Source organism: Cebus imitator, unplaced genomic scaffold, assembly GCF_001604975.1.
Source record: "Cebus imitator isolate Cc_AM_T3 unplaced genomic scaffold, Cebus_imitator-1.0 Scaffold176, whole genome shotgun sequence".
NCBI classification, from domain to species: Eukaryota; Metazoa; Chordata; class Mammalia; order Primates; family Cebidae; genus Cebus; species Cebus imitator.
Window position 1 is genome coordinate 1,481,348 of NW_016107491.1, and position 72,089 is coordinate 1,553,436.

The 72,089-nt window shown below is 34.2% G+C and overlaps 1 long non-coding RNA gene across 1 annotated transcript; it reads right to left on the bottom strand.

Moving 5' to 3' along the window:
- Positions 1-10,155: 10,155 nt before the first annotated feature.
- LOC119473676 lies at positions 10,156-38,302 on the bottom strand. The gene is made up of 3 exons (XR_005202884.1): positions 38,265-38,302; positions 17,309-17,397; positions 10,156-10,236 (listed from the first exon to the last, which is right to left on the bottom strand). It is a non-coding gene; the product is annotated as an uncharacterized LOC119473676 (long non-coding RNA).
- Between the last annotated feature and the right edge of the window lie 33,787 nt (positions 38,303-72,089).

Here is a 72,089-nt window from a genome sequence, read left to right on the forward strand (position 1 = left end):
CTTTTATTAGCATATTTTAAAGTAAATGTTTTGCAGATTATATCACCCTCTCTGTTTAGTTCAAAATGAATCTTCAAGATTAAGTTTAAAATTCTCACTTTGAATAATTTAAATGATACTCGCCTAAAGAAATTGGTGCTATGTTTTCACCGTCGATTTTATTTTATTTTAAAAATGAGTTTATTATTAGTGTGTTATTGCTACTAAACTTTTGCCATTTAAATGAAAATGAAACAATGTCACATTTCCATTAAGTGTTAGAATCTTAAAGAAGACTAAATAAGGGAAACCTAAAATTAGATTTTGATCAAGAGAGAGAGCAGAAATAACTATATCATTACAACATGAAACTTAAGGTTAAACTAACATATAAACAGAATCTAAAGTATTTTATGAGTAAATAGGCTTTTTCACATAAAATAGCATGTATTAAACAATCAAAGCAAATGAATAAAACATTTTCTTCTCAGAAACTAAAAAACCAAAAAAAAAAGGGGGGGAGGAATTCTATTTGTTTTGCTTGGTGCAAAGAATGGTATTGATCTATCTACCATAAACAAAAGTATGAAAGAGGAAACATTTTGTAGAAATTACATTAACACTGGAGGAGTCTCTCATCAGGAGGCACTTCCTACTATTGTTATGATTTATTAGTTAACTCCTTTGTAAATGAAGGCTGCTCAACATGCTATGATGAGGAACCCATCTTTTTAATTACATTATAATCATCTTTTCCTGGACATATATACTATAGATTACATTCTCAATGGTTGCTTTCCCTAATAGAAACTTACTTGAAAAGTTTTATTTTTCCTAAAACTTCCTTTAATATATAGTTTTCTTACCTTCCATGTTTAAGAGGATGATGTGAGCAATATATTTATGTTTTTCATACCACTGGGTCATGGAGGGGGAATAACTTAGTTCAGAATATTATGACCAAGTAATTAACACTTGTGGATGAATTATATGTACTAATTAGCTGACAAAATCCTATGAAAGATACTACCTAACGTATGTAACTATTTCTTAGAGGAAAGTGGTTTTGACTCCTATTGTCCTTATTTCCTCTCTACCCCAACTCTTCCCTTGACCCCACCTGCTGGAATTTTATCCTCATTAATCTATTAGATTAACAACTAAAATTACAAACTTTATTCTCTTTTCCCTGAAACTAAGAGCATTTGTTGCTACTTTTCCTTAGCTTTACTATAAAAACCTATAAAAGAAAATCTGGCTTCCTACCAAACATTCTTTTCATTACTTTTCAAACGATCTTCTTCACAGACTTTTTTAAACTTGCTGTTTGACCCCACCCCAGAGCCACAAAGTGAGACTCCATGTTAGATTTTCTGCTCTTTTTTGCTTTGATGTCTATAATATGACAAACTAACAGTGAGCTGATATAAATTACCATATAATTAAACCAATAAGCATCATTTGATGACTGAATATGATGATACAATAATTGTTCTGTATAACTGATTGAATTATAGTTGATGGAATAATTGTTCTATCCTACACTGACATTGTTTTAGAAAAGACATAACAAAGGTAAACCCTGTAAACAAAGAAATCATTCTTTCTCCTGGACATTAAAAGACAGATTAGGAGAAGTTATAGCCACTGTCAAAACCAATGTTTTCCATTCTATCCAGTATAAGCAATAAATCTGGCAATTATACTAATTCTATGACTTTTGCCAATACCCACTTACATTGCAAAAAGGGCATTATGGTTAAAAAGAAGAAAGGGAAGAAGAAGATTATTAGGGTCTTTCAGAATAAATAGCAACACCTGTGGAAAAGTTTTCTATATATGTTTGCACAGTATTATCTCTACAAAAAATTTGTGACTTGGATGAATACACATGGAATGTTTTCTAGTTTTCCGTGTATGAAGACTACAATATTATTTTAATAATGTCATGTGCATCTTACTAACATAGCAGTATCTTACTAACAAAATATCTTACTAACATAACATAATTTAAGACATTTAAGTTTCCTTCTTTAATTGATACATAGCTAATTTGACATAATCAGAACCACTTCAGAGTCTAACACTGATAACTCTTCTGGTACTCTATATATGATTTTAAAGTGTATTATTTTATGAAACAGGTAGTTTTGATTAAACAGATTCCCTACAAAATTCTAAATTCTTTAGACAATTTTCATCCAAGACATTTGTATGCCCTGGTGGTTGTTTCTATTTATTTATTTTTACTTAAGGTAACTCAATACTCCCAAATACTCAATATGAAACCACTAAAACAAATTTGGCATCACAGCAGTCATTCCGAATTCAATGCAGTCTCATAAATTAGACAATATGAATCAGAAGTCACGAATCACAATGAGTTTACAAAGTTATAAATGAATTCAAAACCAGAACCCCAAAATAAGAATATGAGTAAATCTAAACCACAGATCAACATGATTCTACTTATCAATAGGCAACCAAAATGTCTATTTCAAATTTCAGGTTCACTGAAAAGACACTAAGAACCTGGCACATATGTTTGCCTAAATAAATCAAATCTAACTTGTTTATTTCAGTTTTTTTGTTTTGTATCATATGTTTTAAAACATCCATGTCTTACTTTTTAAAGGTTAGCCTTTTAATGTCTTATTTTTAAATAATTTAAAATGTACAGACAAATTGCAAGATTACTCCAAAGAATTCCCATATACTCCACACAACAGTTACTCAATCATTAATATTTTTAATCATTTAAAATATTTTTTCTTTCTCTATTTTGATTTCTATATTGATTCATGAATTCTTATTCAACTAAATCTGCTAGTATCATTATTTACTATGAGACTAAAATTGTGACAGATGTAGCTAGTGAGGTATGCCTTCATGCTGGTGTGTAGTTTTCACATCACCATCTTGGAAGAGTTAGCAAACCTGATCATCAAGAAGTAGGACTTCCATTCACAATGTGGGTTGGCAAAAAAAAACTAATGGCTAGACGATTTACATTGGTGCCACTTATTCCTTTACTCAAGTTTTACTGTAAATTACAACTGAAGTAGCCAGAAGGACTAGGGGCTCAGATTCCTCAGGGTTAAGGACTTGAGACCCTTAACTAAGACACTGAGGTCAGCTGATCAGTTGGTCGCTGATGGTGAATGAAATGTAGGATGTATAAAATAGGAGAAAACAATGACTAGCAGTTCTAGCTTCAAAATACCTGCAGTATTAGGGACTATGTTTTATTGTACTAATCATTCTTTTATAAAGCTACCCCAGAAAAAGAGATCCACTAGTATTCTGAAGGAGTGGCTCAAAGAACTTAAATTTAAAAAGTGTCTTTTCGAAGATAGCCTTGAATCCTTCATACTGCCGAACTTTTTCTTCCAACTTTGTTAAATTTTGTGATTGTAGCAATCCCCTACATCTTTTTAGGGATTACCATCCTCTTCACTATAAGTGTCCTACAAAAGTACAGGTAATTCATTAATTAACATGATAATCAACATCATTATATTGGTACAATAAGTCAATGTGATATTTTACAGAATGTCCAGTTTCCTTCAAACTGTATCTGCCACAGATGAAAGAAAGGTAAGGTAGCCCTAAGGCCAGGCCAATAAAGTGCTTTCTCCAAAAAACTGATTTTCCCAAAGCCCTCATGATCTGAATAGCCATCTGATTTCCTAGTCATTATACTTACTATTTTCCCTAAACCTTTCCAATATTGAGATATTGCATTTCGAGTATATCACTTTTCTGTTAACAACCAGTAAAATTTGCCAATTAAAACACTACATAATACCTTATGCTATAAGTAGGCCATATACTGTCATTGATGAGATTTTCATTGCCAGTAGCCAACTGGTGACACAGTTACAAAATTTCCATTTAGAATTTGTTTGTAACACTATTCTTGACACCAGCTGCCTTAGTTCAGACTCCTAGAAAACAGACTCTGAGACAAAATTTGTGTGAAGGTGATTCATTGGCAATTCCTCTGAGGAACCACATCTGTAAGGGATAAGTAAAGGAGGCTTGGGTGAAGGAAACAATGAACTACAATGCAGTTTAAAGAGAGGCCTTGGATAAATTATTAGAAGCTCAGAAGCTGGGGTGTCATCAGAAAAGTACCAAATAGAAGTAAGGTAGCCAGACTTTTGTAAACTCTTAGATCTGGTCTGTCCATATATAAAGCAGCTATCTTTGACCAAGGTTAATTTCCCAAGAGCAATTACCTACTATCAGCAGAAAATACTCCTGGCACCCAAAACAATGATTGTCTTGGTATAAAATGGGGTTGTGCCATTCAGGACATAGGTGTAGGCAAAGACTTCATGACCAAAACACCAAAAGCATTGACAACAAAAGCCAAAATAGACAAATAGGACTTAATCAAACTCCACAGCTTCTGTACAGCAAAAGAAACAGTCATTAGAGTGAATCGGCAACCAAGAGAATGGGAAAAAATTTTTGCAGTTTACTCATCTGACAAAGGGCCGATATCCAGAATTTACAAAGAACTAAAACAGATTTACAAGAAAAAAACTAACAAGCCCATTCAAAAGTGGGCAAAGGATATGAACAGATACTTTACAAAAGAAGACATACATGAGGCCAACAAACATATGAAAAAATGCTCATCATCAATGGTCATCAGAGAAATGCAAATCAAAACTACATTGAGATACCATCTCACGTCAGTTAGAATGGCGATCATTAAAAAATCTGGAGACAACAGATGCTGGAGAGGATGTGGAGAAATAGGAACACTTTTACACTGTTGGTGGGAGTGTAAATTAGTTCAACCATTGTGGAAGACAGTGTGGCAATTCCTCAAGGACATAGAAATAGAAATTTGACCCAGCAATCCCATTACTGGGTATATATCCAAGGGATTACAAATCGTTCTACTATAAGGACACGTGCACATGAATGTTCATTGCAGCACTGTTTACAATAGCAAAGACCTGGAACCAACCCAAATGCCCATTGATGATAGACTGGACAGGGAAAATGTGGCATATATATACCATGGAGTATTATGCAGCCATCAAAAATGATGAGTGTGGGTCCTTTGTAGGGACATGGATGAACCTGGAAACCATCATTCTCAGCAAACTGACACAAGAGCAGAAGATCAAACACCGCATGTTCTCACTCATAGGCGGGTGTTGAACAATGAGAACACATGGACACAGGGAGGGGAGCACTACACACTGGGGTCAGTTGGGGGGAAATAGAGGAGGGATGGTGGGTGGTGGGGAGCTGGGGAGAGACAGCAAGGGGAGAGATGCCAGATGTAGGTGATGGGGAGGAAGGCAGCAAATCACACTGCCACGTGTGTACCTATGCAACAATCTTGCATGTTCTTCACATGTACCCCAAAACCTAAAATGCAATAAAATAAATAAATTGGGGAAAAAAATGGAGTTGTGGTGGCATACCACAGCATTAATGGCACTACAGTTCATTAACATGTGAAGTGCTTCATTTTATGAAAACATCACAATTAAGTTAATTTTCTGTCATTGCATTAGTTTTGCTTCCAGTATTCTCCATTTACAAACTGTACTGCTAAAACATTCTTGTATTTGTGTCTTTACGTATACTTGAACAAAGATTTTTTTTAATTGAGTCCAAAATATATTTATATGAGAAAGTGCTCAATTGTTTTGAAAATAGACAAATTTTAACTGTAAACAACTAATTTGATTCACACACACTCTCCAAAATTTGATATTTTCAGATTTCTTAAATTTTTCCCTGTCTTGAGGGCATAAAGTTATATTTTCTTGTATCATAATTTTTTTAGACATCATGTTTGAGTATAAATTAATTAAGTTAGAATTGCAGCACTTCTAATAGAGATAACTACTTACAAAAAGATAAAAATATCTCTCAAAACATTTAATTTAAATAAGTATGTGTTACAACCAGCTGGTAAGCTATAGGAATCTGAACAAAATGACATTTATTCTCAGTTTTCAAAATATTAAGAGCTCTTCAAGAACATATTAATTCTAAATTATTTGAATTTTCTTCATAATTATCCCAATATGGGTTTCTATATGCTTCTTCATTCTGTTGAAAATTATAACAAACATCTTTTTTATTAAAAAAGTTGTACTTCACATAAAATTTAAATAAGTTTACCATACTTTAGCATATGAGTTTAATTTTCAGAAATGCTCTAGCTGTATTCAAGATCTATTTAGTTTATATATCTGTATTTTTATTAATGAATATTGGCACTAAATCTTAGAATTGAAATAAAGGAGGAGAGGTTTATTCTTTTTCTAAAACACCTAATTTTTCTCACTGACTAAAGCAGATTAATTTTTAGTATTTTAGATTATATAATAACCTTTAATATATTAGATTATTAAATGAACATTATTAAATAGATCAACAATAGTATTTTGGCATCTGATTCATTTTTAATTGACATGTACTAATTTTACATATTTAGGGGTTACATGGTGATGTTTTCATACACATAACATATAGTGATTAGTTTACTATACTTACCATGTACACTGCCCTCAAGTATTTTATCCCTTCTTTGTGTTCACAATATTTCATATCCTTTTTTTACCTATTTGAAACTATATATTATTATTAACTTTAGTCATCCTACAATGCTATAGAACAATAGAATTTATCTCTTTTGTCTAGTGATAATTTTACATCCTTTAACAAATCTCTCTCTATCCTCTTTCATCAAATTCTTTAACTATCATGGAAACTGACTTGCTTCACTGCAATATTTGTGAATAGCTCTGAGCTGGTTTTCTAACATTCATGTATGAATTCAAAGAATATGTATTGGCCATGTTTCCATTCCATGTGCTATGTAATGATGTGAAACTTCAACATCCCTTCTTTTACACAACGTACAAGAGAGTAAGCTAATGCCATTTAGAAAATTCTCCTAACACTGCATTTTACAATACACTATATTATTTGGTATACCCACATAGCAAGCACTCATTAGTCATAATAACCACATAGACGTACGAAACTATGATCAACAATTGACACTGTATATGATATGATATATTCAGCTCATCACATTACTCACTCAGAATCCACCTCCTAACAACTATATCATTGACTGTATGACTTGGAATTGTACGTTTTGTTGCTAACTTATACAACCTATCTGGAAACTACGTGAATATTTCCTCCTACTGTCTCTTAACTTTTACCCTGCCTTTCTGAACTGGGTCTTCAACTTGGAAAAACTCTATAAATTACATTTCTTTTTTCTATTCCAAATACAACAATCTCAATCCAACTTGCTTATTTAACTCTTTCCTTCCATTCAAATCTACTTCTAATTTTACCTTGCCCTTTCACCATCAAGGTTTTCTTTTGCCCCTTCTCCTTCTCACATTTTGAATTTTCTACTACCCTTCAACGTTTTCTTCCTCCAATGTATTTTCTCTTCTTTCTCTACATACATACATTAGGACAGTTCTACAACTACTCTCGTATGACTGCAGGACAGTTTTAGGTTAAACTGATATTTAATAACCATATTAGTACATTCCTATACTGCTATAAAGGTATACATGAGACAGTGTAATTTATAAATAAAGGAGTTTTAATTAGCTCACCGTTCTGTGGACTATGCAGGCTTAATTTTGGGAAGATCTCAAGAAACTTACAATCATGATGAAAAGGTAAAAGGAAAAGCAGGCATGATCTTAACATAGCTGGCAAGACAGACAGAAAGTGCATCAGAAGGTGCCACACACTTTTTAAACAACCAACTCTCATGAGAACTCTATCACAAGACATTACTGTACTGGAAAGATGGTGTTGAACCATTAGAAACCATCCCCATGATCCAATTACATCCCACCAGTCTCCACCTCCAACAAAGGCAATTACAATTCAACATGATGATTGGGTGGGAACACAGAACCAAATCATATCAATAACCTTTTGGGCCCCAATGCTTTAGTCATTGTTTAATACATTCTGCATACTACAAGAATTTCTCTATATATTCACTCTAATTCTGGAATCAATTTCATTTTTAAAGGACATCATTTTGATAATACAAAACACACAGAGTGTATTAAATATAGTATTTAAATTTCCTCCTTATCAAATATAATGGTACATTCCTTTATTTAAAATTTAATTTTAAAATACTTTTTTTCTGAATATTAATCTGTTATTCATTTGAAGAAACAGAAAGGATTTATTTTTCTGTTTTGATGAGATATTGATTCTCATGAGAATTTCTTTTTTAAACTACCTTTATTAAAAGTTAGTGTAATAAAGTTATTTTTTGTTGCCTCTGAAATAATTTGTAGTATTTGATATATGTAGGATTGTCATATTTAGGAAATAAAAGTATAGCATGCTTTGTTTAATTTCAACTTCACATGAATGACAAATTTTGGGGGGATAAGTGTGTTCCATACAATATTTGCTACATACTTATGCTAAAAATGATTCATTCTCTGAAATTCACACTTAGCATTGCATCCTATAAAATATCTGTCAACTGTAAATATATATCATCATTACTTAAAAACATAGTTTTAATGACGTATTTTTCTAATATGACAAGTGAAGAACAAATTCTACATAATAAATTATCTCCAATAATTCCACACTTAACTTCCTCCTAGATGACAATGGTTAACTACTTAGTACAACATTATCTAAAGTGTACAGAATCTACTTTCAATAGAAATAGCAATTGCACAAAATATTTTGAAATCGTGTTCATGTATGATAAGTTTCTTTTCATGGAAAGCAACACTTTAAATGAAATTCATCATGTTGGACTTATATTTTGCTTCTTTTGGGTAATTAGGCTCATGAAATACTTTATTTTCAGGTTGCTATGGGACGATATTTGTTTACTACACTGAACATTTCAGTAATTCTACTAGAGTAAAAAGAGATTTTAATTAGTCTATTATTTCATGCTAATTCTCTGGGAATAAATAATCGTATCAATGTTTCAGAGTTATTTTTAAGTTTACAATGAATAATTAGGACAGATAATGGAGCAGCTCCTTGACATTTTCTGTGTTACAGATACTGTTTACAAGCTCATGAAAGTTAGCTTTATTCCACGACATGGAATACATAATACATAAACATGGACATACATTTTTAATAAAATTTCACAGAATTTACAAGTACTCTGAAGACCATTCATAGGCAACTGTTAAAAATCCAGAAAGTACTCAGAAAATGTAATAAGTTGGACATTTAAAATTTAATAGCTCACACTTATTGTTTTACAATTTATTGAAATATTTTTACCTGATAGTTCAATAAAAAAATCATGCCAAGTACAAAGTAGCTCACATATTAAAACACATATAAATCACACACATACACATTTCTATATTTGTTTTTTTTAAAACTTCTCCAACAAGCAATAACAAATTAACATTTAGGAATTCACCTCCCTTTATGTATGGATCTCATAAGTAAGATGAGAAAGTAGCGTATTTACTGTTTTATACTTTAGTAATTATTAATATGTATATATTTTATCTAAACATAGGATTAGGATTAATTTCTCTTAAGAATGGAAGAATATCACATATTTGAGCACATTCTGTGCCCTTAATTAGCAATTGCAAAATCATCCTAATTTAGGGAAGTAGTTATGAGATAAAGTATTGCCCTTTATACTTTATTCATTGATAAAGATACTTGACATTGAGTGATTCGACTCGGTTACCTCAAAAACGATGCCAGAAACAATGAAACTAAGCTTATTAAAATAAGTGCATATCCTTTCAAAATGTATATATATTGCTTTAAAGAATGTTAACCACAATTTTAGGTGAAGAGATAAAAATTAGCTCTTATTTTCTCATTTCAATGTGTTTTTTGTTGTTGTTGTTAAATAAAAATTATCATAGCACATGATGGCAATACACTATTTCTCCTTCTTTTTTTTTATTCTCAGATAAAAATAAAGAACACTTTCTCTTGGTAGAGTGACAGAACTTAATCACACTATCATCAAGTATCCTAGAAAACTTGTCACACCTTTTGCAAACAAAGGGGCTATATCTCCTATAACGTTTCCAGAGGATTGGCATGGAGAAATAAAAGATGAGGAAGAAAAATGGTGAATATTACCAATCCCATAAAACACAAAATACTTACAGTTGGCTTCTATTTTGCAGAAGACTCTTTTGCCTTTGTAGCTGAGATTATGCATGGCATAATGTATTGTGGTTGCCTCCAAATGTGATTCGTACACTGAAACGCAAAAGCACAGAAGACATGTCTGCTCTTTTCATGGAGTCACATAAATATTCATCATGATAATATAGTCTTCAGGTGGTCTTGAAATCTTTGTCATTGTACATAAGGGAGTGCCTATACAAATGGAATAGCACTATCAGAAACTTAAATAAGTCCATCACCTAGAAAACATAAAGACCAAGTGCTTTAAATCCCTGAAGGTAATTTTTAGGAGGATTGTGCTAATTTACCATAGTAGAATGTTAATTGTTGTGTTATACACATAATAGATATTCTACTACTGAGACAGTAACCCAATTGTATATTACAAATCACATGTGCTATCTAGATTTTCTGTTTTTATGAGAATATTTTAATAATACCATGTGAAATATGATATTTTTACATGAATGTACATAATAAAACATGAAAAACATTAAGGCATTATATGTAATATATTTTCAGCCACGTAAAATTTACTGTAGTTTATATAAAATTTTCTTCATCTCACATTAAACTTCTGTTAAAATGTAAGATTAATGAAACTGAAATATTTGGACAGCAAAACATCTATGACTTTCAAATGTACTTGTTAAGAAAATCATGTTGTGAATCAATGTAAAAGGTTCATGACTACACATGTTTTTGCTGTGGTCAAAAAAGACTAAAAAATTTAAAATGGAAATGAAAATTGTTTGATTTAGAAAGAGCCAAAGATGTTCTAAAAATATGTTTTAAATAAGTTAAAATAGTTCTTACATAAAGTTCAACAGGCTTTAACATTTCAAAACTATAATTTTAAAGCCCCAATATATTTATTAGCTACATTAAAATATAGGCTTAAAAGATTTCATCTGTATACATGCTGAAAAACTGCTATAATTTTGAAAACTTTATTTACGTATGTTTAATCCATTTTAGTAAACTATTTATACAACCACGTAGATTCTATACTCTGCCAATTAAAAAAAACACAACTCTAGTTCACATTTTTATTGCTATTAAAAAAATCTATATTTTGAAAATAAATTGCACAGTAGGCCAAGATAAACATCCAAATTTGTATGATTTAAAATTTTGATAATTTAATTTAAAACCACATTATAATTTTACACACATCTGAGTAGGATTTTTGTTTTTAATGAATCACTCTCTCAACTATGGACAGTTACCTGTAGTGTATAATGGCAAATATATTTGGAAATCATCAGCCTAGTATGTAAAAATATAGAAGCAAATGAATAAAATAATTACCAAAAAAAGGAATTATTAACTGTACAGATAAAAGTTACTCCATGCGACAAAGAATCACCTATATTTTCATCCTGTCCTTTTCATTGCACAGTTGCTTGTGGAAAATGGCTATAATAATGGAAATAGAAAGCTATAAATAATAAGAAATAGGAAACGTACCTTCACACCGCTAAAACAACACAGTTACAATCATGATCTTTTAAGAATGACTAACACAGCAATTTTTGTTAAGTAATCAACAAATGAAAGCATTAGCAGTCAGTCATTGTCTTCCAGCAGAATTTCCAGTTAAGATTCCAGCTGGCAGCTCTAAAAAGCAATTAAGGTTATCCCTTTACAGTAATTCACTCTAATTTGAAAAAGGTGTTTCAAAAGGCCATCACAGAATTTCTGTGTTACAGAGAGAGTAGTGTAAAAAAGCACTATCCTCACAGTGCACCTGGCTGTTACTTGCATACAGTTTTCTTGACACTGCATTGGAAAAGATAAACTAGATATCAAACAAGTACAGTAAGTTTAATATATTCAACTACCTTTAAACTGAATGCACATAATTTCCCGCCTATATATTCAAATTCAGACACCCAAGCCAGAAATTTAGTAGTAATATTATAAGACTTCTAAATAATAAAATCAATAATAGAAGAAGTGACTGCCATGAAGTGACTTACCAGAAATGAATGACACAATATTTGAAGCATCAAATATGGGCATTTCCACCTATTCTACTTCCAATGATTCTATTCCTAACCTTTATATGCAATAGTTATGGCAGAAATTGGAAATAAGATTTTCATGTCAATTCAAATGTTCTCATTGAAAAGCTGTCTATTTATTTGTGGTAAATTATTTTACCTTCCCATGTTTTATTTTTCTCATTTGCATACTGCAAAAGCAATACTAAATTTTTAAGGTGAATTTGAAACGTTGATAAGCCACCTAGTACAAAGCCTGATACCTAGCAAATGCTCATGAAACACGGGCAATTTTTCTTATTACTATCACCTAGGCATTCTAGCCTGAACTGCGGTAGCCATAGTTACAGAAATTTATAGTGCAGTAAGAGTACATAGGTATAATCAATGGGTTACCTGTCAGCCTCAGGAGTGAGGAAAATGTGATTTGACTACAGACATGGTACTCATTTTGTGACATAATTGCATAGCACATACCAAGAGGCACCCGGAGGAAGTCCTTCTTTATTAGTCTAAGGTAGGTGAAAGGTACAAATTTAAATTCACGTGGAAATATTGTTTGGAATGGAGTATTTGTTTTGTAATGAAATTACGTATTTATGACAGCCGATTTTTTAAATTCCTGAAGTGAAATCTTTACTGGATGCTGTAGTATATTTTATCATCCTAATACTGAAAAAAAATTATACAATCCTAAAATATATGGGCCAACACTCTATTATAAAATGGCAGCAACCATTTGTGGCTGTTTTCTTGATTTATTTTTTCCAGGTTTGGCTTGAAACAGCTGGAAGTTTCTAACAGTATACAGAGGTCAAAGAAATTAAGAAATATTACTGTATGTTGTACTTAGGTTACAGTAGCCTTTTCTGATAAGTCCAGATACCATTGATAAACACAGAAGGTAGGGAAATTCTGGGCAGAAGAGGGATGGTCCCTAGTGAGGACTCTACCTTCAAACTGAAAAGCCTGAGATCATGGACCAAAAGGAGAACTTACATGCCTGTTTTACACTCAAATGTTGAATATTTCAAAATCATCCTGGCCCAACTCTCACCCATCCTGCACCCAGAAAAAACCTGGACTCAGCCTGCAGAGAGAGGAGAAGCAGCTGGACACTAGAGACTACAGTTGGGTGTCAGTGAGAAGGGGCTTGACTTCAGAGGGACAGCTTCACATCAAAGCTTCAGAGAGGAGCCTGGCCAGCGAAATTATCTTCATGCTCTGTCCCCATTCTATCTCACCTTCCCACTGAGAGCCACTTTCATCAGCAATAAAATTTCCTACATTTACCATCTTGAATTTATTTGTGTAACCTCATTTCTCCTGAATGCTGGACAAGAACTTTAGTGCCAAAAGTATGGAAACAAAAGGCTGTCTGATGATTAATTCTGACTGTCAACTTGATTGGATTGAAGAATAAAAAGAATTAGTCTGGGTGTGTCTGAGAGGGTGTTGCCAAAGGAAATTGGTATTTGAGTCAGTGGGCTGGGAAATGCAGACCCACCCTTAATCTGGGTGGGCACCGTTTAATAAGCTGCCAGGAGGACTAGCATATATGAAGGAAGAAAAATGCGAAAAGTTTGCCCTAGCCTACCTGCTTATATTTGCCTACTGTATTGGATGCTTCCAGCCCTTTTGGAATCCAAGTTCTTCAGTTTTGGAAGTCACGCGGACTGTCCTTACCCCTAAAACTGCACACGGCTTATTGTAGAACCCTGTGATCATGTTAATTAAAACTTAATATACTTCCCTTTATATATATATGAAATATATATATGTATTCCATTAGTTCTATCCCAATAGAGAACCCTAATACAGATTTTTGTACCAGGAGTGGTTCTACAGGTAATGAATATTAAGAATGAAGTCCCTTCATTGGTTTTAGGGTTTCTAGAGCTATTGGCTTAATAAGATTAGACCTCAAAAATGCTAAGGACTCCACTTCTAATTGTATAGAGAACACTGATACTCCTTAGCATGAACTGTTTAGAGAGCTATGCGAAATTAATGCATCTGAAACTCCTGATTCATTGCCCATGAAAGGCACAGAGTTTAATGACTCTATACATAATACTTTTTACCATAAGTGTAGAACTAAGCACCATAATGAAACTGGTTGGCAGATCCTAAGTTCAGTGAAGAAAGTAATGAAAAAAATGATGAACTCAGGGATTCAGTCTCCTGGCTTCAAAAGCAGATACTGAGAATGAAATCTGCTAAGATTGCCCTGAGTGAGAGTCTTATCTCCTTTGGGGAAAGAGCTGAAATTGTGGAAAAACAGACACCAACTCTTATCATGCAAGTGGCTCACCGGCAATGAAAGGTACATGCACAGACTCACCAGGTGTCTACAGTTATAGTGAGGGCATTGATTAGAAAAGAATGTGACCCTGCAACTTAGAATGGGGACATGTGAAAGGACCATGATGAAGCTGGGGACAATGAATTTGTAAACTCTGATGAATGTTTTTTCCAGAAGAAACAGCTGTAACATCCCCATTAGAGGCAACATTCCTTCCACAACCCAGGCTGCCACCAGCCAATCCAACTTTCACTTATGTGACAAACCCTGTGCTAACTGAGGCAACAGTGAAGGCCTCCCTTCAGGCAGTTTCCAAGCAAGACAATGTTAATTCTCCGAAGGAGCCACTCCCAACAGTCCTGTTTGCTTCTGAACCTATAATTAGACTAAAGTTCCAGTGGGCCCCTACAGGTGAGGTTGAGAATGTAACCTATGAGGAGTTGCACTACATGCAAAAAGAAACACTTGACTTTTCAAATTTATGTAAACAGAAATCTGGAGAACAAGCATGGGAATGGATATCAAAGGTGTAGGATATTAGTTGAAGGAATATTGAGTTGGATGACACTGAATTTATTAATTTGGGTCAACTAAGCAGAGACTCTGCATTCACTGTTGCAGCTCAGAGTTAAAAAAATGTTCTGATAGTTTATTTACTTGGTTAGCTGAAATACGGATTAAAAGATGGCTCATGGTAAGCAACCTGAAATAATTTTTTTACATCTTTCTAAAGAACTATGAAATGGTCCATTGTGAGCACGCTTAAAATGCCTGATCTCCCTGTGTTTAATATAGAGGAAAGCATCCAAAAGCCTAATAAGATTGGGATGTTGGAGTGGATTAGTCACTTTAGACCTACTCATTCCAGCTAGGAGAGTACAGAAAATATACCCTTTACCAACACCTTGTGAAATAGATTTGTTAGGGCAGCACCTGCACCTTTGAGCCCTCTAATTATTATTCTCTGTATGTCAGATCTAACATTGGGAACCACAGTAACTCAACTGTAAAATTTAAATACAATGAAATTAGTCCTGCCATAGCAAGTGCCATGTGACAACATTCAACCATCAAAGGCAAGGTTGTTGTAGTTACATTAAGCGACAGCAGAGGCAAAGCAGCAATCAGAATAATATGACTTGTGTAGAGCTCAGATATTAGCTAATTAACCATCTTTCCTGCAAGTGAAAGTGATAGGAAGCCTACTGCATTCCTACTTAATTTATATAAACAGAAAACATCTGGGTCAAAATGAAGGAAGATTAATTTCAAATATTAAAAAAAGAGAATGACAGCCCCTCAATCAATTTCCAGACTTCAGCCAGTTAACAGACCCAGAATACCTTGAATCAAGGGAAGGCCAGGTCCCCTTGAGGAAAAAACCCGCTACATGACGGACAATTTATGCAGTAAATCCTTCCCAAAGGAGACTGCTTACCTTTTACAAAGATAACTGTGCTTTGGAGACAGGGAAATTATCAGACATTTTGGACACCACTGGATACTCACTGTATGATGATGTAATGCTCACCAAAGGCAATTTGCCTTCACCTGGCAGGGCCACCAATATATCTTTACATTCCTATCTGAGGGGTATATAAACTCTCCAGCTTTGTGTCATGATCTTTTTCAGAGAGATCTTGATCAAATGTGCTTCTGTAAGATGTTACATTTACCCATTACATTTATTACATTATGTTGATTGGATCCAATGAGCAAGAAGTAGCAAACACACTGGATTTATTTGTGAGACATTTGTATGCAGGAGATGGGAAAAAAATCCAACTAAAATTGAGAGACCTTGTACCTTCGTAAAATTTCTAGGGGTCCAGTAGTGTGGGGCTTCTGGAGATATTCCTTAAAATGTGAAGAATAACTTGCTTCATCTGGCCCCTCCTAAAACCAAGAAAGAGGCACAATGTGGCCAGGAGTACTGGCTCCTGCCTGTAATCTCAGCACTTTGGGAGGCAGAGGTGGACAGATCAGGAGATCAGGGTATCTAGACCATTCTGGTCATCATGATGAAACCCCATCACTACTAAAATGCAAAAAAAAAAAATAAAAATAAAAAAAAAATTACCCAGCTGTGGTGGTACATGCCTGCTACATGGGAAGCTAAGGAAGGGGAATCACTTCAACCCAGGAGACAGAAATCACAGCTGAGGTCATGACACTGCACTCCACTCTAACAACAGAGGGAGACTACGTCTCAAAAAGAAAAGAAAAGAAAGAGGCACAATGCCTAATAAGCTTATTAGAATTTTCAAGGCAACACATTGCTAATTTGGGTGTGTTACTCTTGCCCATTTATTGAGTGACCTGGAAGGCTGTGAGTTTTGAGTAGAGTCCAGAACAGGAGAAGGCTCTGCAATAGATCCAGGTTTCTGTGCAAGCTGCTCTGCCACTTGAGCCGTGTGAACCAAAAGATACAATGATGGTTGAGGTGTCAGTGGCAGATGGGGAGCATTTGGCAGGCCACCATAGGAGAAGCACAGTAAAGACCTGTAGGATTTTTAGAGCTTTTGGTAGGTCCCCATAGGTGAATCACAATGGAGACCTCTAGGATTTCGTAGCACGGCGCTGCCATCATCTGAAGATAACTACTCTCTTATTGAGAGACAGATCTTGCCCTGTTACTGGGCTTTAGTGGAAGCAGAATGCTTGATTCTGGGTCATGAAGTCACCAGGTAGCCAGAACTGCCTATCATGTACTGGAAGCTTTCTGACTCATCAAGCCATAAAGTGAGGTGTGCAGAGTAGCATTCCATCATCAAATGGAAGTGGTATATACATAATCGGGTTACAGTAGGTCCTGAAGGCACAAGTAACTTACATGAGGAAGTGGCTGAAATGTCCATGGTCTCCACTCTTCCACACTGCCTTCTTTCTCTCAGCAAGCACTAACAGTGCCATGCAGAGCCCCTGTGATAAGTTGACAGAGGAAGAGGAGACTACCTGGTTTACAAATACTTCTGCATGATATGCAGGGACCACCCAAAAGTAGACAGCTGCAGCACTAAAACCTCTTTCGCTGACGTCCATAAATGACAGCAGTAAAGGGAAATCTTCTCAGTGGTCAGAATGCTGAGCAGCACACCTGATTGTAAACTTTGCAAGGAAGGAGTAATGCCCATATATGGGAATATATACTGATTCTTTTGTCGCCAATAGTTTCACTGCATGGTCAGAGATTTGGAAGAAACATGATAGGAAATTAGGTACCAAAGGAATCTGTAGAAGAAGTATGCAGACAGACCTCTCTGAGTAGTAAAAGACTGTAAAAATATTTGTATCCCACTTGAGTTCTCAAAACTGGGTAACTTCAGCAGAGGAGGATTTTAAAGATCAACTGAATAGAATGACCTGTTCCACAGACAACACTCAGCCTCTTTCCTACACCACCACTGGCATCACCCAATGGACCAGTGAACAAAGTGTCCATTTAGCCAGCAATGGAGGTGATGTATGGGCTCAGCAATGTGTACTTCCACTAACAAAGGCTGACCTGGCTATGATCACTGCTGAGTGACCAATTTACCAGCAGCAGAGACCAACAATGAGAGCTTGATACAGCACCATTCCTCAGGGTGATATGCCAGCTACCTGTTGGCAGGTTGATTACATGGAACGCCTTCTATCATGGAAACGGCAGAGGTTTGTCTTCACTGGAATAGACACTTACTCCAGATATGGGTTTGCCTATCCTGCATGTAATGCTTCTGCCAAGACTCACATCCCTGGACTCACAGAATGCCTTATCCACTGTCATGGAGTTCCAGGCAGCATTGCCTCTGACCAAGACTTTATTACTTTCCAGATAATAAAGTGTGTCAATGGGCTCATGTTAATGAAATTCACTAGTCTTACAATGTTAGCCATCATTTTGAAGCAGCTGTATTGAAAAAATGGTGGAATGGTCTTTTGAAGTGACAATTACAATACCAAAGCAAACTGGTGGCAATACTTCACAAGGCTGGGTCAAAGTTCTCCAAAAGACTATGTATGCTCTCAATCAGCATCCAATGTATGGCATTGTTTCTCCCATAGCCAGAATTTAGAGGTCCATGTATCAAGGGTTGAAAGTAGAAGTGACAGCACTCACCATTGTGTCTAGTGATCTGCTAGCAAAATTTTTACTTTCTCTTTCCACCACATTACATTCTGCTGGCATACAGGTCTTAGGAGTTACAGAGGTGGGTGTGGTGATTGACTCACACTATCAAGATGAAATGAGTCTACTACTCCACAAGGCAGGTGAGGAAGAGTATGTATGGAACAGAGAAAATTCACTGGGACGTCTATTACATACCCTATGATTAGAGTCAATGGGAAATTACAGCATCCTGATCCAAGAAGGATGAGAAATAAACCAGACCCTTCAAGAATGAAGGTTTGCGTCACTCCACAAAGAAGAAAACTGTGACCTGCTGAGGTGTTTGATAAAGGCAAACAGAATACAGAATGGATAGAAGAAGACAGTCATCAATACCAGCTATGACCAAATGAACAGCTACTGAACCGAGTACTGTAATTGTCATGAGTATTGCCTCCTTTTATTCAAAATATGTTTGTGCATGGATACACTTGTGCCAAGAAAAGTCTTCATTTTATTTCCCTTATCATGTGACATAAGATTTATTTACTTCATATCAGGATTTAAGTATTTTTATGTAACAGTAATTGGGTTGGGAATTGATGCATTTCTGATTGTATGAAAGATACTTGTATTATGTTAGAGATAATTTTGACCTTAATATTGTCTTTATTTGAAGATAAAGTGTAATCTCCAGGAGTTGTATATGTGTTTAATTTGATAAGCAGTACACTTATGATGATTAATACTGATTGTCACCTTGATGGGATTGAAGGATGCAAAATATTGATCCTGGGTGTATCTGTGAGGGTGTCTTCAAGTGAGATTAACATTTGAGTTAGTGGGCTGGGAAAGAGACTCATGCTTAATGTGGGTGGGCACCATCTAATCAGCTGATAGTGCAAAGAGTATACAAAGAAGGAAGAAAAACAGGAAAAGCCTTGAATTGCTTAGCCTTCCAGTCCTCATCTCTGCCCTGTGCTGGATGCTTTCTGCTCTCAAATACTGGATTCCAAATTCTTCAGTTTTGGAAGTCAGACTGCCTGCCTGTCCTTGCTCCTCAACCTGAAGACTGCTTATTGTGGGACCCTGTGATCATTTGATTTAAGACTTAATAAACTAATATATATATATATATATATATATATATATATATATATATACATGCACACACACACAAAATCAGTTCCATCCCTCTAGAGAACCCTAATACAGGCTATCATACTGACCCTCCATCGAGCTGTTAACACTTAAGCTATCTACAGATGGCTGAGCTAAAAGAGTACTGCAACACTTATTCTGGAGTATCAGGGGTCACAAGCTCCACCCTTAGAGGCTGTCTCAGAGCCAATACAAAGGTTGCCCTGGCAAATACCCTAAAATGCTCACCCTAGCTCTACACTGACTAACCTACATACTCCCCATCCTGTGAGTGGTGAAATACAGCAAATCCAAGTGAGTGGAGTTTGCCCCTGCTAGAACCAAAGCAGCCAGCTAGTTCCAGCACCTTTTACCTCCAGTTTCCCCCAAAGAAAGGGTCAGGGAAATATCCTGCTTCATTTGGGGTCTGCCTGGGATTCATCAAAAGTGTAGGTGAATGCACATCTGTAGGATCTCTCTCTTCTTCTCCTCAGAATATTGTCTCACCTATGCCACTTGCAAACTACAGGATGCAACCCTACCATCTCTTTCTTAAGAGTGAAAGGAATGCTGGCTCTATTTTCCTTTTTGAAGGTCTAGCCATCATGTGAGACAAGAATAAAGTTCTGCATCAAATGAAGACATCTGCCGAGGCCACTCCTTAGTGTTGATGAAAGGCCCCAAGACTGAATCTAGTTCCTGACTGTTTCATTAGGACATGGCCCACACTTCCTGACTTTTCTATAGGAATTTTCCTTTCTTCTTCTATGACTTGAAATGTGTCCTACCTATTCGTTTATAATGTTAAGTGTTTGGACACAAACTGCAGAAATATATCTAGAAACAATAAGAATTAGACCCAGCTATCAGATATGCAATTCAGAACAATACAGTTTCTTCCTACTCTTAGAGGTGCCATCCTGACCTCCACCAAAATAACTTCACTTGCAGGCAGTGCAAGGTTAACACTCCTCACCCTCTCCCAGCCCAGCAAGACCACTTCAGCATGTTGGCAGCAGGCACGTGCCAGGCTCAATGGCCACGCTAGGTGGGAGAGAACAGCGGCTGCTGCCAGTGACTAAGGGAAGTCTAAAGAACCAGAGACACTACACAGCACCTGGCCAGTGTTTCCCACTTATAGTTCATTTCTACCACCAACCCATAGAGTATTTCCTCCCCTGGCCATGGGATTCAGCTTGGTATAAACCAGAGGAGGGATACAAAGATTAAAGGAATTCATTTGCATAGAACGAGAAGTTCTTCTACCATTTTTAAGCTGTTTTTCTCTCTTTTTTCTTTGCAAGAGAATATTTTTCCTACCTCATCACTCTCCTTACAATAGGGAAGTAACAGATGAACAACTCCAATGAGCAAATAACTGAAAATTTGGCAAGGCCTGTCAGAAAATTAATCTGCATAAATCCATGCTAACCCTGAGACATCTTTTTATCCAAAACACAATTCTACATTTTCAGTTGACCCCCTAGAAAGGAAAATCAGATCTGAGGAATCCAAAGCCAGGAAAAAAGCACTGGCATAAATGGGCAGGACTGATTGTTGCTGATGAACCTCCTGGTTAACTAGCCCCTGCATAAGGAGGCCATTTTCCATGACATAGATAAGACCCAGGGAACCCAAAGGCTGCCAACAATAGGGGGAATGGAGGCATAGGCGCTCTCCAATTCTTGAGTGCAGGCCTCAATGGCACTGATAGAAGATGTCTGTCTAAGGTTACCAGGTTTTGAGGATAAAAGAGAGACAAAAAATACTCTCCCCTGGAGAGTGTCCTGAATGACTGGGACTACTTTGACTCTCAGACTCTAGAGGAAAATCACCTCATATTCCTTTGCAGAAAGATTTGGCCAAATTATAATCTACAGGAAGGACTGGATTGACCTCAGGAAAAAATAATCCTGAAGTTGAACCCCTTTTCTATAAATGTGAGGACCAATGGTATGCAGGCTTTCTTTACCTTGCAGGGTAATTCAGACTTTTGCCACCAGGATAGGAATGATCCAGCCCTCCTGCTTGCTATCTAAGGAGAGGCTGCAACTGTAATCCCAGAGAACTAAAGAATAAACCACCTTGCCATGAATGTACCTATGAAATAATCTTGCATGATCTGCACATGTACCCTAGAATCTAAAGTACAATAAATATAAAATTAAAAAATAAAAAAAAAATAAACCCTACAGGTACCTCTAGGAGGGAGCCAGCTCTCTCCAGCCTTGCTTCTCTGAGTATAACTAATCCTTCCTATCCAGTTTGTCTCTCTTGCTTGACTCCTCCTAGAAATCCTCAAATTAGACAAACCCCAGTCTCCCTCTTAGCCCTCGAACAGATGTCTGGTGAATCTGGCACCAGTAAGGTCCAGGTACCCGTTTCTTAACAAAACTGAAGAAAAATTAAATGGGATCTTGGAAAGTTTTCAGATGACTCTGACAAATAGTATAGAGGCTTTCCAGAATTTATCCCAGGTATTTGAACTCTCCTGAAAAGACATTATGTTACAAACAGAAGAAAAATTAAATGGGATCTTGGAAAGTTTTCAGATGACCCTAACAAACACCATAGAGGCTTTCCAAAATTTATCCCAGGTATTTGAACTCTCCTGGAAAGATATTATGTTATTTTTGAATCAATAACACTGAGAATCACATTGCTCTGCAACCGCCAGAAATTTGCGGATTAGCTGTGTGTTACATATAGTGTCAAGCAGAAAGTCAAACTTTATTCAGCTGTAGGAGAAGCAGTATCATTGGATCACCCTAAATGGGATCTCCATGATGAGATGGGAGAATGGAAGAGGAGATACTTTCAAGTGTGCATAATGGATGGCTTCTATAGAACTACAATGAATCCTTTAAATTATAACAAGTTATCCATGATAGACCAGGGACTTGGGGCTTCAGGGGACATGGGCACCCCCACCTCCAGATGCTGCCATAGGGCTAGTACAGAATTCAACCTTGCTGTCACTCAGAAGCACTCACTCCAGCTCCTTCACCCACACACCTACATATTTCCCTTCCCATGAGGGGTGGAACACAGCTGGTGGAATGTCTGGAGTTTCCCACTGCCAGTGAAAATTCGGCTGGCTAGTTCCAGCACCTGAGCATTAGAGTTCCCCGCCGTGAAACGTTCACAGAAATACCCTGCTTCACCCTGGCCACATAACTCAAGCCTCATGACCACACTTTAACACTAAATCCACTATATATGTTTGACTATTGGTTTAGTTCAGAACTATAATTTTATTTAACAAATTTCACTGACACTTTTTTCATTAAATGAGAATTCTAACACGGATTTCTTGAATTAAAAGCAAATCGTTTTCAAGCAAAATTTTAGGAACTATGAAAAATAAATCACTTCCAGACATATTGAAATCATAACCTAAAAAAATCTTATGAAGTTTTTGTCTAGTTTTGGGTTTTCCTGGAAGAAACTTCTGAGGGATATTTTACTAGAACAAACAATTTTGTTTACTTTGAACATGCAAAGTAATTTTATCCTGACGCGATATATAGTTTCATGTAAAGAACAGAAAAATAACAACATGTGTAATAGAGAGAAGTCTGAGGTCAAAGATTAATTGCAGATTATGAGGCCCACAGTAGTGAGGCCTCTGGGGCTAGCTGCACACAAAGTGTTCCTAGAGAGGCAGCTGGTATGTTAGTGGAAGAAGGTAAAAAAATAATTTTTGCTTTTCAGTTATGTAAGCCTCTGAAAAGACAATCCTCATCTATTCCTCAATTTTTTTATCTCAATTCCTTATTTTAATTTTTTGATAATAAAAGGTTTTCCTTTGTTTACTTTGTTGCCTAGGAGATAGGTGACAGAAGAGGAAATGAAACAAATGAAGGCTGTTGAGAGGGGAGAACACTGGTAATTTTTTTTCCTGATAATTTTTAGTCACCTAAAAATACCTGACTGAAAAAAAAATTAAAGTTCAAGGGAATGTCAAATTATTGTTTTGAAGAGGCATCAACAAAAAACAGATCTATATAAAATTTGGTAATATCAATTGCGGAATACATATTCCTATTGTGTCTTTTGATAAGTTATATTTATTTTATCCTGGGAATTTTTTCAAACTATTATTTCTAATGTTGAAACATGGATTATATTTATGTATATTTGGCTATTAAAATTATCTAGCAATATATTGAAAACTGGAAGTCTAAAATCTAACTAGAAAGAAAGCAAATATATTTAGTAGCTATTATTAGTCAGTCAGTTTGCACGCAATACTTTCACTCTGTGAAGACTGTTACCCACATTTTAAAAATGAGAAAATTGAGGCTTAAAGACGTAAAAAATAACATTAATGGAGCCTCTATTTGAGAGTCAATGTTGACCTAGTACTAAGTAAATAGTAGTACTCTTTTCGACTAGGACAGACCTATGACATAACCCAGACTTTCTTCCTAACTACCTAAATGGCAGGAATGCTGTGATGCTCGATAATTGTCTAAATCTCTCTAAATCATTTTCTTATCTAATAACCATGTGTTATGAAAACCACTTTGAGTTATTCTAAAGATATATGGTAATGCTGGCACAGTGCTCATAAATACTTATTATTTGAAAATAGCTGTTATTGCTATACTATTATTGTTATTATTTCTAGGTCTATCTGATTCCAACATTCTTCCTCTACCACTCTGACATTCAAATTGAGTTCCAGACTTTATCACTTGCTATTTTTATTTCTATATTCTAGTAGATTACCATAAGATAGACTTGCTTCTTGAAATTACAGTAAATAAAAGCCTCTTTGATCATTCATTTTTAACAGGTAAATCTCATTCCTCTGATCTTCAATAAGAATAGGAACAAAAACGGTATTCTGATTTTAAATTATGAGCATAGTAACTATCATAACTGGAACTGGGTAAACGTGTAAAACAAAATAAAAAGCTTTGTAAACTTTTCCCTGTTCTCTGACATTCTTCCATTTAACTTTATCTGCAGTTACATTTTACCTGCAGTTATATTTTCTAAAAGCCCTTATTTTCCTTTAAAAAGAAAATTAGTCATCACTAAGTAACTGGACAATGTATTTTCTGGTGGAAGGAGTCAGATACAACCACACAAAAATTCTGGAAAATGATTTTAAAATAATGGCAATTAAAGAAACATGACAAATGCAATCCATGATACTGAATCATGAAATAATGTTGCTATACAAAACACCACTTTGAACAAAAAGTTCAAATTTGGATATAAGTCAGATATTAAATAGTTTATATTAAAGTAAAATTTCTGTATTTGATAATTATATTGTGATTATACAAAAGAATACACTTGTTCTTTGACATTTACACTGAAGTGCTTGGAGTGAAGGTGGAGATTTCTTGCAGCTTTCTCTAGCATACATTGTGCAAGAAAAAAAAAGAAAATCATAATAAGAATATCCACAACAGTGTAGCTTCCAAGGTCACTGAATAGGAACAACACCAATCTGAAGGTCCCAGCGAAATTAACGCAGACGGCATATGATTCCTACATTTCCAACTGAGCTACCCAGTTTATTTCATTGGGACTAATTGGATAGTGGGTGCAGTCAACGGAGGGTGAGCAGAAGCAGGTTGGAGCAATGCCTCACATGGGAAGCACAACATGATGGAGGATTTCGCTATACTAGACAAGGGAAACCGAGAGATTATACCGGAGAAATGGTACATTTGGACCCAGATACTGAGGTTTTGCCAGGCTCATTGCAACTGACACACTAGGATGTTCTCTCCGATACCTGGCTCAGCAGGTCCCACCTCCATGGAGCACAGCAAGGTAAAATCCACTGCCTTGAAATTCTCACTGCTACCACAGCAGTCTGAGGTTGACATTGGACAAGAGATGGGTGGGAGGAGGGGTATCCTCCATTGCTGAGGATTGAGCATGGAATTCCATCCTCAAAATGTAAACAAAGCTGCCCAGAAGTTAAAACCAGGTGGATCCTACTGCAGCTCCCTGGGACTGACCAACTCGGGAAAGCAGCCTAGATGGGTGCATATTCACAAAACATAAATGTACCTGCCTGACAGCTCTAAAGAGAGCAGTGGTTCTAACATCAAAGTGTTCAAGCTCTGTTAAGGGAGAGACTGCCTCCTCAAATTGTTCCCTGACACCCCAGGTATCCAGACATGAAGATACCCCCTAGTAGGGGAGGACAAACACCTCACACAGAAGAGCTCTCACAGACATCTAGTAGGTGCCCCTCTTGGATGAATCTTCCAGATGTAGGAAAACACAACAATCTTCGTTGTTCTGTAGCCTCTTCTGGTGACACTTAGGCAAACAGGGTCAGGAGTGAAACACAAGCAATCTCCAGCAGATCTACAGCAGAGGGATCTGACTGTTCGAAGAAAAACTAACAAACAAAAAATAATAGTATCAACATCACCAATATAAAAGACAAAAGGGTAGAAAACTCCACAAAGATGGGGAGAAATTATCAGAAAAAGGGTGAAAATTCCAATAACCAGAACGCCTCTTCTCTTCCAAAGGATCACAACTCGTCATCAGCAGCTGAACAAAACTGGATGGAGAATAAGTTTAAAGAATTAACAAAAGTTGGCTTCAGAAGTGGGTAATGACAAACTTTTCCAACCTAAAGGAGCACATTCTAAACCAATACAAGGAAGCGAAGAACCCCAAGAAAAGGTTAGAGAAACTGCCAACTAGAACAAACAGCCTAGAAGAAAACATAAATGACCTGATGGAGCTGAAGAACACACCACAAGGACTTCATGAACCATACACAAGTATCAATAGCTGAAAGAATCAAGCAAAAGAATTGTCAGAGATTAAAATCAACTCAATGAAATAAAGCGAGAAAACAGGATTGGAGGGAAAAAAAGAGTGAATGGAAATAAAACTCTCCAAAAAATATGGGATTAAGTGAAAAGAACAAATCTACACTTGATTGATTGATCTAAACATGATGATGAGAATGGTATCAAGTTGGAGAACACTCTTCAGGATTTTATGCAGGAGAACTTACCCAACCTAGCAAGGCAGGCCAACAATCAAATTAAGGCAATACAGGGAACATCACAAAGACACTCTTCAAGAAGACCAACCCCAAGACACATAATTGTCAGATTCACCAAGATTGAAATGGAGGAAAAACACTAAGGGCAGCCATAGAGAAAGGTCAGATCATCAACAAAAGGAAGACCATTAGACTAACAGTTGATGTTTTGGCAAAAACCCCATAAGCCAGTAGAGAGTTGGGAGCAAATATTCAACATTCGTAAAGAAAAGAATTTTGAACTCAGAATCTGATATCCAACCAAACGAATCTTTATAAGTATAGGAGAAATAAAATCCTTTACGGACAAGAGAATTCTGAGAGATTTTATCACTAGCAGTCCTGCCTTCCAAGAGCTACTGAAGGAAGCACTAAACATGGAAAGAAACAACTGGCATCAGCCATGGCAAAAAAGTAACAAATTATAAAGTACAATGACGCTGTGAAAAAACTGCAAAAACTGATGCACAAAATATCTAACTAGCATCATAAAGAAAGGATCAAATTAACATATTAACCTTGAATGTAAACAGGCTAATTGCCCCAATTAAAAGACCCAGAATGGGAAACTGGATAAAGAGTCAAGAATCATTGGTGTGCTATATTAAGGAAAACTGTTTCACGTTCAAGGACACACAGAGGCTTCAAATACAGGGTTAAGGGAAGATTTACGAAGCAGATGAAAAGAAAAAAAAAAAAAACTGGGGTTAAAAAAAAAGCTGGGGTTACAATCCTAATCTCTAATAAAACAGACTTTAAACCAAAAAATATCAAAAGAGATAAACATGGGCATTACAGAATAGAAAGGGGATCAATGCAACAGGAGGAGCTAACTATCCTAAATACATATGCACCCAATACAAGAGCACCCAGATTCATAAAGCAAGTTCTTATATACCTACTAAGAGATTTATAATCCCACACTCCCACATAATAATAGAGTGAAACTTTAAAACACCACTGTCAATAGTAGATCCATGAGACAGAAAATAAACAAAAAAATCCATGACTTAAATTCAACTCTGGACCAAATGGACCTAATAGACATATACAAAACTCTCCATCCCCAAATCAACAGAAAATAAATTCTTTTCAACCCGATATTCCACTTATTCAAAAATTGACCACATAATTGGAGGTAAAACAATCCTCAACAAATGCAAAAAGAATCGAAATCATAACAATCTCTAAGACAACAGTGCAATCAAATTAGAACTCAGGATTAAGAAACCCACTCAAAACTGCACAGCTACATGGAAACTAAAGAACCTGCCTCTGAATAACTACAGGGTAAATGACAAAATTAAGGCAGAAATGAAGATGTTCTTTAAAACCAATGAGAACAAAGATGCAATGTGCCAGAATCTCTGGGACACATTTGAAGCACTGTGTAGATGGAAATTTATAGTATTTAATGAGAAAGCAGGAAATTTATAGCATTTCCCACAAGAGAAAGCAGGAAAGATCTAAAATCAACTCCCTACCATCACAATTAAAAGAACTCTAGAAGCAAGAGAAATAAAATTCAAAAGCTAGAAGAAGACAAGAAATAACTAAAAATAGAGCAGAACTGAAGGAGATGGAGACACAATAAACCTTCAAAAAATATCAAAGAATCCAGGAGAAGTCTTCTTAAAAAGATCAACAAAATAGATAGAATACTAGCCAGATTAAGAAGAAAAAAGAGAAGTATCAAGGAAACCCACTAAAAAATGATAAAGGGACATTACCACTGATCCCACAGAAATAAAAATGACCATCAGAGATTACTATACAGACCTGTATGCAAAAAAAAAAAAAAATTAGGAAATCTAGGAGAAATGGATAAATTCCTGGATACATACCCTCCCAAGACAAAATGAGAAAGAAGTAGAATCCCTGAATAGACAAGTAACAAGTATTAAAATTAAGGCAACAATTAATAGTCTACCAACAAAAAAATTTACACCACCAGACATAATCACACCTGACTTGTAACAGGGGTACAAAGAGGAGCTGGTCCCATTCCTCTTGAAACAATTCCAAACGACAGAAAAATAGGGAATCCTCATTAACTCATTTTATATGGCCAGCGCCATCCTAATACCAAACCTGGCAGAAACACAACCAAAAAAGACAATTTTAGGGCAATATCTCTGAGGAACATCAATGCAAAAACCCTGAATAAAATACTGACAAACCAAATCAAGCACCTCATCAAAAAGTTTGTTTCAAATAATTAAATTGAATTCATCCCTAGGATGCAAGTCTGGTTCAACATATGCTACACAATAAGCACAATTGAAAACACTCCTCAGCAAATGCATGAACAAAACCAATGAAAAAAAAACACATAATTATCTAAATAGATGCAGAAAAGTCTTTAGAGAAAATTAAGCAGCACTTCATGCTAAAAACTCTCAATAAACTAGGTATTGATAAAATGTATATCAAAATAATTAGAGCTATTTATAACAAACCCACATCCAATATCATGATAAATATGCAATAACTAGAAGGATTCACATTGAAAATCGGCACAAGAGAAGACTGCCCACTCTCACCACTCCTATTCAACATATTATTGGAAGATCTGGCTAGGGCAATCAGGCAAGAGAAAGAAATAAAGGGTAGTCAAATAGGAAGACAGAAAGTCAAATTGTCTTTGTTTGCAGATGACATGATTGCATATTTAGAAAACCTGATTGTCTAAGTTCCAAATCTCCTTAAGCTCATATGCAACTTCAGCAAAGTCTCAGGATAGAAAATCAATGGGCAAAAATCGCAAGCTTTCCTATATATCAATAACAGAAAGAGAGCAAAATAATAAGTGAATTCCCATTCCCAATTACTACAAACAGAATAAAATACTTAGGAATACAACTTACAAAGATGTGAAGAATCTCTTCAAGGAGAACTACAAACCACTGCTGTAGGAAATGAGAGAGGTCACAAACAGATGGAAAAACATTCAATTCTCATGGATAAGGAGAATCAATAATAACAAAATGTCCATACTGCCCAAAGTAAATAACAGATTCAATGCTAGATTCATAAAGATACCATTGACTTTATTCACTAAATTGGAAAAAAAAGACTTTAAATTTTATATGGAACCAAAAAAGGGCCCACACAGTGAAGTGAATCCTCATGAAAAAGAACAAGTCTGGAGGCATGAAACTACCTGATTTGAAATTATACTACAAAGCTACAGTAACATAAACAGCATGGTGCTAGTACCAAAACAGACATATAAACCTATGGGACACAACATACCCCTCAGAAATAACATCACATGTCTTCAATCAAGTACCCCTCAGAAATAACATCACATGTCTTCAATCAAGTTATCTTTGACAAACCTGATGAAAACAAGCAATGGGGAAACAATTCCCTATTTACTAAATGGTATTAATTTATTGAAGTAAACTAAAAAGCTTCAGCAATACAAAAGAAAATATCAGAGTAAACAGGTAGCCTACAAAATGTGAGAAAATTTTGTAATCTATCCATCTGACAAAGGGCTAATATTGAGAATCTTCAAAGAACTTAAACAAATTTAAAAAAGAAAAACCAGCAACCCCATCAAAAAGTGGAAAAAGGATATGAACACACACTTCTCAGAAGAAGACATTTATGCAATGAACAGACATATGAAAAACCACTTATGATCACTGTTAGAGAAATGTGAATCAAATTGACTATGAGATACCATCTCACACAACTTAGAATAGGGTTCATTAAAAAGTCAGAAAACAACAGATGCTGGAGAGGATGTAGAGAAATAGAAACATTTTTACACTGTTAGTGCTACATTAAACTAGTCCAACCACTGTGGAAGACAGTGTGTCAATTCCTCAAATATCAAGAACTAGAAACACCATTTCACCCAGAAACCCCTGTACTGGGTATTACACAAAGGTTTATACATCACTCTATTATGAAGACACATGCACACATATGTTTACTGCTACACTGATCACAATAGCAAAGATTTAGAACCAAGCAAAATAACAATCAGTGATAAACTGGATAAAGAAAATGTGGCACATATACAACATGGAATACTATGGAGCCATAAAAAGGATAAGTTCGTGTCATATGCAGGGACATGGCTAAAGCTGAAAACCATCTTTCTCAGCAAATTAAAACAAGGACAGAAATCCGAATCCTGCATGATCTCACTCACAGGTGGAAAATGAGAAATGGAAACTCATGGACAAAGACAGGGAAACATCACATACCAGTATGTGTTGGGGTGGAGGGTTAAGGGAATGATAGCATTAGTAGAAACCCCTAATATAGATGACGGGTTGATGGGTGCAGCAAACCGCCATAGCACACGTATACCTGTGTAACACACATGCACCTTCTGCACATATACCCCCAAACGAACACTAATGTCCACAATGATATGTCTTGAGGGACATGAAATAAATGTGGCAAAATATTAACAACAAATGAATCTAAGTGAAGGGTATATGTAATCTTAAAAGTTTAATTTAAGAAACATCAACACCAAAAATGTCTATAGAATAATAAAACAAAAGCAAAAAGCAAAAGCAAAAACATGATCAAAAGATTATTTGGGCTTTAGCATAATACATATAGTAACAGATTATGAAAGAAAAAGAAAATTCCAGTCTTCAGAAAGTTACAATCTAGAAAGTCAAACAGGTATACACAGAAAAAATGAAATATTACTTCAGCTTATAAAACACTTTTTCAAGTGCAAGATAACGTTTCATTTGAATATCAGTATTTCATAAATTGGGTTGTTTTTTCCAGGTGATACTCCATACTACCACTATTACATTGATAGAAATAAAGTAAATTCTAATTATTAACAGCTAAAAATTTATGCATACCATAGAGACATAATACATACAGCTTAGGAATCCAACAGACCTTGGCTAAAATTCCAGAACTACTACTTTCTAGTAAGTTGGGGATGTTACTGGTCCTCTCAAAGCATGTATTTTTTTCACTTGTAATTATCCTAAATTCACAAAGTTATTGAAGAAACCATATACATTCACAAAATATTGTAGGCATTTAAGAAACATAGCACGGGCTGAATAAATAACTGACATGATTATAGTCACTTTACCTATATCATCTGTCTCAGGACACCACAGACTTAGCATTCTATTTAGTAGAAAATTACTCTTGATCTTAACTCTTCTAATCATGCAAATATCAACAAGGATTTTTATATATGCTTTTATCTTACTTTATGATAAAAGAAAGGCTAAAATTACTTACATTGCATTTGACTTTTATAAAACTATAGAAAAGACTAATTTTCAGAGCTCTGCGTTCAAATTACAAGAGCAAATGTTTAAGACAGAAAACAGTTATTATATTTTTAGTTATTTAAAAAGCTTGACTTTAAATATCAAGACTGAAAGCATGTTTAGACTTGTAATGCATAAAATGGAAATAATATGTAAGTAGGCAAGAGTTGTTTCCTGTCTTTAACTGGTAAGATTTGAACAAGAAAGCAAAGAAGAGAAAATCAGAAAGATGACTGGATTTTAAGCCCGGCTAAGTATCTCCAAAAAGACCCAATGACCTAAGCTCAAGGCTAAGCTATCGCAGTTAACTGGGACAATAGAAACCCTTACCTATATGTCTTTCCCTTATAGGATTGGAAGTTCTACAGCATGAGAAAACTGTACCTTAGCATCCTAAGTTGCTCCAAAAAAAAAGCAGTCTTACAAATGGCTACCATTTACACTGTGATTGCTGGTCAGTAGAATAGAAAGGCTTAGGGAAACATTGGGATAGCTGAACTTCAGTGTTTTATACAGTGCAGGATAATGAAGAAATAGTGTCTGAGATTCCTTGATATTCCCCCTCTGAAAAAGCATAGAAAAACTGAGAAAATTAATGGACATCAGAAGTTTCGAGGTTGAGACGAAGAGAAATATATGTTCTGATAGAGTTATTATTACATTCTAGAGCAGTATCTCTAGAGAAGGTAAGAGGAAAACAGCCCAGGTGAGAGGTTAAGAAGCTGAGAAAAAAATGCTCTTTGCAGTCTCTCAATGCTAAGGACAAAAATTGAAACTGAGAAACAACTAGGAAATTGGGGTCATATTATATACCCTGAATATTCACTTTGTCTGCAAAGGATACATGCTAATTAATATATATATATGTGTATATATGTATATATATGTATATGTGTATATATATATATATATATATATATACACACACACACATACACATACACACACACATACACATACACACACATATATATACATATATAAAACGTGGAAATACTAAGTCTCATAGTATCAATGCCGATTTTTAATCAGTTAAAAGTATCATTAGATTAATCTAAACTAACTACAACTAAACTTCTTACCAGAAGGAAAAGGAAAATCCTCTGTAGAGAAAGATAATTTGATCTAAAAACATAAAATCATATCTAATGATTTTTACATACAATACCACTCAATAAAAAACAGGCAGCAGAAAAAAATACATAAATGTAAATGAAAAGAAATGATTAACAGAAAATAAAATGAAGAGAAAAATCAGCTTATATATCCACTGGAGATCCATACATTGAAATTTGGAATACATAATTTTAAAATAATGGAGGTGAATATGCATGAACATTAAATTACAAAAAAAAAACACAATTTCAACCAAGAAATAGAAAGTATACGAAGAATCAAATAGTAATTCTAGAACTGAAAATATCTAAAATTAAGTACTAAACAATGTCTAATATAAAAGATTAGACAAATCTCAAGAGAGAAGCAGTAAACTGGAAAGTATTTTAGAAAATCAATCTGAAGCACAAAGAATGGAATATGAAAAAAATTTATAAAGATATGTGAGTCACAGTGAAAGAGTCAACCAACAGGTAATTGGATTTCATAAACAATAGAAGATGAAGAATGTGATAAGGAAATACTTGAATAAGAAATGGTTTCAAATTTTTCAAAACTTCTAAATACATCAGGAAGCACTACAAAGTAGCAGAGTAAATTCAAATATAACAAGTTATTTTCATATACTGGTTAAAATAACTAAAAATCATATACTAAAACAAATGTGAGCAAATATAAGACAGAAAAAACAAAGATGACAAAGACATGCCTGTTTAATAGAAAACACAAACAAATTGGAAAATAAAGCATGCAAATTACAACAAATGTAATTGGATTGTATCATCCACTAAAACAGACATTCTTGGATTGAATTAGGAAAAAAATAATTATTTTACACACTCTATCAAAAACATACTTAAAAGAAATACTAAATAGAAAACAGGTGTTGGGGAAAGCTATAACAGGTGAAAACGAAAAGTGAAAATTGTCTCTCCAAAGTAATATTTTATGAGAGAGAATATAAGCAAAAACAATTTTAAATGGGAAATTTTTGAGTTACACAATAAGAGTTTTCAGTTTAACACACCAAAATATATATTCCTTCGCAGTTTCACAGAAATTAACCCAATGAGTCTAATATTTATAGGATTCTCAGTAAGTGTTAAAAGGACAAAAAGGGCTAAGAGCAGTTGCTCACACCAGAAATCCCAACATGTTAGGAGGCTGAGGAGGGAGGAAAACGAAGTCAGGAGTTCAAGACTGGCTTTACTAATATGATGAAATCCCATCTCTACTAAAAATACAAAAAATTCGGCAGTAGCTGTGATGTACCCCTCTAATCTCAGCTACTCAGGAGACTGCAGCAAGAGAATCGCTTGAAACTGGAAGGCAGAGGTTGCAGCGAAAAGAGATCATAGCACTAGACTCCAACCTGGGCAACAAGGTGAGAATCCATCATAGAAACAAAAAAGAAAGAAAAAAAAGGACAAAGAGATGCAATAAACATATGTTATAGAAAAAATTGGCCTTCTGGCATTGAATGCCAGCTGAATTTGAACAGACAGCAGTAGCAATATCTGCCTTAATCTTCTTTAATACTTTCTGCAGAGGTTTCTTGTGAGGATTAAATGAGTTAATGATTATAGAGCACTTAAAACAGTGATTTTTATGTACTGTTTGTTCAATAAGTATTATATATTGTTGTTATTGTTAGAGTATTACCCTCTAGGATAACATTTTCTAGAATAAACATACTAGTTCCAATGTCTTCATATACTGCAATTAAGGGATTTAAAAAACATTTATGGTGGGACAGTTTATTTCCACGTTTTCTAAAATGTGAAGAGAGAGATAAGAGATTTTTAATATAATCTCAATTCCAGTCATCGTTTTGAACAGAATCTGAGTAAGAGGAACTTTCAAAATACAATAGTTAATTTATAAAATAAGCCCTCCAAATCACTATAAATCACTAAGGGGGGTAATATTATCCCTTTTGCAAATGTAGAAACTAAGGTCAGAGAGATCAGCAGATTAGGCCAAAATTATAGAAAAGAAAATCGCCAGACATTAACTCATATATATGTCTACATCCAGTGGTCTTTGAAAACATCAACCCTATTAGAAACACACAAAAAGGAAGTATAACATAGACAGGGAAATGAGTAGCTGTATCAGACAAATAATAATAATGAAACTTTGATACTGATTTTAAAAAGTAAAAATATCAACCATAAATCTTCAAAGACTCAGAGTCTCAGAATAGAAAATAATATAATGATAAAATAGGAGTATTGAAAATCATACATATAAGGAAAACATATTTACATAAGTGAAAGCTAGGATCAATTATTTGTATTAGGAGCAAGAGTTTTGTTTTTTTCTTTAATTTATTGAATAAGAGTAGGTGAAAAAATATATAAAAATCCCCTTTTTAGAATTTTTCCACCAAAATAACAGAAGAATTAAACGATATAAATTAACAAATATATTATTTGATTGAGAATCATGGGACAATACTCTAAGGAAAAAAGGTCATTGCAACCACTCTTTCAGGTTATAGTTTAATATCTTACAGAAGGTCAGGATGAGTAAAAGGTGGTATTTTTTTATTTTTTTTTCCCATTTATTTATTTTATTGCATTTTATTGCATTTTAGGTTTTGGAAAACGTGGTATTTTAAAGAAGTGGGTAGGGTATCACATTGTAGGCAGGGTCACTGATTAGCATAGAAATGTTATTTTATTTTGCTTTGTGGGCCTAAAGAACATTGTCCAGTAATATAAACATACTTTTAATGCAAACTCTACAATCTTATATTAAATGTACTGGCTGTGATAGACTTTCTATTTATAAACAGGCAATCTTGTTCAACTGATTATAGACAACCTCTCATAGATTACTTATTCTTCTATCTGAACTCTTAGGAATATAAAATTCTCAAACTATCATTATTGATTTGTTTTTAGTAATAAACAACTGGGGAATGGGAAAGACTTCTCAATGTTGAATGTTTTCCTTAAGTCATTCAACTGTAATTTTTAATATGCCAATCAGAGAACCTCCAGAAAAATATATAATGATAATTAGTGCACACAGAGCATACTTAACTTCTTGAACATCTATTATTCTTGTCATTATTTTAACTTAGCACTGCGTTGTTCTTTGCCTGTTATTACTTAGTAACTTTGGTATTCACTTCTCTGTTACTTGAAATTGAACATTCATGTCAAATTAACACCTGTCTTGTATTAACTTACTCACATAATCTTGCTTAATTTCAGTCATTATTGCACTCTTATGATTATAAATTGACACTAATTTAAATACCTATTCGTGGCAAAAATCTGCTATTGTTCACCAATGTCTTTTCTTCTTTTTTTCCTAAGAACCAGATATCTAGTTTGTAGCTACACACATAATCAAGTAGACAAACTAAAGAAGACACTTCGTAGCCACTCCTTCTACTAGACATGCACATGTAATGGACTTCTGACTAGTAGTAGGATAGAAATGGTAAAGTGACACTCATAAGAGAAAGGACTTCATCCTCTGGCTATAAGACTTCTAATGAACCTTCTTAAACATGGGGATTATGGCAATTCCCAGTAGCGTGCTACAGCTACTTGTACCAGAGCTGGAATGCTGCAATCTAGGGTTTTAACCACTAGCACCCTAAAACTGGATATTGTTGGAGTATTTATGCAACAAAAATCAACAAACAACACAAATCAGTATTATTTTCTCAAAGAGCCATTTTACTTGCACAACTCTAGCAATACACAATGTACAAGTAAAGCAACAACACAGACCCTGGATTTTTGTATACTCATAGATCAATTTCTCGACTTCTTGTGCTTACAGTATGCGTAAGTGAGAAATATCTTCTAAATTTTTAAATACACTGTTATCTGGGTATGTATTACAGCTGCTAAAAGTATTACACAATCAAAACTATTAAAATGCCTTCATTTATAGACCAATTAGGGGCTTTACTCTTCTTTGGGAGCCAACATAGTTTGACAAGGCTGATGTGCATTTTACATGCTTAACAAATTCTACTTCTCGAAGCTGAAAAAGTATATAATATACATACACATACATATGTATATGCACAAATTCAAGCACAAATAAAAAGACACATATATATACTTATATATGTATATGACAAACTTCACTAGTATTTGAAATGGGATTTATACTATTGGTTCACCAGATTCAAATATATGTATACATATGTATACACTTGGTTTGAACCATCTAGAAGCCCAGGGAAAAAAGAAGCACAAAGACCCTAAAACTCTATACCCTATCACTAAAATATGATTCAATGAAGATATATTAATGAAGCTATCTGTCCCAAATTTTAGCATTTAAGAAGTCTAATTTAATGATAGAATTCTATTTTCGAATTTGATGACCTATATTTTTTACAAGTTGACTTCAATTAATATGGAGTGTTTTTCTAGTTGGCATCTTTTTTTAAGAGTGGATATGTTTCTGAGGTTAAAGTAGTAATAACCTTGTGAATTCTAGACTAGAATTCACAAGGTAGTATTAACCTTGAATTCTCAGACTAGAATTCAAGAAGTAAACTAAAAGTATGTTTGACACACTTATTAATAAGGCAATGTAGTTAACTGCACAATTAAACATCACATAACACTGTAAAATTGTTTAATAATTTAATCTATCTAAAGAAAATATTAACTTTATTTAAAATATAAGTCTTTATAAACTTTAGTATAGAGTGGATTTCATGAGAAAATTACTTCAGTGATATAAATAGTTTTATAAATAATATTCCTATTTAAAAAGATAATATAATCGTTAATTCTGTGTGTCAAGTTAACAGGACCACTAATGTGTTTGGGCCTCATTCAATTCCTTGAGGGCCTAAATAGAACTAAAGGTAAAGGAAAAATTAATTCGCCTCTTTTTTTTTTTATTGTACTTTAAGTTCTGGGATACATGTGCAGATGTTGCAGGATTGTTGGATTGTTCCATAGGTACACACATGCCATGGTGGTTTGCTGTCTCCATCCCCCCAGCACCTGGATAGGCCGCTTATCCCAGTGTTATCCCACCCCAAACTCCAGATGCCCCACTGTCCCTCCCCTAATCCTCCACCTCCCCACATAACCCTGTGTGTAATGTTCCCCTCCCTGTGTCAAAGTGAACTCACCTAGGAGTGAGAACATGTGGCGTTTGATTTTCTGTTCTTAAATTTACCTCTTTTTGCTTCTTCTCTTCCTGCTTTAGATGGAATATCCATTGTCGCTTGTTATTGGACTGGGATTTACACCACAGGTTTACCAGAATGCTAGGTTTTAAAACTTAGACTAAATGACACCACAATGTCTTCTAGGTCTCCAGTTTGCAGACAGCATATCAGCAGAGAATGCTAATTCTCCACAATTATGTGACACACTTATTATAATAAATCTCTCCCTATATATTGTGTTTGTTCTTTTTCCTCTGGATAACCATATTACAGGTAAACAACAGTGTTAGCTAGAGTTTCGTTGTACTTTACTCAGGAGAATTTTTTATTACAAATGATTTTCGAATTTCACGGTAGCCCTAATAAAATCATAGTATACTTAATTCCTCAAAAAACTGTGACAAAAATTATCTCTACCATTTACTTCTAACATCTAAATTCTCCTTATTATACACAATCCTGAATTTGGTGCATATTTTTACATTATATCTTATATTTCTCTAGGAGGTTAGTTCTGAGCTTTATTCTTTTCAATAATGCATTACAAACATTGTATTATTTTATGATTAAGTAATACTGCCCAAATTTTCTATACTTAATATATTGAAACTCAAATTTCAGTAATTATCTCTCCTAAAATCCCCATTTTTATTTATATAATCTTATAAAAAGTGTGCTAAAGCCATCTTTCTTCCCGAGAAATGTCAGGAATTACATTAATGTTTTATAGTTACCCACACATTCGTCACTGCTCAACTGGAGCACCTACTCCAAATGATAGAAACCAGTTCATCTGTTTTGTTGCATTAACAATTAAAAGCCTTTTTCTACAAGTAATGTTGGCAAGAGTTAACTTCCAATAACCAGTGGAAATCATTCTAGCACACATGTTAAATACATTACTCAGTAGTAAAACTATTTAAATTTTTCATCTCTGGAGAGAAATCTAACAATTAAGGAGGCCATGTGGCATTCTCAGGATGTGTGAAACCCTCTTTGATGTCAAGGCAAATTGATAAAATTAATTAATCACCCTAACAAATATTATGACTTTTTTCTTTGAATCCTTTCCACAAAGCATTTTCTTTTTGATAAGAGGGATCATTTTTTGTTGTTGTTGCAGAAAATGATAGTAACCATCTGCTGAGTTGAGTAACTATTTGGATTTATTACTAAAATCAGGATAATCTTATATCTCAAATACACAGAAATATGATTTAGGGAGAAAGATTGTTGTTTCAAAATAAGGAATGAGATAATGAAAGATACTTCCTTTCATCACCTGTAAGAAACCGGTATTCCAATGTACAAAGTGTCCTTTAAAGCCCTTTGAGAATGAGGATGATAATTTCATTGTTCAAATCCTGGCAGAACATTAATAAGCAAATCCTTTTACTCAGATTTGTATAAAAACAATAGTTAGCAACCAGTAAGACGAGGATAGAAAACCACCAGCATTGTTTGGGAAATTTGAGGGGAGAAAAGCGATCTGAGTGACCCAAATAACTCATTCACTTCCAGTTCAGAAACCCTTCATATTTTGAAGTCAAAAGTGTTTTTCCATGAAGCCACAATAAAACCGGATTTGTCATTAAATGTTAAAAAAGTAATAAAGCATTAACAAGGATTTGTTAGCCAAATTTTTAATGCAGCTGTGGGAACAGAGGAAATGGAGTAGGGCAAGTATATCCTGATGGGTAATTAAGGAGGAAAGGCCGAAAGCACTCAGCTGGAAACGACAGGCTTGACCGTGGTGCTTCAGAGGCAAAGTCTAGATTCTAACTACCCGGAGCAGTAAGAGCGGGTGCTAACAGAATGATAGCACAGAAAGGTAACACAGAGTGTTTTAACAACACCACCACAACAAAAAGCCTTGATGTACTAAAATTTGGCCTAGAAGCAGCCCCACATAACATACAAATCTAGAGAACATACACCCTGAAAATAAGTAGAAGTGCTGCATCAACAGTGTGCATACCTCGAAGGAATTTCCTCTATTGATTTTATGAAACTCAATGATATGAAAACCATGAAATTAAAAGTATAAAACATGGAACTAACACAGATAAACTCCAAACAGTTTATTTGACATACGAAAGATTTCCTTTGAACATGTTGAAACAGAAGTTTCTATTAAGTATTACATTCCCAACTAACCTACAATGAAATAACAGGAACCAGAAAGAAAATGCAGCCCCTGACATACAGACAACTAGCCTTGGTACTCTCCTATTGAATGTGAAGTTTCACAGAACATTAATAAGAGACAAGGAATTTCTCTGAGCGTGGTATATATAATCAAAACAAGACTACTTTGTAATGATATTTGAACACAGAAGAAACCTGTTGAAGTGCAAAATCCCAAACATTCTCCATACCCAGCAAATAGGAATACTTTTTCGATCCCAGGTTTAAAGATATGATCTGTTCACGTCCGAAGATTAGGTACGTTGGGATGTTTAGTTCTCGATGATTAGGTACATTAACTACAAGAAGGAGTCTTCCTCCCCATATTAACACCGAATCTATAGGAAACCCTTAATTCTTTGGGACCTTCCCTAAATCATCCAACCAAATCCCAAATCAGGTATAACTCTTTTTCTCTTCATTTCTCTCTCTTTTATTTATATATAAATACTTTTCTTAAAGATAAGGTGATGCTCTGTTGCCCCTGCTGGAGTTCAGTGGCAAAAACATGGCTCACTGCACCCTTGATGACCTCAGCTCAAGCGATCTTCCTGCCTCAGCTGTCTGAGTAACTGCCCCACAGATACATACCACCATGTCTAATTAATTTCTTCCTTTTTAGTTTACATGGGGTTACTTATTTACTCTCTAAATAAGTTAATATTTAAGAGTTACTTATTTAATCTCTATCACACTGTAATGACGAGAGATTTAATTATACCCAAAAAAAACTATTAAATTTGTGATTGCTCTCTTCTTTAAGTAATTTTCTTAATAAGACATTTTTGACTGCAGAGTAGTAGGTTAATGTGTTCCTTGAGAAGGAATTTTGAAGATAAATAACATGTGACACATGACTGACAGCACAGAAAAGGAGATGACAAGAACAATTACGTAAAAAACAAATAAAAGATTGTCAAAAAGTAGCGGTTTCACTGAGTTGTAAATACATTTTGTCCAGTTGGCTAACTGTTGATGGAAACCTATTACGCCACATCTCCAATCTTCTTACCCCAGTATACTGGTCTACCTGCCAAATTGACTCTGGACTTGGCCATTTATCCTGCTTTACCAAATGAAACGTGAGAAAATGTTATGTACTGAATTAATCAAACTTTCTAAATTCACAGGTTGAAGCCCTAACCCCCAATTTAACTATATTTGAACACTGAGCCTTCACAAAAGTGTCTTAGTCCACTTTGAATACAATAACAAAACACTTTAGACAGGGTAATATATAAATAGTAGTACTAATTTATTTTCCTCTGTTCTGGAGTGGAGACAGAGGTGCTATACTCAAATAGGACCAGTGTCCTTATTAGAAGAGGAAGAAATAACAGGGATGTGAGTGCACAGAGGGCAATCATGGGCAGACAAAGAGAGGATGGCTAACTATAAGACAAGGAAACAGGCCTCAATAGAAACCAACCTTGATGGTACCTTGATCTTGGACTTCCAGAATCCAGAACAATGAGAAATAAATTTCTATTGTTTACACTACATCACCTGTGGCCTTTCGTTATGGCAGCTAAAGCAGACCAATATAGCAAACATAATGCAAGGAGAGTCTTGATAAGTGCTTCTATACAAAAATCTTCTTGACATACCAAAATGGCTATACTTTGAAGATGTTCAGGTTTGATACACTGATATATAGAAAAGAACCAAGGCATCTAGCTGTTGTCTGGGACTGAGGCCACAAACTCGTGGTCTAAATCACACCATTCCAGCATAAGCCATCCATTTCAGTCATCCCAATTGTAGAATTAGGTATCATAGAGCCGAGATAATGCAGGACTGCTAATCTCAAAATTCTTAACACATGAATCGTGAGCAACTAAAATTTTTTATTATTTTAACCTCATAAATTGAGATGATTCACACACATACATAAATGAAACAAAAATTGACACTGGAAATGAGATATTACTATAACAAACAACAAAAATATATACCACTAACTCAGGAATTAGAAGGTGGGTTTGTGTTGGGTAGCATTCCTTGGGATTCTCCAGAGAAAAAGAATCAGTAGGATTAATTATAAGCACTTCATTCATGCAATTGTGAGGGCTGGCAAGTCTGAAATCTGAAGAGCAGTCTAGTAGGATGGGGACCCACAGAAGAAGTGGTTTTGCTATTCAAGCCTACAGGCAATTTGGAGATATAATTTCCTCTTCCTCAAGGAATCTCAGTCAGTTTTTGTCAAGTCCTTCGCTAAGTAAATAGGGCCCACCGACATTTTGGATAGAAATATTATATTAAAATCCTATTCATTTTAATACTAATATAACACAAAGAAGCACAGAAAAGGAATAGAGAAGTAACAAAAGAGCATTCAAGAACTGTGTGACTACATCAAATAGTTCAACATTATGTGCAATTGACATCCAAAATACAAAAGTGAACACAGGAAAATTTGAAAACATACCGGCTAAGAATTTTCTAACGGTGAGGAAAAACAACAATTTATAGATGATAAACTCGATTGACTCTAAGCAAGATAAGTACCCTTTTAAAAAAAAAAAAAAAAAAAAAAAAAAAAAAAAAAGCAGAAGGAATAAAATAAAAAATAAAAGAGCTTGTAGCCTCGGTGAGATTAAAAACAGAAAATGTTAATGAAATCACTGAAACTAAAAGCTACCTATTTTAAAAGATCAAAATGTTTGATAAGTTTCTAGTCAAATTAATTAGAAAAAAATAACAAGGAACACACAAAATATAAATATTGGCAATATAAAAGGAGAATCCCTGCAGATACTCAGACATTAAAAACAATAATTTAGAAATATTTTGAACAGATTCATGTTAATAAATTTGATAACTTAGTTTGAAAGAGAAAATTTCTTTAAAGATGCAAAGTGCCATTACTCCCTGAATAAGAAATAAATAACCTGCATATCCCTATAAAAATGGTCAACAAATTTTTCATCAAAGATTTAATGGTAAATATTTCAGATTTGCAGATCATAGAGTAATGGTTCCAATTTTTATCTCTGCTTAAAAGCCATAAAAAATTCATAAACTAGTGAGCATGACTGTGTTCAAATGAAATTTTATTTACAAAAATGGATGGTTGGCCCAGAGCTCATACTTTGCCAACCCTCATATTACATCTATCAGTTCAATCAATGATTACTGAATATCAGGCATAATTATACATGCTAAAGATACAATACTGTACAAAACAAATTTTTAGATCTCAGAGAGCTTGAGGTCTTATTACTGATACAAATAAACAAAAGGACAATTAAAATCTAATCTGGGGCCAATAACTATGGAGGTTGAGCAATTTTGTATACAAGCAGGTAGGAAAGTCACCTAAATCAGGTCTGAGGACTCAAAAAATATTATAAATAAGTCATATATAAGTCGGAAAATCCACCATTAGCAGTGGATATGGTACCTGATTAACAAAAAGTAAACCTAAGAGGCACAAAAATATAAAAATAAGAAAACTTAGGGAATTCTAAAAACTGAAAATCTATTCGGAATAAATTTTTTTTGTTTGTTTCTTTGTTTGTTTTTTGAGACGAAGTCTCACTCTGTCGCCCACGCTGGAGTGCAGTGGCACGATCTTGGCTCACTGCAACCTCCACCTCCCAGGTTCAGGCAATTCTCCAGCCTCAGACTCCTGAGTAGCTGGGATTACAGCCATGTGCTACCATGTCCAGCTAAATTTTTTTGTATTTTTAGTAGAGACGAGGTTTCACCATGTTGGTCAGGCTGGTCTTGAACTCCTGACCTTGTGATCCATCCCCCTCGGCCTCCCAAAGTGCTGGGATTGCAGGTGTGAGCCACCATGCCCAGCCTCTATTCAGTATAAATTAAAATTTAGAAGAAAAATTTTAGAATATCAGAAAATGAACAGACTAAACCTGTGCTAACCATTTGCAATAATTTAGAAGTGAAATAACAGTACTCTCATCTATGATAATAGAGTGGGGATGCAAGAAGTGGACAACTTCAACAAATGATTGAATGGATATGGAGAATAAACAAGAATAAGGAGAAAATGACAGCAAAGAAACCCAGGATTCTGGTTTAAGTAAGCTGGGTGATGATATAATATTCTGGGATAAAGAACACAAAAAATAATTGAAATATATGTCGTCAAAATAATGAATGAATATGTTAATTATCTCTTATGGACAAGAACCATATTTTGTATATATTAGGTCAGAATTTTCTATCTCATATGTCCAATATACAGTGTTTGTATTTGTCCTACTCCTCCAGGAAAAAGTGATATTTTTAAAGGAATGTGTTTCCTATGTTTGCTTCATTGCAGTAAATGACCTAGAAATAGATCACTGCCAAGTTAAATAATTAGAAACCATTGAAATAGTTTCAGTCAGTGTATACTTCCTACACATATATGATTTTTACATAAAATTTTACATTTACTACTTAACCCACTTCAATATCATTATTCATGTGAACATACCAATGGATGAAAGCATTCAGATAGAAATGTAAAGATGTAACTAGTCATACTGCATCCAGTTCAATACCTTCAGACCACAGAGGAGATAACTGAGGATGATATCCGTTAAAGTGACCAAATTTTTATATAAAAGAAGTGTAGAAATAGGATGGGATTAGAATACAAAATTTGATGGAGCATTGCATAATATTTTACTAAAGAGAAGGATAAGTTTTTGATGCAGTCATATATGTGAATATATATGTATGTACATAAATTAGGTGAGAAGTGCCAGTGAAAATTGTGAAAAGTCTAAAATTTCCTTAAGAACCACCTTGAGTCTCTACTGAGTGGCTTCCTTATTTTATTTTGACTTTGCTTTGGAATCAATTTCACATAGTCTGATTTGCATTGTGACAGCCTTTTAGGTATCAGAAAACTTTCAGGCTTAACTACAGTATGATTATCTTTATTAAAAACCAATAGAAGCAAAATAACTTTGTAAACATTGATGGACTGAAAAACAAGCTAAAATGCTGTAAATAGTAAAGACTGCGTGCTGGTTGAGTGATAAAAAGCTGATTAGCCAGAACTGATGGATATGTTGAAGATACATATAAACGAAAGAATTTTAATTTATTCTGTTTAAGTCTGAAAAAAAATAGCTTTTCCTCCCAATGTTATGATATTACTGAATGGATAATGGATTTCAAGAATATAGCACTGGAAATGATGACATAAGTCACAGAGGTAACCAATAACTCCGCTGACACTGGCTAAATGAATGGCTTTTACTGCCTCTGGGTGACCTCAGAGAGGTGTTTCATGCCACCAAAGTAAGCATATCAGAAGACAGCCAATATAAAGGTAGAACGGATGATTCTTTTAAGTGGAGCACACAAAATTTTATAAAAAATTTCAGCACTCTGAAGCCATACTCTACCAAACAATGTTAGGCTATTTCTAAACTAAATGCAGAGAAATACCTCATGGAATTTCCAGGATAATATAGCCCACCAATAATTATTGAGGGAGAAACCATAAGGATAATCTGAATATTAACATTTGTAATATTTAATATAATACTATCTAAGACTTCACAGCATGAAGGAATAACTTTAATGCCATAACCAAAAAGCAGGACAGCAATAGTGTCTATACAACCCTTTCTAGAGTAAAGTCAATATATTTCAAAAACAAGCACTCTACATGTACTCTTTTACAATCCAGGTTCTAAATTTTATGCATGAGGAAACATAAAATCTAACTTCAAACTAAACTCTTTTTTTTTTTTTTTTTTTTTTTTTTGAGACGGAGTTTCGCTCTTGTTACCCAGGCTGGAGTGCAATGGCCCGATCTCGGCTCACCACAACCTCCGCCTCCTGGGTTCAAGCAATTCTCCTGCCTCAGCCTCCCAAGTAGCTGGGACTACAGGCATGCGCCACCATGCCCAGCTAATTTTTGCATTTTTAGTAGAGACGGGGTTTCACCATGTTGACCAGGATGGTCTTGATCTCTTGACCTCATGATCCACCCGCCTCGGCCTCCCAAACTAAACTCTTAATTGTAGAATACAGTAACAGAAGATGAATTCCAAGCCAGGTGCAGTGGCTCATGCTTGAAACCCCAGGCCTCTGGGAGGCTGAGGCAGGTGTGTGGCTTGAGCCCACAAATTTCAGATCGGCCTTGAAAACATGGAGAAACCCAATCTCTACAAAAAAAAAATAAAAATTGGACGGACTTGGTGTGTGCTTGTAGTTCCAATTACCTGGGAGGTTGAAGAAGGAGGATAGGGAGGATCATCTAAGTCCCTTGAGGTTTAAGGTGCAGTGTGTTGTGGTCATGCCACTGCACTCCGGCCTTGGTGACCAGTGAGACACTGTCTCAAGAAAGAGAAACAAAGAAAGAAAACAAAAAAAAAAAAAGAAAGAAGATGAATTCATCAACTGTAAGTTTGCAAAAGCTAATTTCAACAAAAGTAAGTTCAATTATACATATATATATCTAGCAAATAGGAGTTAATCTCTTGTTGAAGGAGTAGTGATAACATCTTTTTGAGCTGAGACTAGATGAACCAAGTAACCTGAAATGAGTGCTAGGATTTTTGTTCATTTTTAAAGATTGGAAACTTCAGGAATCAGTAAATTCTTTCCCTACCTACATTTTCCCAAGTACCAAAGAATATTATTTGTTCTATTTTGCTACTCATTAATTAAACATGCTTTAAATTACTCCTCTTACAACACTTCACCTTAACCTCATACACTGAAGGAGACCTATTCAAATTCCATTTCTCCAGAACCTACAAAAGAATATTCGTTAGAATACATGAAAGCTGTTAAACACAACCTCTATTTAACAGTCTTCTAGATGTGTACATGATCACGGTAGTTAAGTGATTATTTGAGAGGTAAGGGATTAGAAAAAAAATAACATCAAGAGATTCTATCAAGCTTATGTATTGCATAAGCAGAACTGTAAAATAACTAACGTTAATATAATTCCAGATCTTACACTTCTTAATTCACTGCATATAAAAAAATCACAAAAATTCCTGGAAATGTAATTTAAATGTCTTCTGATTGTTTAGCTAGAATTACTTAACCATAGTTCAAAAATTCACCATTCATGTCTTTAAGTGTCTTCTTATAAATTAAACAGTGTTAGGCATAGGAGAAGGAGATGGGAATGAAATGTATTGGTTACAAAAAGTCACAAGACCAACCCAAGTTTAATTAAAGAAAAAAACGACTTGATGTAAAAAGCAAAAATGAAAACAATTTGTGGTTATATGTTATTTCAAACAACTCATTTAAGTATTTTCTTATGACTTTTAGTGTTTTCCTTAATATTATTTCTATTCTAAACAAGTTCTCTTTGTACTGGTAATAATTACAACTTACTGCATCTTGGACTGAATTTTCTACTATGTGCATGGGTCCAGTGAGAAGGAGCATTCACAAAACAAATTAAACAAAGCAAATATATTTCTCATAGGTAGGGAGCAAGGAAAATAGAAGCCTATGATTCAAGTGCAAGCAGGTTTTATCCTGGATAGGTGAAATCTTGTCCGCATTTGCCTCCCTTCCATCACAGCTGAGGGACTCAAAACGACAACCCATCTGAGTTTTATACCTCTGGAGAAACATAGCATGCTGAGAAAAAGCACTGAAGCAAATCCTGTTTCTCAGAGAAACAGCATCAGAGGCCAGGTTTTTCTGGCCTCTGTCTCAAAATGTTGCATTCCTAGCACAATGTACAATTATCCATAAGAACTACAGGAGAAATGAGGGAGAACTAACTTGGTCCAAGGACACAAAAAGAACTGTCTTAAACTCTAGAAAGCAATTAATTCTGTGACAATAACAGTTGCTCAAAACTGAATTAGTATACTTGCTGACCATAATCTAAAAAAGTTTACATTGTTATTAATACCTTTTACCAACCTATGTCAATCAGGCCCAAACACCCGAAGATTGGCCCATGTTTTGTGATGAAGGTTATTTATAACTATGGAGAACTGATTTAAAAATTACCAAAAATTGTCAGTAATATCTACATATTATTTTGGTGTCATACTAGGACATTGTCTCACAGGACCACCCAAGAATGATTTAATTTCCTAGTATCTAATTTTGCTTGCTTTACTATTTACTATTTACTAAAGCTAAGACTGTAATGTTACATGTTCATTTATAATTTTTGTCTATTAGAGATATAAAACTTCTTTCTAGAATTTTGTTGCTCTGCAAGGTATTATCCAGTTTTGTCCATCAGATATATATAACTTCTTTCTAGAACTTTATTGCTCTGCAAGTTATTATCCAGTTTTGTGCCCAACCTAGCAAATTTATTTCAGTACACCTTTCCTAACAGTCTCTGCACTCCAAATACCCCTTGAACTACCTTTATCATCCTGCAAATTCCCTTATTAATGATTTAAACCAATGTTTAGCATCTGCTTAACAGATATTTGTAAGCAATTCATGTTTCTAACTTTAAAAATTATATTTTGTCTCTACAATGATAAAAGTTGAGGTAAAAAAAGTAGTTTCAGGATTTGTTGATCGATTGGAAGTGAATATTGAGGAAAAGAGAAATATGAAAAATAACTTGCAAATTTCCTCAGATTTTCACAGTCATCTATGAAAGCAACTTAATACTACAAAACCTACAAGGCTCCCAGAGTACATTTTAAATCTCTTGATGAATTAATCTCACCTATTTTTTTATCAAAAGCAAAGATGTTCTGCCTTTTTATCAAATATGATTCACTAAAAACTGTAGGCACATTTCTAAACATTGTTTTAACATTTTTTAAAATAATATTCCTGGAAAAATTACTTTATAGCCATCAAAACTGTGGATAACATTTTTAATGGCAAAAAAGACACTATTCACATATTGGCAAGAAAATAACAGAAACTAAAATCTGTATTTCAATTCTGTACAAGAATATTTTGATATTGTAATACACTTCAAAATATAGTCAGTAAAACTCACTAAATACAAGGATTATAATATGAAGTACTTTATCCATATGTCTTTAATCCTATCACTGTAATTTTATTGAGAGTCAAAAACCATTTAATACTTTCTAAGGAAAAATTTCTATTTGGAGTAATAAAATTTCAACACTAATATATTGCCTATAAAAAGGAAGACAAATAATTTTCAACCTATTATAATTTTTATTTAAAATTCCATCTATATCAAAATAAAACATGATTATCCAGAAAAACTAAAAGTGCCCATACTGATAATGCTAAAATGAACCACAGTTATTCATTCGCTTTATCTCTCTAAACATGTTTACTCGCACTTGACAATATGCACACTTTTCTTACTAAAATAGGTCTATATGCTTTAGCTTTTTCTGAGTTACAAACCATTCAGAAACTCAGAAGCATACATAACCAACATTCCTTTCTTATGAATTTCAGGGTTCAGCTGCTCAGGGATAGACAGCTCTGCCAAATTCCTCTTATACCACTTATTCTTCCAAGGGTCACACAGAGTCTTTGAAAGATCTACGTAGAATTCATCTAAGGTGAATTGAGAACACTGTGAGCTAAACTGAGAGCTCTTCCAGTTGCAGTCACAGACATGCAAGATGGAGCAAGGGTAATTATACAAAGTTACCTAAAGACTAAAAACTGGCACACTGCGACTTCTGCCAAATTCTTCGACCAAGGTAAATTAGAAAGGGTGGGGCCCCTTCACAAAAGAACATCACAAGAGATTGAATACAGACATAAAAGAAATGGGGTATTAATGCAATTAATCTACTGCATGTTTATACTTAATAGTATCAGTAATCTATTAATTTTTGTACAAACATTTTGTGTCTCAATAAATGTACAGATTCTACTATCATTTACAAATTACTTTAAATATGTCAAATCAGCACCTAATTACCTCCATGGTTTCTGATGGGAAATTATCTATTACACTGAATTGAGGATTGTCGTGTTGATGATTTGCTTCTCCTGTGCTACTTTCAAAGTCCTCCATTTTCCTGTACTTTGATTATCTGAATATCTTTTAGTATATTCTACTTGGAGTTCATGGGCTTTATTGGTTATGTAGATTGTTGTTTGTTTTTTTTTTTTAATCAACTTTTGAATGTTTTCAGTGATTGTTTCTTCAAATATTCTTTTGTCTCTTTCTCCCCAAGAATGCGCCTTCTGGAATTTACATTTTGCCCAAAGATTGTAGACTTTATGGTATCACATAAGTCTCTAAGATTTGATTAATTTTTATACTTTCTTGTCTATTTCTTACTCAACATGGACAACCAATATTAAATGGACCAATATTAAAGTTTGCTGACTCTCTCAACTCAAATATGCTTCAGTACCTCTAGTGAATTCATTTCAACCCTACTGTTTATCAGTATTCTGTATTTGTGCAGACATGGCTTTGAAATTTTCCTTCAATTCTTAGACACTGATTTGCTTAGTTTTTGAATATATTAAAAATAATTAATTTAAAATATTTTACTAGTAATTCTAACACAGGTTCCTCAAAAACTGTTTGTATTTACAACATCTTATGTAGAGGCCATTCTTTCTTATTTCCATATCTAATAATTTTTTTAATGTGCACCTTTTTGAAAAATAGGCACTTTAAATAATATAACATGGCAACAATGGAAATTAGAGCCCCCTTCCAAAGGGTATGTTGTTGTTTTTCCTGTGCTGTCATTGGTTGTTATCATTGTTTGTTGCTGTTATTTACTGACAACCCTGAACCAATTCTGTAAAATCACTATTCTTTATCAAATTGGCCACTGATATCTCTGCTTAGTTAACTTAGTGGTCAACCACTTCTTGTACAGAAAGAATTGAAGGATAGTTATTTTTCAAATAATTGCTCGTGAATATTAAAGTACGAGTGAGGTTCCTTAGGAACATTCTTAGATTTATAATTGTATACTCCTTATTACTGCAAAATCCTGAAGAATAATAACAGATGTAACATGTTTTAGGGAATCTAAAAGCCTCTGTGCATGTATACAGGTGGCTTAAAATAATTATATCCTAAACGTATTTTCTAAGATAACACCTGAATTTCTAAATGTCAAACAGTATATTTTAAAAAGGTGCTTTTATTTCAGTTAGCAAAGGAAATACTACTTACTTTTTGACAGTAATTTTCTTGATTTTAGCAAATTACTAAGATCATTCAACAACATTTGTATAATTAGTTACTCATGAATATTAAACAACAGGTGAGGTTCCTTGGGAATATTCTTTGATTTAAAATTGTATACCCCTTATTATTTACAAAGTCCTGAAGTATAATTATATTTCAAATTACATGGGTTAGAAAAGGATAAGATTATGCATTTATAAACAATGTTAACATTTCAAATCAAATTCATATTTATATTTTATATATAAAAATATATTTATATTCAAGTTTTAAATTTCTGATAACTTTTGGATTATCCTTGAAATTCTAACAAAAATGGAATTGTACCAAGATTATAAATATTTTCCCAATACGCATCATATTGCCAATATATGAAGATTTTGCGTTTAATTGAGATTTTACTTTTGTGATCAAATACCTTAAATATTCAGCTAATTTTCAGATAAAAAGCATTATACTTCCTCATTGCCATTTTCCCTACATTTTACTTTATTCCCATGGTATTCTTAATGGTTTGTAAGGCTTTTGTGTATGTTCATGTTTCATAATACCTTAGAAAGTTCTAATTACTGCCCTTTTAATCAAAAGCCAGTAATTAAATACCCTCCATGCCTCAACCATTATATATATATAAATCTTCATCATTAAGCCAAAAATTTACCGATAATAACTTAGAGAATTCACAATATATATGTTTTGTTTGTAACTATTTAAATTCTTCTCTCTAGTTTAACAGACAAATTCATAAAGCCATAATTATACTTGTATTGATGGAGATAGATATAGATACAGATATTGCCATCATTATGCTGATGTATGAAGGGGATTAAATTAATGGCCTCTCTCTCTCTCTCTCCAATATATAATCTCCATATATATATATATGGAGAGAGAGAGAGAGGCCCCATTAATTTAATTTAATCCCCATTAATCTCCATTTATATATATACATATATATATGTATCTCCATTTATATATATACATATATATGTATAGATATATATATGTATATATATAAATAGAGATTAGTGGGAATTAAATTAATGGCCATTAATGTCTACGTATATACACATATATGTATATATATAAATGGCCCCTCTATATATCTAAATCTCCATTTATATATATACATATATATGTGTGTATATAATATATATATATGTGTTTATATATATACATATATATGTATATATATCAATGGCCTCTCTATATATATCTATATCAATATACAGATATATAGAGAGACGGAATAGATATAGATATATACAGAGAGACAGAAAGAGATATATGTATTAAATTAATATATTAAATTAATGGCCTCTCTCTGTTTATATATATATGGAGAGAGAGAGGGAGAGAGAGGTCATTCATTTAATAGATATCTATATCTATATATAGATATAGATATAGATATATATAGAGAGAGGCCATTAATTTAATCCCCTTCATACAACAGGATGCTGATATAGAGAGGCCATTAATATAATCCCCTCAAAGCATCACCCATTTTATATATATAGAGAGAGAGAGAAAGATTTTATACTATATTTTCTTATGTTTAGATATTTATGCTTTATATAAAGACACATTTTTCATAAGAGTTATGCTTTCATGATCATTACTGAAAAACTACTACACGTTCCCTAATGAATCACATGAAAACTTATATGCTATACTTAATAACATAGTCGCAGGACAAAAGTAAACAAAAATTTTAATGTAAATGAGGCGAAAATGAAAGGAAGATAGAGGTAAAATTGAAAATAAAAGGCAAGTGAGATCTCACACTCACAAGCACACTGTTAATAACAAAATAAAAATTATGAAAATAAATCTAGTAAGACAAATACTACAAGCAGAGGGAATTAACAACAACAACAACAAAAAATGTATAGACTAAGGAAGTCAAGAGCAAGCTTCCCAAAGCCAAAGGTATTCATGCACTGAATTTGGCCTCTGTCACTTTCAGAGAGTGAAATTGGAAAACTTATTTTAGTTATAAGTAAAATGTGTTACTGCATGTAACAAGTTCTCCTTCTGGAGAAAATTTAAGAATTTGGTGCCTTTACCTTTGTAAATCTGTACCTTTATTTTCTCTGGAGCAATGCTTAAACAGGTGCATTTAACACTTGTATTAAACTTTAGATTCTTAAATATCTACCCTAGTAGGACATTCCATTTTTTTCTCTATGCTTAAGACATTCAAATTGTACATAGTACAAAATAAAATTTCTGAACTGTCTTAAAATGTATCAAAATAATATCAATTTTCCTTAAGAATATATGACATTGTATAAATTGAAAAAGAGTCTAGAAACAATATTATGTGAAGTTAATTCATTTAAAATTGCCTGAAGACATTGTTCAGTAATTCTCAGGAAATAAAATGCTTTGAGCACAGGGTAAAAATAATTTGTATATTGACAATGTTAATATTCCTAAGATTATTTTATTTTGTTGATCAAATACATTTTATTGAAAAATAAAATTAAATTTGCTACAGTGACTATTTCTGGATGGCATAAAAACTAAATTTGAAAATGTGGTGTTCTTTATGTCCATGATTGTGATGAGATTTGGATTCTAACTCATACCTTAGAGCATAAATATAGTGTTCAAAATAAACATAAAAAGCTGAATAGAAGATCTATATCAATTGAATTCAGTAAGGAAGATTTCATTGTGCGCTTGGGCTTTCTATGCAGAACAAAGTCAAATTATGTCTAAATTCATTAAGTTGCAAACATTTGTAGAACCAATGACTTAATAGCTCTCATCTTCTGTTCAAGGACTAGTTATAACCAGCATCTGATATCCATTTAGAGAACAATAAGATTCTGTGAGATGCAAAAAATTCTAAAAAGGAATGAACATTTTTAGAACTTGTCAATTATTTCTTGTGACCATGGAACAACTGACCTTTTCAACTGACAAATTTATTTTTAAGAATCAAATCCATATTAGATTCTGTGCTATAAACTTTAAGTATGTATACTCATTTAATCCTCACAAGCATTCTATGAATAAACTCTATTAATCCCATGTGGGAAATAAGGATAAGTAACTTTTTCAAGTTACCTAACTGAAGTTGCCAGCTCAAGTAACTTTACTTGCACAATGCAGAGCTACACTCTTTCCTTAACTTGTAATGTTTACATTGAACTGCAGGTTAATTTTTTAAGCGAGAAGGTTTTTCAACATTAGACATTTTTATCAAATAAATCTATTGTCGATTTCTAGGCAATTCCAAATTCTCACATTAACTACAGCAATATTTCTAAAAGCTCCAAGAAATCTACTACTAAAAATGGCATTATTGTTTTATAAAAAGGTTGGAAAGTAACAAATATTTACAGATATAAGTGTATATAGTTTGAAGTAAGTACTGGTATTCAACATTCTATAATATATCTGTATTACCTTTTAAGAATTATACTTTTTATGGCTTAATAAGCATTGTACAAATTTGATAATAAAATAAACTTTTATCCTTATTTTATTCTCAATGTCATACACATATACATATTCTTACCCTTTTCCCCAGATCATTAAATTCTTAAATAACTATAAATGAGTCAAACATCCATTCTATGCCAGTATCTTATCCCACATCATTAATCTTGATTCACAATAAAATTTGACATCCACTGTTCTAAAATAAAAATTAAATCTGTGAAACAATAGTCACTTTAACGCATATCCCTTACAAGTAGAGAGTAATCTGTACTAAGACATTATCAGGTGAGTAACCTACGAAACCTTTGGTTAAAGTGTACATTCCCTTTGTCTACATAACTTCCTTGGAACTATTGTAAACATCATCATTAAATTATCTGAATTGCATTTTTAATCTATAATTAAATTCTCTTGTCAGTTGGTCAACTCCTAATAGCAGGGTGAATGATAGCTACTCAAGTATATGAAGCTGAATCCATGTAACCTGTAAATATTACTTTATTTAGAAAAAGGGACTTTGCACACTAATTAAGTAAAGATCTTTGGATGTACTGTTTATCCAGGTGAGCCTTAAATTCATTGACATGTGTGGCCACAAGCCAAGGACTGCTGGAAGCCACTAGAAGCTGGAAGACACAAGAAATATTCTCTCCCCTGGAAACACCCAAGAGAGAACGGCCCTGCCATAACCTTGATCTCAGACTTTTGGCATCAAGAATTGTGAGAAAATAACCTTCTGTTCTTTGAACCACCCAGTTGGTGATAATTTGCTACACCAGCCACGGGAAATGAATATACTCTCCTATGAGGGAAGGAACTTTTTATTGTTTTCATCTTGTAGCCGCACTGCCTAAAACAATTGTTGGTTTAAACAGGAGTACTAAATCTTGATTAAAATTCAGAATAATCCTAATTTTTTAAGCTACTAATGCTGACATGAAATCTCCCCACTAAAGAAATTCTGAGTTTATTGCTATGAAATAAAACTTGAATATTGATATTTTTTTAAATCTTCAGTTATGTCCTATGTAATCGAAGTTGAGAACCACAGGTATCAAGAAGGATTGAATGAAAGGGGAGTTAGTAGGGCTAGTAGCTAAGAGCATTAACTGGAATCACACAGCTAGGATCCCAGTCCAGCTCCACCATGAACTAGCTTTGTGAACTACACTACCTTGCCTACTTCTCAGTTTCTTCATCTTTTAAAAAATGACATAATCAAATTATCTTTATTATAGGATTATTTTGAGGTTTATATGAGATTATGCCGATATTCACAAATATAGTGTCTCCCTGATTGAAAATTTTCTGTAAATATTACATCTCAATGTTGGAAAAAAAATTTAATTTCATAATTCTTTAATTACTCCTTTTAAATTTAGGTTAATTTGAAAGACTAACGATTTTAAACAAAATAAATATTTAAAGTTTATATAAACATTTCTTACAGTTATTAAGCAATTTTTTCAGTCATTTAAATTTGCTTACCCTCGGAAAGTGTTAGATAAAAGTTCATAACCAGGAATGCAGAGATGTTGACAAGCAAATTCTTTAAAATCTTACAATTCAATTCCTTCTACTGACTCACGCAAAATGTTCTCTTTTAATGTAATTACATTAAACTTCCCATGTTTAAGTTAAAATTTGAAATGCTTTGGATGATAGAGTATGGAGAAACATTTTGCATGTAGTAGAGACATGACAGTCTTTCTAGAGAAGTTTTTTCTTTTTTTTCATTTCCAAACCCCATCTGTTTTGCTGATGTGCCAATATCTGGGGTCTGTTTTTCATAACATCATTTTGTTTGTGAGGATGTCTGTTCCTAAGAGTTCAGAAGCTGGCTGACAATAAAAAAAGTGATCCTAATGAGGCCAGAAAATTCTTTAAAAATGAAGCAAAAGCCAAGAAAGACACTGCACCCTGCTGGCCAGTGGCACAGAAAGCGTCAGCAGGAGAACAGGGACAACAGTTTTAGACATTACTGTAGAGTCCCTACTTTGTGACTGGAGACAATTCTAAAAAGTAGCAACTGAATATGAGAATTGCATCAAAACTACTGAGGTCCCCTCCTGCACTCATGAGTGCTTTAAAAACAAATCTTTCTTAAAAAAAAAAAAAAAAAAAACTGTTCCATTTTTTTGGAAATAAAAGCAAACAAGAGAAATGTCAAATAACAAATACTTTAAAAAATATCTAAGAAATATCAAAAAAGGCAAGTAGGAAGGGGGACAGAAAAACAGAGACTAAACACTTTGAAAAACTATTTAATAGTTTTGTGACCATATACAACTAAAAGAGGACAGTTTCAGAAATGCCCATAGAAATGTTTATATTTTCCTCTCTGATAATTTTGCACAACTGATAATTTTATCAAATCTACTAAAAACTAGTAGAATAACTCAAAAAGTAGGATTTTTCTTCCCTTGTATATTTATACGAGAATCAAAATTCTTAAATAATTTTCCAGTCAATTCATCTTTGCTGGAATTTTACAAGCAATTTTCTAGTGTTATATATGGCTGAACATTATTACCCTATGTTGTAGATGCTACAAACAAGAACATACAATCTTTAAGTTTTACCTATATATGAAAATTGCCCATGGAAAGAAATTATTATAACACGGGAAAATAATTATCCTTCAGAATCCCCACTTAGCATTATACTAAATAGATAATGTTTAATCTTATATAATTTTCTATTTTTATACTCAGAGAAAGCATGGATGCTATGAATTTACATTGGCATAATAGCAAGGGCTATCATTAATTGAAACATTATTTTCATTCTGAGGGAAAATAAGTCTTCTTTTCTTGGTTAATATGATAGTGTGATCGGCTTATGGGAGTTAATAGATGGAGGATTTAAAAATGCCTACAAATCAGCCTATGAAAATTCTCATGGTAGAAGATAACTTGGAAGAATTCATGGACCACTGTCTTTTTTAAAACCTCCATTTTATCACCAAATACTGCAGAAAGGACAGAGTGCCTAAGAAATGTGTAAACACTCTTTGTAACAGTCCAGCTGAGACTCCATATTTCAGGCAATCAGCTGGACAGCCATTGAGCTCGGTTTTCATTTAGCAAAAGAAAACCAAAAGGAAAAAGAAAGAATGTGATTCCACCCTAGCTCTGTTTAGTTACATTAAAATAAAGTAAGTTGGCATTCGACAAATATATAACAAAGGTGCAGTGGGGTGAAAAACTGCCAAGACTATTATAAACTTAACTTTGGAAATACTAAATTTACTAATTAGTTATACGTCTATGCAAATTAAAGCATACATTCAGGAATCAGCTGTAAGTTTCTAAATCTTTTTGTAAAATTCCATTTCAGTGGAGATATCATGATGTGCAATATCCCTTTCCCCTCCCTCTGGCTTTAATTCAGGTGATAGACCGGAAAAGGAGAGTTCCAGAATCCTGCCTTTTCCCAGCTAGGCATAGCTTTTTCAGCTTGAGGTATAACAATTGCAGGAAATGGTGAATGATGGAAACGTTTTCCTAGAAGGGGAGTTTGAAACCTAGGAGAGCCACTCCTATTTGAGCTATTACTACTTACAGAGGCATGAATCGGAGGAAGCTTGCCACACTCAGAAGACCTGCACACACCAACTGGACAGAAGACTAGATTGTCCCTTCCTGAAAGTGATGGACTAACACACTCCCAGGATGCACCTTCCTCTGACATTTCCTGAGCTTGGCCTCATTATTTATCTACTCATAAGTTTTAATGGAAGGGATTATAGCCTACGTTTTTTAAAGAATACATATAAAAAGCAGTGGCTAATAACACTCTGAAGCAATAAACTGTATATGTATACAACTTCCCTTGTGTGTTAGAAATTCTGACAAGAAGCAAGTTGCAAAGGAAAAACATAAAAGATGGCCTGGTATTTTTAGGTACTCAAAGAAATTCAACTACTGAGAGGCTTGAAGAAAAATCATATTACCTTTAGTTTGGAAAGAACACAAATCATTCCCCATATGTTAAATTTTGAGTCGCTATTCAAATGAGAGTAAATTATTCAGTTGTAAGGATTTTCATTTCTCAAAAGGTAGAAATAAATTGTGTTAGTTGTTCCCTTTTAGTTCTTTTTATTACAGTTATGAAAACAATTACATATGAGAAGCAATTTGTATTCAAGATGACTTAAAAATTGATATTGTCATGATACTATGCAAGGATATCATTAACAGGAGGGAGGTAGGCAGAGTTTTAATTCCATTTTGCTTTAAATACCATTGAAATAAATGTAATATTCTACAATTAAGGAATAAATTAATATATACATTTTGTAGGGTGTTTCAGGATTCCAAAATTTTTCCTCCAGGACACGTGTTTGGTAATGGGGCAAGTGTATCACTATGAGGTCACAGAGAAAGGCAATTTATGACAGAGGCCTCGACATTAGTAATTAGCAAAAGCAAAAAGAGATAGCAAATTAAATTCAAGTAAGGAACTTTCATACACAATAATAATGAGGATACAAGGCATTTCCTGGGGATTCATCTTTGATTAGAAGTTGTTGAAAGCATTTGGCCTTTAATTATAGTCAGTCCTTAATCTCAAGGAAGTTTCCGGTGCCTTCACTTTATTGCTATTTTAAGATATTTTAAAACTTTTCTTAGAAAGAATAGTAAATGATCAGCTTTTTTAAAAATCACAATTTGGATCAAAGATATTTAGAATTCTCTGACCATTTATCAGCATTTCATATGATTCTGAATAGCTTATATATATTATTACTACATAGAGTATTTGATTGAGAGCAGAATGGTTAAGTGCAGGACTTCTTACTCTTAACGCAACACCTTTCTATCTCAGTTCCCAAAGTATGGCATGACTTTGAAGAGATTATCTAATTTCTCAAAGTAAGTATTTTCCACACTGTAACATGGGGATAGTATCTTCTTAATTAATGACAATTCAATGAAATTTAAAAAATACTAACTTACAAAGTGCTTATTACCTCTCCTGGTCCATAGTTAAGTTTCCTCATAGGTATGGCTAACATAGCCAGAAATTTTAAAACTTTACAGAAAATGTAAATTTGTGTCTTTCTTTTATCATAATTACTTTCTTACATGTTTTTCCATAATAGATTTATGAAATAAGTTCTATATTTACACTCTCTCAAATTGTACATTTCAAGAACTCATTGAAACATCTTACTAATTCAATTATGTTCAAATACTCAAAGAATGTACATAGACTAATGTGTGATTGTCTCTAGACTTTTTTGTGAACATTTCACAATAAAAGATTTCTAAGAGCCAACTCTACAAAACCTCTTTGCTTTTACAGCTCTAATGTAACTAAGCATCAAGCTCAATTTTGGTGTAGAAATCTTGAATTTACTATGCAGTTTGTGAAAACAAAATTAAAAGTCTGGTAAATTTTTTTTTGCTTTTATTCAAAAGCCTATTTCACCTAACATGACGGCTCATGCCTGTAATCCTAGTATGTTGGGAGCTCAAGGCAGACAGATTACTTGGGGTCAACGGTTTGACACAGCATTGCCAATATGGGGAAATGCTGTCTCTACTAAAAGCATTAAAAAAAAAAAAAAAAAGTTAGCCAAGGGTAGTGGCATGAAATGGAAAGATGAACAGAAACAGCACAGACAGGGTGAAAGGAGACAAAAACCACTCTTCATTTCCAACTTTTTTTCTAAAAACATGCAATAAGCTTCTATGTACTATACAAATCAAGACGCAGTTTGAAGGGATAATAATATAAACACTAAAAATATAAATTAGCCCTCTATCATTGAATGATTCAGGTTCTGACAAAGACAACCGAAACTCAAACAAATACGTAAAACATAGAAGAAAAAGTATTATAATCAAGAGAAGTGAAAAGCAGGTTAGGACACAGGAGGAAGAAACAATCAATAGGAAACCAGAAAATTTACATAGAAATTGTTACATTTAACTGGAATATTCAGGAATAAGTGAATGCATTCCAAAAGGAAGAAAGATGGAAAAGGACTTCAAAAAAACTGGAAAAACATGCATTTTTACATAAATATGTAAAAAAGTACAACGTGTAAGGAAAATTTTGAGAGGCTCACAAGAAATGGAAAACAGAATGTCTTAAGACTGAGGCCAAAAGTTGAAAATGGGACAAACTATAAACTCCTCCTGTGTCTTGGCAGAAGGCTAGACTTTTCACATGACTTATAGGAAGCTACCAGAAAGTATTAAGACAGGGAAAGGAATGAGTAACAAGAGATTATCAAGAGGATGGCTAATTAGGAAATTATTGCATATATCCAGAAAGACTTGTTGCTAATATTTATGGGCCAGGGGAGAAGGAGAAGATAAATGTTGCCTCCTCCACCTCTCCCTATCACTACAAGGGAACTCATGCAAAAAATCATCCACTACTACCACCTCCAATTCCCATCACATCCACACAACAAAGAAGGTTTGGCCATACTCAGTGATGTAAGTCCCCTCTCAACACCTGGGAAGAGTCCCTGGAAGAGTTCTGTGTTCCTGCAGTGTAGTGTGGAATGGTGGAGGACACAAGATATAAGTAAGCACATTCTCCTTGGTTCCACAGACATTTCACCCACTGGAGCTTAGCGGGGAGAGGAACAGAAGGTATTCCACTACAGATTGCAGCCGAAGATGGGTATATTAGTCCCTTTTAACAGTGTTATAATGAATACAACTTCAGACTGGGTAATTATTAAGGAAAGAGGTTTAACTAACAGTTCAACAGGCTTAATAGGAATCATAGCTAGGAGGCCTCAGGAAACTTACAATCATGGCAGAAAAGGCAGAAGGCATCTTCTTCACAACGTAGCAGGAGAGACAAAGTGTGTTAAGGAGAACTGTCAAACACTTACCACATCATCAGATCTCGTGAGAACCCACTCACCATCACAAGAACAACACGAGGGAAACTTCCCCCGTGATCCAATCATTTCCCTCCCTTGACATATGGTGATTACAATTCCAGATGACATTTGGGTGGGGACACAGAGCCAATCTGTATCAATAGGGGTCCTCTGGGGTGGCTGGTACTTGTATAGACATGAGATGGTGCGGGCCCAAACTAAATAACAGTGGGATAGTGGATAAAGGCCAGTCTTACATAATGAGATTGATTCACAATAAGGTGATGACAGACAAAATAAGACAGAACTGTGTATATGGAAAGGGAAGAAAGTTAACACATGAAAGCAATCAGTGAAGGAGGACACCAAAATTTCTGTGTTGGTAGATATGGCAAATGTTATTAACAAACACAAAAACTATTAGAATGATGATGCTATCTACTGGAACTATTATCACTAATTCATTACTATGTACCAGGCACTCCTCTAAATGCTTTAGTCACTTAAGAAATAGAAGAAGAGAAAGGACAGAAATATGAGGAAGCAGAGCAACATAGAGGAGGAGAATGAGTATAGATTTTTTTCCTCAGTAAGGTAGATTAAAATTATATAACTAATTACACTCAATAGACTTTCAAAAGGTCAGTAGCCGAAGAAGTCTGCTGAAGTAAATCTAAATTAGTAAAAATATATAATTTTCCTTAAAACATAAGAGTAACAAAACCTGAGGACTAGAATATATTTACTTATTTATGCATTACTTTGTTCTCAAAAGAATGTGATTCAAAAGTATGATCTAAAATCAAAGCATATTTAACTCATTCAATTATAACATGAAATTATCTTAGATTTGCTAATACTGCTTACTAGCAGTCCTCTGTCAAACCAGTTTTATTATGAAAAGAAATATTCTAAGAAGACTTGGCAGTTTGATTTTCTAACTTTTGTAAAAGGAGGCTAATTCCAATTAATTGTACGTTGTCATATTCATTTAAAAGCTTCACTTTCATGATCAATTCAAAAGGAAAAGGGCATTTAACATTTTTGCTGTTGGTGAAGTGGAAGTCTCAGCTCCATAAATTATCACTGCTGACCAACTGCTTACCTACAGAACACAAGTGTCCAGCTTGACCTCAACAGGCATCATTAGTGAACAGCTGAATTCCCAACAGCTTCCTTAAGATTTGTTGGTCCCGGAAAAGATGAGGTCACATTTTGCAACTGATCCCCAGATTATGACACCATATAAATTCCACTTATGCACAAACTTCCTTGTGGTGTTCAATATGAAGTTCTGTAAATGGTCATAATTTATCTTCTGTATATCTATGGACCCAGGAATTTAAGTGAGGGGCCAATCCTGACTTACTCTATTGGAATGAGCTATTAAATGTTCAAAGGTCTCTCCTCCTGTTCTGATATCATGAGTCAGGTGAGCAATTGTGGTGGATAATCAGTCATTCAACTGGAAAGTAGATGTCAACATAGTTTATAACTTATTTTTTGGGAATTTTTCAATTGGAAACGAAGGAAGGAATCCTATTCACAATTACGAATATCCTCCAAAAGGCTGCCTTTATCTCCCTTAAATTGGTAATAACAGACGCTGGCAGTACAGTGTGTATCACCAAAAGGAATGATGAGTCTCCTATTGAGAATTGGCCCTTCTTCAACCACAATCTTAAGGAACCACAACCACAACGACAATCTTAAGGAGCAAAAACAATGCCCTCAATACTTACCCTGGAAAATGAGATTAAGTCTTTACTTGAGTACTTACAGAAATACAGTACCTAACCTCTGTGGTTTGTGACATAGGGATATTTCACATTTTTTAAATTGGGAAAACAAAAGTACCTATGAAACACTGTCCTGAGAATTAACTATGTAAACAGACACACTGGGTTCACCTCTGTGTGTTCACAAAAATCAGTGTCTACTTTTCTCTGTCTCACTCTGTGCCATGGGAGGCTGTCATATAGACTACAGCATCAAGCCTCCCTTGCCTTCAGACTTTGAATAGGCTTCAGTCAATGACTGTTAAAAGGAAAACTATAAAACAGAAGAAAAACAATAAAACAGCTTCAACATCAACAGAAAGAACATCCACTCAGAGACCCCATCCAAAAGTCAACAACTTCAAATATGAAAGGTAGGTAAGTCCACAAACATGATAAGAAACGAGTGCAAAAAAGGGTAAAATCTCAAAAAATAAGAATGACTCTTCTCCAAGGGATCACAACTCCTCACCATCAAGGAAACGAAACTGGATGGAGAACGAGTTTGACAAATTCACAGAACAAGGCTTCGGAAGGTGAGAGATAAGAAAATTCTCCAAGCTAAATTAGGAGCGTGTTCTAACTCGATGCAAGGAAAATAAGAACCTATAAAAAAGTTTGTACAAAATACGAACTATAATAAACAGTGTAGAGAAGAACATAACTTGCGGAGCTGAAAAACACAGTACGAAAACTTTTTCAAGCCTACACAATTTTCAATAACCAAATCAATAAAGCAGAAGAAAGGGTATCAGAGATTAAAGTCAACTCAATNAAAAAAAAAAAAAAAAAAAAAAAAAAAAAAAAAAAACGAGAAATCAAGATTAGAGAATAAAGAGTGAAAAGAAATGTACAAACCCTCCAAGAAATATTAGATTATGTGAAAAGAACAAATCTACCATTGATAAATGTACCTGAATGTGACAAGGAGAATGAAATCAAATTGAAAACACTCTTCAGGACATCATCCAGGAGACCTTCCCCAACATAATAAGGCAGGCCAACATTCAAATTCAGTAAATACAAGAAACATCACAAAAATGTTCCTCCAGAAGAGCAACCCCAAGGTACATAATTGTCAGATTCACCAGGGTTGAAATGAAGGAAAAAAATGGTAAAAGCAGTTAGAGAGAGAGGTCGAGTTACTCAAAAAGGGAAGCCCATCAGAATCACAGTAGAACTCTTGGCAGAAACCCTACAAGCCAGAAGAGAGTGGGGACCAATATTCAATACCCTTAAAGAAAAGAATTTTCAACCTAGAATTTCATATGCAGCCAAACTAAGCTTCATACGAAGAAATAAAATAATTTACAAAAAAGCAACTTCTGAGAGATTTCATAACCACCAGGCCTGCCTTACAAGAACTCCTGAAGAAGCACAAAACATGGAAAGAAACAATTGGTACCAGCCACTGCAAAAACATACCAAATTGTAAAGACAATCAACACTATGAAGAAACTACATCAAATAACACACACACACACACACACACACACAAAGAGCTAGCATCAAAATGGCAAAAGAGCTAGCTAGGATCAAATTCACACATAACAATGTTAACGTGAAATGTAAATGGGATAAATGCCCAAATGAAAAGACACAGACTGGCAAATTGGATAAAGAGTCAACACCCATTTGTGTGCTATATTAAGGAGACCCATCTCATGTGCAAAGACACACATAGGCTCAAAATAAAAGGGATGGAGGAAAATTTACCAAGCAAATGGAGAGCAGAAAAAAGCAAGCGTTCAATCCTACTCTCTGATAAAACAGATTTTAAACCAACAAAGATGAAAAGAGACAAACAAGGGCATTACAGACTGGTAAAGGGAACAATGTAACAAGAAGAGCTAACTATCCTAAATATACATGCAACCAATAGAGGATCACCCAGGTGCATACAGCAAGTTCTTCCTGACCTACAAATGGACTTAGACTCCCACACAGTAATGGTGGGAGACTTTATCACTCCACTGTCCATAGTAGATAGATCAACGAGACAGAAAATTCAAAAGGATATTCAGGACCTTAACCTAAGATCTGGGTGAAGTGGACCTAATAAACATCTACAGAACCCTCCACCCCAAATCTGCAGGTTATACATTCTTCTCAGTACCACATCGCGCTTACTCTAAAATTGACCACATAATTGGAAGTAAATCACTCCTCAGCAAATGGAAAATAATGGAAATCATAACAAACATAGCAAACAGTCTCTTGGACCACAGTGCAACTAAATGAGAACTCAGGATTAAGAAACTCAATCAGAACTGCACAACTACACAGAAACTGAACAACGTGCTCCTGAATGACTACTGGATCAATAATGAAACTAAGGCAGAAATAAAGATGTTCTTTGAAACCAATTAGAACAAAGACACAGTGAAAGAGAATCTCTCGGACACATTTAAAGCAGATTCTAGCAGGAAATTTGTAGCACTTAATGCCCACATAAGAAGTAAGAAAAGATCAAAAATAGACACCCTAACATCATGATTAAAAGAACAACAGGAGCAAGATCAAACAAATTTGAAGGATAAACAGAATGCAAGAAATAACTAAGATCAGAGCAGAACTGAAGGAGATAAAGATACAAAAAAACTCTTAAAAATATATCAATAAATCCAGGAGCTTATTTTTAAAATACATCAACACAATTGATAGACCACTAGCCAGACTAATGAAAAAGAAAACAGGGAAGAATCGAATAGATGCAATAAAAAATGGTAAAGGGGATATCACAACCAATTCCACAGAAATATAAACTATCATCAGCGATTACAACAAACACCTCTATGCACACACATCAACTAGAAAGTCTAGGAAAAAAATGGATAAATTCCTGGACACTTACACCCTCCTAAGACTAAACCAGGAATAGTTTGAATCCCTGAATAGACCGATAACAAGGTCTGAAGTTAAGGCAGCAATGAATAGCCTACCAACCAAAAAAGTGTACAGGTCCAGATGGGTTCACAGCCGAATTCTACCAGGGGTGCAAAGAGTAGATGTTACCATTTCTTCTGAAACTATACCAAACAATAAAAAAGAGGAAAACCTCCCTAACTCATTTTATTAGACCAATATCATCCTGATACCAAAGCCTAAAAAAAAAAAAAAAAAAAAAAAAAGAAAAATTTCAGGCCAATATCCATGATGCACATAGATGAAAAAATCCTCAATAAAATACTGCAAAACTGAATACAATAGCACATCAAAAAGCTTATCCATCACGATGAAGTTGGCTTCATCCTAGGGATGAAAGGCTGCTTTGACATATGCAAACCTATAAACGTAATCCATTACATAAACAGAACCAAGGACAAAAACCACATGATTATCTCAATGCAGAAAATGTCTTTGACAAAATTCAACAGCTCTTCATGCTAAAAACTCTAAATAAACTAGGTATCAATGGAACATATCTCAAAATAATAAAAGCTTTTTATGACAAACCCACAGCCTGTATCATACTGAATGGGCAAAAACAAGAAACATTCCCTTAGAAAACTGGCACAAGACAAGGATGCCCTCTCTCACCACTCTTATTCAACATACTATTAGAACTTCTCAACAGGTCAATCAGGAAAGAAAAAGGAATACAAGGTATTCAATTTGGAAAATAGGAAGTCAAATTGTCTCTATTTGTAGACGACATGATTGTATATTTAGGAGACCCCATCGACTCAGCCCAAAATCTCCTTAACCTGATATGCAACTTATGCAAAACCTCAGGATACAAAATCAATGTGCAAAAATCACAAGTATGACTACACACCAATAATGGACAAACAGCCAAATCATGAGTGAATTCCCATACACAATTGCTACAAAAAGAATGAAATACTTAGGACTACAACTAACAATGTATGTGAAGGACATCTTCAAAGAGAACTACAAACAACTGCTCAAGGAAACAACAAGACACAAATAGATGGAAAAGTATTCCATGCATAATGTTAGAAAGAATCAATATCATGAAAATGACTATACTGCTGAGAGTAATTTATAAATTCAATGCTATCCCCATCAAGCTACCAAAGTGACTTTTGTGACAGATTTGGAAAAAAACACCTTAAACTTCATATGTAACCAAAAGAGAGCCCACATAGCCAAAACAATACTAAGGAAAATATACAATCATGGAGGCATCATGCTACCTGACTTCAAACTATACTACAAGGCTACAGCAACTAAAACAGCATAGTTCTGGTACAAAAACAGGGATATACACCAATCATAGAGAACAAAGACCTCAGAATTAACGCCACACATATACAGCCATCTGATGTTGAACAAAACTGCCAAAAACAGGTAATGGGGAAAGGATTCCCTATTTTATAAATGGTATTGGGGAAACAGATGAGCCAACTGCAGAAAGCAGAAACTGGATCTCTTCCTTATACGTTATACAAAAATTAACTCCAGATGGATTAAGGATTTAAATGTAAGACCTAACACCATAAAAAAACCTAGAAGAAAACCTAGTCAATAGGCAATACCATTCAGGACATAGGCATAGGCAAAGACTTCATGACTAAAACACCAAAAGCAATGGCAACAAAAGCCAAAATAGACAAATGGGATCTAATTGAACTGCACAGTAAAAGAAAGTAGCATTACAGTGAAACGGAAGCCAACAGAATGGAAAATATTTTTTACAATTCACCCCTCTGACAAATGTCTAATAATCAGAATCTACAAAGAACTTGAACAACTTTAAAAAAAGAAAAAACAACAACCCCATCAAAAAGTAGGCGAAGGATATGAGCAGACACTTTTCAAAAGCAGACATTCATGCAGCCAACAAACATATGAAAAAAAGCTCATCATCACTGGTGATAAGAAAAATCCAAATCAAAACCACATCAAGATACCATCTGATGACACTCAGAATGGCGATCATTAAAATATCAGCAGACAACAGTTGCCAGAAAAGATATGAAGAAACAGGAACGCTTTTACACTGGTGGTGGGAGTGTAAATTAGTTGAAGCACTGTGGAAGACACTGTGAAGATTCCTCAAGTATCTGGAAGTAGAAATACCATTCGACCCAGCAATCCCATTACTGTGCATATACCCAAAGGATTAAAAATCATTCCACTATAAAGACACATGCACACGTATGTATATTACATCACTGTTTACAACAGCAAAGACTTGGAAACAACCCAACTGTACATTAATGATACACTGCATAAAGAACATATGGCACATATACACCATGGATTACTATGCCGTCATAAAAAATGATGAGTTCATTTCTTTTGCAGGAACATGGATAAACCTGGACTATCACTCTCACCAAACTGACACAAGAACACAAAACCAAATACCACATGTTCTCACTCATAAGTTGGAGTTGAAAATGAGAATACATGGCCACAGAGAGGGGAACATCACACACAAGAGCCTATTGGGGGACCGGGGGTGCTAGGGGATGGATACCATTAGGAAAAATACCTAATGTAGATGGCAGAGGGATGGGTGCATTAAACCACCATGTAACAAACCTACACTATCCGCACATGTACACTGGAACTTAAATTACAATGTTTCAAAAAATGAAAGAGACCAGCACTGGACCTCACACTATTGCTTCCTATGTTGTTTTTCTCCATGATTTTGTTTTATGGTCTGGCAGATAATGTTTCTTCATACCAACAGCTGTTTTCCCATATCCAAGCCACAAATTCTCATCCATGTCTAATAATATGGTTTGTCCCATTTGACAATTCACAACTACAGGCAGTAGGTACTCCTACTGTAGCAGATCCCTCGCTCCCAAGTACAATGACATCTGACATCCCGGTGTAAATAAGTACCTCACACTATCTTTCTACATATTAAGATTTTGATTGGATGCTCTTACGTATTTTTAAACTATATTTTTTGACATACTTTCAATTATTAGAAGTGTTTAGAGGATGATATGTTTTAAATTATATCTACAAATGTATACGTATAATTCATATCCTACACAAACACATGCAGCTAGTCCACAATTCACAGCACAAAAATATTTTCTATACATGTCATATTACTGTTTTAACTAGATAAATTAAATGACATCAGATACATTATTGAAACTTCTCAATGGCTTCTCAAAGCATTTAAAATACAATCCAAACTCCTTACCAAATACAACATAATTTTACTATTTGACTCCAAGCACTTTTTTTTTTTTTTTTAAAGACACAGTCTCACTCTGTCACCCAAGCTGCAGAGCAATGCTGCTACCTTGGCAAACCGCAACCTCTGCCTCCACCCACGTAGCTAGGATTACAGGCACCTGCTACCACACTCAACTAATTTTTTTGTATTATTGTAGTAGACACGAGGTTTCATCATGTTGGCGAGGCTGGACTCAAACTTCTGACCTCATGTGATTGACCTATATCAGCCTCCCAAAGTGCTTCGAGTGTGCAACAGCACCTGACTGACTCCAAATACATCTTAGACCTCTCTCCTACTAACTATCTTTGGCATACAATGTTCCAGCAGTACAGGACTTCTCATTATTCCCTGACCCCATCAAATTCACTAGCATAGTGTGGAAAATTCTTCCTGCCTCCACAGTGAAAATGTTTTATACGTCTTTCTATGACTAGGTTCCTCTCATTTGGCTCTGATAATATGTTAATCAATAGCACCCCATTGCAGTCACTTACTATTCCCTTCCTTACTTGCTGTTACACTTACTGCTATCTCAAATCAAGTACTTTTTACCTTATTCGTTTGCTATCTGTTCTACGATAAGAACGTTAACTCCAAAGTAGGGAAAACTTAGTCTTCTTTATCACAACAGTCACAATAACTACAGGTATGCTTCACAAACAGAAATCAGGTACATAGTAAGCAATTGATAAATATGTTGATTGAAAAATGTTGGAAAAGAAATGAACCTTATAAATTATGTAGTTTGTTTTCAATATTTTACATTTGCTGAAACTGAAACAGAAAGAATGAATATTATTTTTAAAGATTCAATAACTTACAAGTGATGAAAATCAACCCATAAACCCAAGTGCTCTAACTTTTTGTTAAAGTTGTTTTTGCTGTGAATAATTTATGTTTTCAACTTAAAGGAATGTAAGATGATAAATGAGTCAAAATGTTGATATAAATTGTGAAAATCAGCACTTGACACTACAAAATTTTAGTAACTATTTTAAATCTATTAGTAAATGTACTGATGCCCAAACAGCCTATTTTAATAAAACCCTTCTTTGAATAGATAAAAGATGATTTAACAGATAACAGCCTATTATTTCTTATATATTGCCAACTAGTATTAATAGTGAAGAACTTCTATCGCAGGCTTTATATTTCTTTAATAAATAATACACATTTGCAACTCTTCACCAAATCTCTCTGCACATTACTTGAAAAGAACCTTTAAGTATAATTGACTATATATATATATGCTTTAAAGAAATAATGGGTTATGATTTGATGTATGGACATATCATAGAACGATTACCACATTCAAATTAACTAACATACATTCAGAACCACACCTAATTGTAACTATATAGGAGTGTGTGTATGTAGGGGGTGAGAATGCCTATTATCTACCCTCTTAGCAAATTCTAAGTATACAATATATACATAGAATTTAGTATTAAGCATAGTCACCAAGCTGTACATTAGAGCCCCAGAACTTATTTCTGCTGTAACTGGCAGTTTGTTCTCTTTGACCAACATCTCCCCTCTTCCACGACCTCCAGTCCCTGGCAACCACCTTTCTACTCTCTGTATCTGAGTTCAGCTTTTTTAGGTTCTACAAATAATTGAGATCACATATTAATTGCCTATGACTGGCTTATTTCACTTAGCAAAACCTACTTCCACCTTTACCCAGGTTGTTACAAATAGCAGGATTTCATTCATTTTATGATGGAATATTACTGGTGTTTTCTTATATTTCTTATGAACCCCAAAATAGATTGCAAAGATGTAATAGAATACTAGAAATAGTACAATAATTTGGACACTTCTTCCTGAGGGGCTTTTTAAAGTGTAATACTTGTACACAAAATAATTCTTGAGGGAATTACTGTGGCTATGATGAAAGTTCCTAGTGTTGATATTAGATATAAAAACTGTTCCCATAAACTAACTCAAAGCCATTAAAATAGTATTTACCATTAGATGTGCTTTGTTACTTCTATCATTAGAACATTTTCTTCTAAATCATATTTAAACTTCCAGTGAAGACAATCAATGTTTATAGAAGGCAAGTAGTTCCTTCACTGTTTATCTTATCAATGTTATTCAACTATAAACATTGTGAAACAAAAATCCTGACCAGTTGTATTTATATGACAAAATAAAAAGATATGATTATTTTTCCAATGACAAGACTGATTACATTAAGGAAGCCAAGAGTGTATGTGAGTGTGTGTGTGTCCTGAAGATATGCCATATA